Here is a 68,995-nt window from a genome sequence, read left to right on the forward strand (position 1 = left end):
TTGAATACTGTTCTTAATTATTTATTTTGTGATCCCCCATGATTAAACAGGTTCTTCTGGGATTTAATTTCCAGGATCAGGACAACAAGAATTTATCTCTGATTTATAACCCAGCAGATAACACAGAGAGAAGAAAGAATAAATAAGAAAGAATGGGAGATAATATCTTTGTAAAGACGAATGCTATTTATTGTGGAAAACTGACCGCTATATATGGTTATAAGAATCTTGAAATAAAATCATAACAGTCATATTTAATATTATATTTAAATCTCATAAATAAAATATTTAATGACCATAAAATCTTTAATTACCATAAAATATTCAACAACCATAAAATCTCTAATTACCATAAAATCTCCAACGACCATAAAATCTTTAATGACCATAAAATCCTTTTGAAATCTAAACTAATTTTACAACATTGGCTTGAATCTCCATTGCATCAAGAATTGATCTCTGCAAGGTATTTGCATGCTAGTAAATTTTGTTTTTGACTTCTTAATCAATCAATTACTTGTGTTTCTATTTGTATTAGTCATTTGGAGGTTTAATAGGTTGGAAATCTGCATCTTCTTCTTGTTCTCTATCACTTGTGTGTTTGGAGTTTCAACATTTGATATCCCTGAGGTTCCACATCATTTAGTATCAGAGTTGGAATTAGGGTGAATTCTTATTTATCCTGGATTAAGTTTTTATTTCTGCTATAAAAAAATTATTGTCTCAATTTTCCAAGTTGTCCATTAGCATTATCTTTCCAACTAGTGTTAATTTTCTTTTAAGCTCTTTGCTTCTTTTATTAAGTTTGACTTTGTTGTGTTGTTCTTTATTCTATTTGCTGTTTATTCTATATTGAACATTACCCTTGATGAGGAAGTTGGAATCCCAAGCAAACCAATCTAGAAATTGCTGAAATTTTATAGACTTTCTAGAAAGTATCTAGATGTAAACCATATCAAATTTTAGACCAGAATTCTGTCATTTAAATTGGGAACCAAACTTGGCCTCAAAGTGGACTTTTTTTTTTTGTTCACATAGCAAACCAGCCAGAACTTTCTGAAATTCTTTTTTTTTTAAGTAAAACTTTCTGAAATTTTATAAGCTCTCTTAATATTATCACAAAAGTCTCATATTAAATTTCACACTAAAATTCTACCATTTGAGTAGAAAACCAATATTTGGCTGCAAACCGGATTTCTGCTGAATCATATTATAAACCTGCATAGAAACTTCTGAAATTTTACAAGCCCACATTTAATTTTAAGTCAAAACTTTGATCTTATTTCAAAAATCTTCAAAACAAACGTAAAAACTCATTAAAACTTGAAGGGAGTGAAGGAAAACACAAAATCAACCATAGAAGTGCGAAATCCCACCTATGCCCGAAAATAGAGAGAGAAAACTCACCCATTTTCGGAAAATGAGCCTTTTATAGGTGGCTGGCCAGACCACCTTCGGGGGCCAAAGGTGCTTCCGCAAGAGCCCAATGTTCGGCGGTCGAACTTGAGGTTCGGCGACCGAACCTAGATTTTTCCTCCATGGCTTTTTCTTTCAAAACTCAATTTCTTTCTTCATTAAAACCATAAAAACATATAAAAACATTTTAGAAAACCTTTATTTTACCCTTCTAGAAGGCTCCGACATCCGAGAATTTCGAATTCCAACGGAGATTCCGCCGGAAGGTAGAAATTTCGATGCCGGGGTTTAGCCGAGTATTACAAAGCTCTTTAAAAACTAGCATCTCAACTTTAGTCATCTTAAGCACTCCACGAAATTTTTTGACTCGAAGGGACTAATTTTAAGGAAGTGATCCCCAACCTAATCTTTTCGCATTTTAAAGCATGAAAAATTGGCTCTTCCAATGCTTAACTAAAAAAGGAAGGCTGACAAACAAGCCGTAATTAGACTTCGACGATAGATAATAGAAGTCATCATTTCTCCAATGGAATAAACCATACTATTGGAAAGAAAGAATCTAGTAAATGGCTCAACACTAAGTTTTTGACAAAGAGATCGAAAAGCAATGAAGATTCTCCAGCCATTATGATGGAGTTGAGACACACTGCAACCTATCATCATTAACATATTAATATAGAAAGCATCTATAGGAAAGGGAAGCCTCGCCTTGAGCTGTTCTTTATAAAATATAATCGAATTCTTCGTCACTAAGTTTGTAGCAGATTGATCTTCAAGGTAAGCCATATAACTAGTAGGAAGGTTGTACTTCAAGCATATGGCTCTAACTATGGACCACTTTATGATTGTGGAAAAAAATAGTGAACTGTTAGGCGAATTGGGGCTTCAACAATTTAGAGGTTTAGATCCTCCACATTGGAGCTCCCTACTTCAGGATGAACCTTTATTTTATTTTGGCCTCTAGTGTTTAAACTTTTCCACTCGTTCAATTTTTCATCTTCATGAGTAAGACAAGGCATGGGATTCAAGGAAGGATTAACCATTACCCAAAAGAAAGCAAAAACTTTACCTTCAAATAAAACAAATGAGAAACTGACGACAATCCAGCAAGGGAATAGCAGAAAGAAAGGTGGAGAAAAAGACTTGGAAGGGAGCCTGAGAAAATGAGGAGTGAGCATCAAATGAAATGGTGATACCCCTTTATATAAGAGATCAAAAGTTGATATGCAGAATGAGACACGGTTTCCAGCACAAAAGAAGAAAAGAGTGAGAAGAAAAAATTGATTTTTGATAAGCGAGAAACTAAAGAGGAGAGAAATAAACCTAAAGATTCATATAAGATAGGGGGAATAATGATAATACTCTTAACATATACCTAAAAAATATACAGAGCCATAAGAAGGTGGAACCCAATACCCATAGGTTTGATGCCCAAAGGAATCAAAACCTGAGGTTTCAGCACATGAGGTCTCGGCACCCCAGGTGCCGACACCCAAGGAGATTTGATATTGAAGTTAAATCCCTCAAAGATTGAAGATTCAGCCCCGAGGCCGAAACATTCAGGAATCAACCTTTGGCTTTGAGGATGAATCCCACTAAGGTTTGTCTTTGAGGTCGAATCCCTCAAATTTTGATCTTGAGGTTGAACCCCTTTGGTGAAATCTCATAACTCTTTTAGACCAAACGCTCAAGGTCAAAACTCGAACCATAAACAATGATCTTGGTTAATAGTCATAAGGACTACTAAATTACATACGAAAGGAGAATCCATAATCCAAGGCCAAAATGGACTCTAAAAAGGAATTCTAGTCCCATTGAGAGTCAACTAGCATGGAATCTATAATACGGGACACCTCAGATATGTCAACTCACTTAGACTCAGATATCTTTTTAAAAAAATCTTATTTATCCTTATAGATCACTTACTGACTTAAATATCGGAGAGATTATTCAAAATCAACTACGTAGTATTTTTTGTATTCTTGCAGATTTACATCTAGCATAACAACCTAACCTAAGAAGGTGGCCAAAATAGCATCAATTATAAACATAGATAATTAGGTATTAACACGTTTATATGTAATAAAAATCTCACAACTCTTCATGATTTCCTCTATACTGTATTTTTCAATACTAAAAATTTTATAATTAATTTAAAATATTTAATCAAACAAATAAAATTAATTATAAATACTAATAAATAAAGAATAACGTTAATAATAAATACTTATTCCTATTACAATCATATTCTAGGATATACTTTAATAAAGTATTTATTAAACATAAATTCAGATTCAATAAAATCATGTCACTTTTACAAGTTTTTTTTTCTAATTTACTTTTAATAAAAAAAAATAAATGTTAATTGAATTTTATAAATACTAATTTATTTTTCAATGTACAATACACATTATTCAACTATATATATATTATTCATTATTATTATAATATAACATATTTATTATTATAGTTTACTCTTACATTAAATCTATGTATTTATATTGATTAAAATAATTTTCTTTGAAATGCTTTTAGATTTTTAAACCATTCAAATTAATATCACTACATAAAAATAAAAAATAAGGACAGAATTTATCTACTAGCTAGTATTATGAAAGAATATTCGCTGATCAAAGATTAAATTATCGATCATTTATTGATAAAAATTCATAATTATATTTTTTTATTGTACTTTATATTATTTTATTTTAATTAATTAAAATATTTTATTTCAATCGATTAAAATTATTCATGTATATAGGATCAATTTTAATAAAAATTTGACTTTAAAATTTTATTGTGATTCTTATTCCTTATTAGAAGTTTATTAGCTAAAATTTAGTCAAAATATTGATTAATTTAAGTTTACTTGCCACTTAAAAGAAAAAATAATTCTTTGTGATCATATTATTAAATTATCACAAATATTTTTAACAATATTTCTATTCTTTGTAAGAATTTTATAATTTAAATTACTAAAATATATCGAACAATTTTAATTTGTTAGTCAATTAAAATGAAATAAAATTATAGTAATTTATTGTCACAGTACTAAATTCTCTTTTATGCTTTTTACGATTCTATTTTTCTAATTCCTATTATTTCTCCTCTAATTTTTGTATTTGTCTTCATTATTAAATGAACTATTAAAATTTAATTTAGTGGTAATATATAAATAAGCTGAATTCAAAATAGTAGTAAAATGTATAATTTATTTAATAAATATTTATGTGAAATTTTGTTTATAAAAATTTTTATATTAGTGCAATTTTCGTTAATATTATATAATAGAATAATTTATATAATAAATAATAATAATATTTAATGTATAATATAATTCTGTTATAGAATATTAATATAATATATATAAATGAATAAATAAAAATTTAAATAAAATTTAACTTTCAACTTCGGTTCCTTATTGACCCTTTCTATAATGGACCCACTTATCATTTGAGAATCTAATTGTAACATGGGTGCACAATATGTGTTGACCGTTGTAAACACTTATTATTCAATATGAGGTTAGATTTTCGTTTCATTGCATGTAATTTCTACTCACAACCATCGTCACCTCGAATACACTTAACAACCCAAAAGCATAGTTGTGACTCAACAATACAATATGAAATATTATGTTTTATTGAGAACTGTTTCACAACACATTGAACATCTTCTTTAGTTTTGAAGTACAATCCTTGATATAACTCAAAATTCTCATTTACAATGATAGGTTCTTGTATTTTCAAAACATTTACTTCCATGACATCTAAATTTATATCACTATAATGTGATGATGAAAAATTAAATTGTATCGTAGATAAACCAATATGCGTACGTTCTAGAACATTGACATTTAAATGAAGTAACTTGTTACTAAAATTTAAATTACCACGTCCAACATCATTGATCAAGCATAATTTAGCCACATTTTTATGATCTTTATTATTGTTTATTTACACATTATTTAGCTTAATTTATGGTTTTTACCTTGTTTTTACAGAAAAGGAAGAAATTGGAAAAATGGAGAAAAAGTGCAGAAAATGACAGAAAAGTGATTGGGTCAGTGATTTGCCCAAATCACTGCCCAAATCAAGCTGAAGCAGAAACCTAGAGGCAACAGGCAGAAGTGATTGGGTCAGTGATTTGCCCAAATCACTCGTAGAAACTGGTCAAATCACTCGCAGAGACAGAGACAGAAACTGGACTGAATCCCAGAGAACGATTGGGGCAGATTGGGCGAGTGATTTGCCCAAATCACTCGCAGAAACTGCCCAAATCACCTTGACAGCAGAATTTACAGCAGAGGCGGGAAAAGAGCAGAAAATCTAAATTCAAAGAAAAGAAGTCCAAATCCACTTCAAACACCACAAGATCAGTCCCAAGAGCCACGCCCTTCACTTAGAGAGTTCCATTCTCAATCAAATACAAAATCCAAAGAGGAATCAAAGACTACAAAGAAGACCAAATCAAATTGAGATTCCAAAACCCTAATCAAATTGGAATTGGGATTCTCCAGCTATATAAGGGCAGCATCCAAACCAGCATCTCATCATCCCATCTTCAGCAATACTGCAGAAAATTACAGCAGCTTTCTTCCTTTCTTTTCTTTTCTTTCTTTTGAGATTTTGTCCACCATGAGTGGCTAAATTCCATCCTTTTCTAGTTGAAGTTGGTGAATTTCAGATTTTGTGATGAATTGGGAGATTTAAAATTGTTAAACTTCTATTTATTATCAATATTTATGCAATTTGAGCTTTCCATAATTATTACTTTGCTTTTAGAATCAATAAGGGCCCATTGCTTTTAAATTGCTTAAGTAATATTGTTTGAATGATTTAGGTCCGTAATTGCTTAGGTTGTTCAAATACACATTTAATCAAATTGCATAATCTAAACTTGACCACGCGGTTGGCAAGGATAGAATTGGGTTTCTCTAAGTCTTAATGTAGTCAATAGTTGTTCGATGCCAAAGGCCCCAAGGACGTTTCTTGGTAACTTGTTAACTAGTGTTTGATTAGAGAACGTTTCCTAATCAAACTAGAACTAAGGAGGAATTTGGATTGTGAGAAGCGTCTTCCACATCCTAAACTAATTTGTTGAGATAAATAGGAGTATTAAAGAATCAATGATCAATTCTAAACAATCTGAAAAAGATCCATACTTCAACTAGAAGCTTTTCTCTTATTGATTTACTCATCTTTAAATTATTGCTTTCTTTTACTATTTAGTTTTAATTCATCAAATCAAACCCCCCTCTTTTATTTACTTGTTATTTACTTGACCTAGTCATTATTAGGAAAATCATTGGTGTCAATTCTCTGTGGTTCGACCCTATTGCCACTATCTACAAGTTTATTGTTGATTGTTTAATAGGTTTATTTTTGACGGCTTCGACAACCGCTTATCAAAAATTGGCGCTGTTGCCGGGGAATTGATTTAAACTAACGTATTTTCCTTTTATGATCAGGGCTGATCGTAAAGAAGCTCTTCTTTACGATCCAGAAATTGAACACACTGCCAAGACCTTACAAGCATGGCTACGGTAAGTATGTCTTTTCTCTCTTCTCAAATTTCTGAACTAACCTCTATTGTGAGAAATTATGGTCAAGCTCGACAAGTTCAACAACTTCAACAAGCACATGCATTTGAAGGATTCTATGGACAGCCAAGACATAATCCCTACCTTGACACATACAATACAGGTTGGGGAGACAATCTGAGCTATGGCTATGCTAGGACAGACCACTACCATGACTACCAAAGAGATCTGCAATATAATCCAGGTTGGAGGGACCATCCAAATTTCAGCTATGCAAGGGGAAATCAATATCCAAGCTACCAGCAAAGGAATCAAGCTCAAGCTGCACCTCAGAACTCCAATGCACCTCTTGAAGAGATTGTGAAGAATTTAGCAAATACTGTGCAAAGTCTTGAGAAACAAGTGAGCCAAATGGCCACTTCAATGAGCAAATTTGAGTCTCAAGGGAAGCTACCCTCCCAAACTGAGATAAATCCAAGACAAAATGTTAGTGCCATCACATTGAGGAGTGGAAAAGAGCTGCAAGACAGCAAGGTTGAGAAATTGAAGAAACAGGCCATGGAAGAAATTCTGCCAGAAAGTGATTAGGGCAGTCGATTTGCCCAAATCACTGACCCAGTCGCTAGGCAGACTGATCTGCCGAGCAGTGATTTGCCCAAATCACCAAACGAATTGCCCAAATCACCAGATCAGGCAGAACCCAGTCAAGGGTAGAAACAGCAACCAGCAGAGAAATTCAAGGTACCTCCTCCCTTTCCAAAGAGATTTGCAAGGTCCCAAAAACAAAAAGAGGAGAAAGAAATACTTGAAACATTTCGCAAGGTGGAAATCAACATTCCCCTACTTGATGCTATCAAGCAAATTCCAAGGTATGCCAAGTTTCTCAAAGAACTATGAACTAACCGGAGGAAACTTGCTGAACATGAAAAGGTAAGTGTGGGGGAGTGTGTCTCAGCTGTCATTCAAAGGAAACTTCCCACCAAATGCAAGGATAGAGGAATGTTCGCGATTTCATGCAAAATAGGCAATGTGGGAATAAAGAAGGCCATGTGTGACCTTGGGGCTTCAATCAATGTCATGCCCCTTTCCATTTTTAACTTGTTGAATGCAGGTACACTCAAGGGCACCAGCATTGTGATCTAATTGGCTGACCGATCCGTCGTCCATCCCAAGGGAGTGCTAGAAGATGTGTTGGTACAAGTTGACCAACTAGTCTTCCCAGCAGATTTTTATGTGATTGACATGGAGGAGGATAAGGGCAAAATCACCTCTGACATCCTACTTGGGAGACCATTCTTGAGCACAGCCAGAACAAAAATTGATGTGCATGATGGCACACTAACCATGGAGTTTGAAGGGGAAATTATCAAATTTAATGTTTATGATGCCATGAAATTTCCCAATGATGTTTCTCATGTTTATGGCCTTGATGTTATTGATGATTTAAGTCAAGAAATTTTTGATTATGATCAAGAAAACTTACTTTATGAAGGTCTTTGCAGGAGGGAAGAAGTGGACAGCAACACTGATACAGACCAGATGGAGTACTGTTCACAGCTGGTGGCGGGTGATTTGCCCAAATCACCAAACGATCTGCCCAAATCACTGGGGCAGACAGGCACAACAGAGAGTGATTTGCCCAGATCACCAGATAATCTGCCCAAATCACTGGCCAAATCAGACAGCAAACAGCAGAAATCAGAGCAGACAGCAGATACACCAGATCTGAAGCCCTTGCCCAGCCACCTCAAATATGCATACTTGGAGGCTGGAAATACACTTCCAGTAATTATTTCCAACCAGCTCAGCCAAGAGGAAGAAGAAAAGCTCCTTGATGTGTTAAAGAAGCACAAAAAAGCAATTGGGTGGACCTTGGAGGACATAAAAGGCACCTCAAGACCATTCGGTGGAGGCTCATCTCACTAGAATCAGAGACAGGATGCAGCACATGGAGCACCTGCTGGACCTGTTGGTAGACCATTTTCTGCCCAGCACCGTGACAGACAGTGATTTGACCAGTGATTTGCCCAAATCACTGGCCAAATCACCCACAGGCCAGGAAGTCTTTTTCCCTTTTCTTCTTAATTTTTTATATATATGCTTACACATTGAGGACAATGTTTGTCATAGGTGTGGGGGTATTGTTAGGTTATTTTTGCATTGATTTGCGTTGATTCCATCATCTTTTTTTTTTCTATTTGTTTCTTTTTTTTTTCTATTTGTTTCTTTTTGTTTCTTTTTGCATTGTTCTTACCCCTTTTTGCACACACCAGAATTTTTTTTCACACTTTCTGCACACACACACAGAATTTTGTCTTAGCTTTTGCTCTACTCAACATAGATAACAAAGTTAAAAGAGTTTCGTTGTCTCATGACCCCATTGATTTGCCACCCCTTTAAGCCTAAATTGAATCAATTATAGTGTGCTACCTTCACTTTGGAAGTTCTTTTCTTGAATTGAATCTCTAAATTTGCATTGGTCAAGGGAAATAAAAATATAAATACATGCAAATAAAAAGTTAGTGTAACTCCCTATGAGGTGATTTGCCCAAACTGTCATGAAAAGAAAAGAAAAAGAAAAACCAGCACAAAGCACAAATCATAAAACCTGTTCCTATGGCCAAATAAGCTATGAACAGAGCTAGTAGCCACTTGAACAAGTGACTAACTGAGTAACCGGGCGTGGGTATCACCAATATGCACCTTCGCGTAAAAAGGTTAGTGACTTTTTCAGGCAAGAATAAAAAAAGTGCTGCTGAATAAAATAAAATAAAATGCTCAAAGAAGAGCAAGTCTCTCTTAGAGGTTGCATTGAGCTTATACAAAGAGAATAAGCATGAATGAATCAAAAACCTTTCCTTTGACCATGATAGGTAAGGGGAAACAAGGAAAAGAGAAGAACAAACTTGGTGCATGTATTCTATACTGTGATACTTCAATTTAGGAGTCTAGGGGGGGCTGATTAAGTGGTACTTAGGCTCAAAAGAAAAAGGAGCTTGATTGACTAAGTTATTTGTTGCTTGAGGACAAGCAAAAAGCTAGGTGTGGGGGTATTTGATCAAGCATAATTTAGCCACATTTTTATGATCTTTATTATTGTTTATTTACACATTATTTAGCTTAATTTATGGTTTTTACCTTGTTTTTACAGAAAAGGAAGAAATTGAAAAAATGGAGAAAAAGTGCAGAAAATGACAGAAAAGTGATTGGGTCAGTGATTTGCCCAAATCACTGCCCAAATCAAGCTGAAGCAGAAACCTGGAGGCAACAGGCAGAAGTGATTGGGTCAGTGATTTGCCCAAATCACTCGTAGAAACTGGTCAAATCACTCGCAGAGAAAGAGACAGAAACTGGACTGAATCCCAGAGAACGATTGGGGCAGATTGGGCGAGTGATTTGCCCAAATCACTCGCAGAAACTGCCCAAATCACCTTGACAGCAGAATTTACAGCAGAGGCGAAAAAAGAGCAGAAAATCTAAATTCAAAGAAAAGAAGTCCAAATCCACTTCAAACACCACAAGATCAGTCCCAAGAGCCACGCTCTTCACTTAGAGAGTTCCATTCTCAATCAAATACAAAATCCAAAGAGGAATCAAAGACTACAAAGAAGACCAAATCAAATTGAGATTCCAAAACACTAATCAAATTGGAATTGGGATTCTCCAGCTATATAAGGGCAGCATCCAAACCAGCATATCATCATCCCATCTTCAGCAATACTGCAGAAAATTACAGCAGCTTTCTTCCTTTCTTTTCTTTTCTTTCTTTTGAGATTTTGTCCACCATGAGTGGCTAAATTCCATCCTTTTCTAGTTGAAGTTGGTGAATTTTAGATTTTGTGATGAATTGGGAGATTTAAATCTCCATTGTTAAACTTCTATTTATTATAAATATTTATGCAATTTGAGCTTTCCATAATTATTACTTTGCTTTTAGAATCAATAAGGGCCCATTGTTTTTAAATTGCTTAAGTAATATTGTTTGAATAATTTAGGTCCGTAATTGCTTAGGTTGTTCAAATACACATTTAATCAAATTGCATAATCTAAAATTGACCACGCGGTTGGCAAGGATAGAATTGGGTTTCTCTAAGTCTTAATGCAGTCAACAGTTGTTCGATGCCAAAGGCCCCAAGGACGTTCCTTGGCAACTTGTTAACTAGTGTTTGATTAGCGAACGTTTCCTAATCAAACTAGAACTAAGGAGGAATTTGGATTGTGAGAAGCGTCTTCCACATCCTAAACTAATTTGTTGAGATAAATAGGAGTATTAAAGAATCAATGATCAATTCTAAACAATCTGAAAAAGATCCATACTTCAACTAGAAGCTTTTCTCTTATTAATTTACTCATCTTTAAATTATTGCTTTCTTTTACTATTTAGTTTTAATTCATCAAATCAAACCCCCCTATTTTATTTACTTGTTATTTACTTGACCTAGTCATTATTAGGAAAATCATTGGTGTCAATTCTCTGTGGTTCGACCCTATTGCCACTATCTACAAGTTTATTGTTGATTGTTTAATAGGTTTATTTTTGACGGCTTCGACAACCGCTATCAATCATCAACATTATTATTCTCATCTTCCTCATCATAATAACAATTGTCTTCATCATCACTATCATTATTCTCAAAATTAGGCGATGCATACTAATTACTAATACCCGAATTTTCAACTAATTAAAAGTTCACATTGTTTCTTACATTAATATTTTCATGTCCTACATTTGGGTTTGAACAAGAAGAATACTGATGGTGTTGATTCTCATATTCTCAAATAACAGTTCTAGTAAATGGTTCACTAAGTCTACATTATTCACTATTACAAATGCTTACGGTGGAAGGCGCTCTATATGACTACTACAACCATCATATTGAGTGAAATTCATATTTTGATAACTGTTATTATTAGCAAATGTTTGACTTAATTCAATATTTATTATAGTGCCTACATCATTCATTACTTAATTTCCTATATTATGCATCTAATAAGCTGCCTCAACTTCAATTTTATCTAACTCAACAAAAATTTCCACATGATTGTAACCTTGAATTGTATTTAGATTGCCAAATATAACTTCAATATCATCATTCTCCTTAATAAGCAAAGTCGACCAATATATTGATCTACATCTAACTAAGGGATTCTTATAGATTACTCTAGAAATCTTTTATCACTCCCTAAACCTATTGCACTTGATATTTTATGAATCAACTAATTAAAAGTTAGCCTACTTCTGAAGTTAATTCTTCTTATCTTAGCACATTCATTTCCAATATTGTACTGAAAGCCATATATCTCATAATTTATTTGACCTCCTTTGATGTAGGACTATTTAGACTCCGTCAGGAGTTTTAACCAATATCGTTTGGCTAAGACGAAATAAGAGAAAAGATAGGTTAGAAGACTAAAAGTCTTATTGAAATTCCTCAAAGATTGAAAAGTGAGTTCCTAATAGTTAAGGGAGGCTATTTATAATAGAAAAAATCCTAATATGCAAAAATAATCCTAATCCTAATAGGAGTCTAAAATCTTAATAGCCAAGGGAGGCTATTTACAATAGAAATAAAATCCTAATATGCAAAAATAATCCTAATCCTAATAGGAGTCTAAAATCCTAATAGCCAAGGGAGGCTATTTACAATAGAAATAAAATCCTAATATGCAAAAATAATCCTAGTCCTAATAGGAGTCTAAAATCCTAATAGCCAAGGGAGGCTATTTACAATAGAAATAAAATTCTAATATGCAAAATTATAAAAATACCCAAAATATCCAAAATAATAATTAAAATATAAAAGTTAGCCTCGGTCCAAGTCTGCCGTAAAATCCAAGGCTAGTTGCCCTGTATCATTCCCTTCCACTTGTAAAGAACTCGTCCTCGAGTTGTCATCAGCATGGTAGTACTGAAATAGATCTGCCACATTAAACGTCTTGGAAATTTTCATTTCATGTGGGAGGTCAAGAGCATAGGCATTGTCATTGATCTTCTGAATGATCCGGAATAGACCAATCTTCTTGGCGTCAAGCTTTTTCTGTCCTCCACCACGCTCCTTGCGTAAATACACCATAACTTGGTCACCGACATTGAAGGACTTGAAACGCCTATATTTATCAGCTGTAGATTTATATTTGTCATCGGCTTCTGTAAGGTATTGTTGTACCTGTTTGAAAACATCCACGTGCTGCTTTGCCAAGTTGCTTGCTGCAATACTGTTGTAAGCAAATTCCACCTGGTCTTAGAGGTTTTCACTCTCCTTTGGACTCATCTTGTAATGAGGCAGATTCGGTAATTTTGATCCAGGAATGAGATCAATCTGATGTTGGATATCCTGCGGAGGTGGAAGCTTTTATGATTCCTCCACTATCTTAGGAAACTCCTTTAACAGCTCTTTGACGGGTGGTGGTAAAGATGGTGCATCCTCCATTTTACTTTTTTCTCTCACCAATAAAGTCAGTGTGCCCCCAGATTTCTCAACTGCACTTGATAGCTTCTGCACTCCCGTAGAAATAGCAACAACATTCTTCTCTTCCACTTTAGAATGTTTCGCAGAACCGGAAGGCAATATAGTAATCTTCTTTTGATTCCACGTGAACGTGTATGAATTCTCCTTCCCTTTATGCAAAGCATCAACATCGAACTGCCAAGGGCGACCTAGCAAAATTCCACAGCAATCCATATCCACAACATCACAATTAACAGGTTCAGTATAAGATTTACCGATCGAGATAGGCACGCTATAGATTCTGTTGACCTCAATTGTCGGTCCTTTCTTAATCCATTCGACTTTGTATGGTGAGGGGTGAGGCTATGTAGGCAACTGTAATTTTTCCACCAACTGCGTAGCTATCAGATTCTCACAACTGCAGCTATCTATAATTAGCCTGCAAATTGCCTCTCCTACTCAACACTTTGCCTGGAAAATCTTCCTCCTTTGTGTCTCGTCCTCCTGTTTTGTTGAGCATAAGATCTTCTTCACCACATAGGTGACCTCTCCATCTTTAGAACCAGCAATAGATCCGTCATCGTCATCCACTTCCTTGTCAGTTTCAGCCACCTGCTCAACTATATTAACCTGCCGGCAGTCAGTATTATCTCCTCTACGTTCTGGACAATTATTCGATCGATGACCAGATTGCCTGCACCAGTAACATATGTCTTCCGTTGGCTTCTGATAAGGATTGGTCCTGCCTCCTTTGTCTATTGTAGTAGTGACTGCCTTGCCCTTACTGTCTCTCCTTTCTTCCATGGTATTCGGAGGGTTGCCAGAGTTTACAACCTTAGAAGGCTGCCCACTGTAGTTGCCTCTATATTGTTGCGTCCCTGTTGAACTAGAGTTTCTGTAATTGAAATTTCGGTTGTACTGCTGCTGTCGTGGCTGCCAATCAACACGCTCTTCTGCCCTTTTTGCCATCTCAATAGCGTCTGCCAAGGTGAAAATCGCAGCTACTCCCATCATACAACGAATTTCGTGATTCAGCCCCCTCTAATAATGAGCAACCTGTTGGGCCTCGTTCTCACAGTTTTCACATCTCGCCTGCAGCCTTAGAAACTCCTCGGTATACTCATCCATCCTTCGGTTCCCTTGTACACAGTCATGATACCGGTTATATAAAACCTGAGCGTGATCGCTAGGCAAGAACCGTTGTTCAAACATCTGCTTCATCAGCACCCAGTTTCGTATGGGCTCCAGCCTCTTCCGATAGCGTTCGTTTTGAATCGAATTCCACCAGGCTGCTCTACCCCCTTTCAACTTATAGGCCACAATTGGAACCTTGCGTTCCTCTTCCACGTTCATAATTTCAAAGAAGCGTTCAACCTCTACCAGCCAATCAAGAACAGATTCAACATCTAATGAACCAGAAAAGTTTTGAAGGTCTACCTTGATCCTGTAACCTTCCTGATAGTTCTGTTGGGGATTTGCAGGCATAGGATTGACGACCATAGGATTGGCGGCCACAGGATTGGCAACTGGTTGGGGGTGTGCGGTGGCGGCGGGTTGGTGGATTCCCTGCTGCAAGGTCAATTGTCCAATCATCTCCCTCAATTATGCCAAAGATGCCTCAATTGCAGCAAGTCGCGCCTCTTGGTTATCTGTCATGGTCGAACTTCGCTCTGATACCAATCTGATGTAGGACTATTTAGACTCCGTTACGAGTTTTAACCAATATCGTTTGGCTAAGACGAAATAAGAGAAAAGATAGGTTAGAATACTAAAAGTCTTATTGAAATTCCTCAAAAATTGAAAAGTGAGTTCCTAATAGCCAAGGGAGGCTATTTATAATAGAAAAAATCCTAATATGCAAAAAATAATCCTAATCCTAATAGGAGTCTAAAAATCCTAATAGCCAATGGAGGCTATTTACAATAGAAATAAAATCCTAATATGCAAAAATAATCCTAATCCTAATAGGAGTCTAAAATCCTAATAGCTAAGGGAGGCTATTTACAATAGAAATAAAATCCTAATATGTAAAATTATAAAAATACCTAAAATATCCAAAATAATAATTAAAATATAAAAGTTAACCCCAGTCCAAGTCTGCCGTAAAATCCAAGACTAGTTGCCCCGTGTCATCTTTAATAAATAATTAATGATACACGTGTGATGACATTTTTTGTACCATAAGAAAAAATTTTGTTACATCCATTTTATGTCACATGGAAACATATATGATTATTTAGTTTATATATAGTTTTTATTTCTCAAATATAATATTATGAAAATTTTCATTTCACTTAGAATACTTATCTTGAATTATTAAAATAACCATAAAACTAAAATTATATTTTCTTACGAAAACGAATACATATATGCCCTTTTAGCATTTTCTCGTTTACAAAATATCACTTGGGACGTGGGTAGATTTTGTTTGATTGATTCTAAACCTATTGCATCAATATTGATGCATTCAAAAATAAAAGAAAACACCGTATTCACATTACCTCTATTCCAAATGTGCATTTTGATCACATGCTCCATCAATCCAAAAGATGGATCCATTCTAACTTTATATATATATTTTCCACATTTTTCTCACTTGCGTTTCAGTGTATGCGCCTAGCAATACTTTAGGAGTCATAAACGCCATAACCATGTATAAATGAAAAGAAATATTACTTTGCAATCACTAAACGCATTATATTTTACCTAATTTATTTGAGATTCAAAGATAATCACAATTATTAAGTGATAATTAAAATATAATAAAATTAAACTACATTGAATACTACATTAACAATGCATAATAAATGATAAAATTACCATCAAATAATTTAACACATTCAATATCCTCACCAAAATTAAAAATATTAATATTTTATTCACATATATAAAATTTACTATAGTTGCAGAGTTGTAATCTCGAGTGGATAGATAAATATCAATTTCAAATTCTACCTACAAATAAGTAAAAAAAAGCCTATATATTAAACTTTTAAAGGCCTAAAAAATAAATTTTATGAAATATAAAATGATAACATTTAAAGAAAATTTGAAAAATAAGAAATAAAAATGAAAAACTTACCTTTAATAAATGACTCAATGGCAAGTTCAGATTTCACCTATAAATAATTGTAAATTTACACATTAAAATTGAAGGACTAAAAAGAAAATTTTTTCAAATAAAAAATTTAACTCATACAAAATTATAAGAGAAATTTTTTTTTTATATAAAAAAGGTTCAACATGAATGTAAGCTAAAGTGAACAAAAAGCTTAAATTATATATACAAATAATTACTATATAAATTTTAAAGACTAAAAGGGAAATTTTACATAGAAATAATTGTAAATTTATACATCAAAATTTAAGGACTAAAAGAGAAATTTTACCAAATAAAAATTAAACTCATACAAAATTATAGTTAAAAAAAAAATTCAACTTCAATGTAATTTAAGGTGAATGGAAAACCTAAGTTTTATATACAAATAATTAATATATAAATTTTAAAATACTAAAAGAAAAATTTTGCATAAAAATAATTGTAAATTTACACATCAAAATATAAAAAATAAAAGAGAAATTTTACCAAATGAAAAATTAAAATTATACACGGATATACAAGAATTTAAATAGAATAAATATAAAAAATCAACATAAATATAAAACTGAAGTGAGTGAAAAAATTAAATTTAGGGACCAAATGAAAATTTTACTTCTTGAAACTCTCAAACACAAGGCAACTTATCTCATTCTGTTGTGTTCTATATATATACACCATAGGGAGAGTTCACCGAAGAGTGGAGAGTGGAGTTTATTATGCAAAGTGAGCAATTTATTCCCTCACGCGATCTGCCACGGCCTCGGGAAGGAGTGTGGCAATGTCTCTGAAAATGCCACTGTCAGTGGCGTTTTTAAAAAAATGTGATTGCTCCTAAAAACGTCACTCACGGTGGCATTTTCAGGAGTGTCATTTTTACTCTGAAAAAAACCTGTCAAACTGGTGTTGTTTAGAATAAAAGGTGATATTAAAACTTCTTTTTTAACTAATATTTTTGTGAGTAAACATTAATTTGATAAATAATTTTAGATTTTCGTTACACTTATAAATTATTTTTTTAAAACATTTTTTAATAATTAATCCATTACAAGACATAATACATATTAATAATAATTATGTTAAGAATTTGTATAATTTTTATTAAAAATTTTCAAACAAAGATAAAATATTTAAAAATTTTATCAAATCTATCACTATTATATAAAATTTCTTTTCAAAAAATTATTTTAAAGATTTTTCCAAAAAAAAAAACTCCTCAATAATGTTCAAAAATAAAACTTTTTTTTTAATATCTAAACATTATTATATTTTCTACAACCATTGCTTCTTTAAAAAAAAATTCAGTCTTAAATTTTTTAAAAACATCCCAGCATCGAAAAATTTTCAGCAACTAATGTCTCAGCGGTGCTATCCTCTGTAATAAATCTTGAGGTCTTGTATATTTTGAGAAGACAAAACTCAATTTTGATGAGTTTTGAATACAACCCGGAAATTAATTATAATAATAAAAAAAATATTCAAATGCAATCAAAGGACTCTTGATTGGTTTTTCTTTTAACTTCAAAGTGTAGAAAATGGTTAATAGCTCGACTAAGGCCGTCTTCCATTGAGACCACAAATTATATTTGGAATTTATAACTCTTTTAAATTAAAAAAAAAAAGATTCTAAAATATATAATTTTAATTAAATAAAATTATTAACCAGTTCGGCAGACATTGTTCTCAAAAAGAAACCATCACATAATAATAGAGTTAATGATAAAAAAAACTCTATTCTTTATTTATTTTTGTAATTGTATCGTATCCTTTTGCGATTTGCCGATTAAATTTATATTTTTATACTTATTTCAAATGCACCCTAATGTTCTTTTATTAGAAATTAATGGAATTACCATATCATCTGAGATGTCATTGTCATATCACTCTGTCATATCAGCAACATTCAAGATACAATTGATTATAACTTAAAATATATGAGTTTAATTAATAAATTTTTAAAATTTATGGTGTAATTGTAAATTTTTTTTAAATGTCATGGTGCAATTGAAATAAGTAGAAAATTATAAAGTTTAATTGACAAACCATAAAAGGATATGGTGCAATGGCAAAAATGGAAAAAGGATGAATTTTTTTTTTTGTCATTATCTTCATAATATTAATTACAAGCCGTTAAAATGAACCCTAAAAATAAATAGTCTAAATAAAAATCATACTACTACAAATAATAGTATTAGAGTCATAGAGGAGACAATGTGTAAGTCACTGGTCAAAGGCCATGCATTTTCTTCATGAATTTCTTTTTCTTTCTCAAGTGTGAAGTCATTCTTGATGTGAAAAATCTCTCGAATTTCCACGAGAGCCTTTCTCCTCATCATATCAACAATGCTTTTACACAATAAATCTATCGGGTTCTTGTTGTCCAAATAGTTTCCAGCCATTATCAAGTTAAAGAAAACTGTCTAGTTCTCTTTAACTTTCTTGATGAAGTCAGTTTTCCAATCCTTGAGTACATGATATCCATGGCAGAGTCGGCACAACCATTATCTACCATGTTCTTGATGGTTTGAAACTCGAATTAGACTTTTTCATCCACTTTGAATATCTCATCGTCAGATTATCTGAGGGTGATTTTCTTCGCTAATGAAGAAGAGGAAGAAGTTGAGAAAGACATGATCGGCGGTGGATATCCTAGTGTTGATTATAGAAGAAAAGATGAAATAAAGCATTAGAATGTAAAGCCGAATGGCTAATGGGAATAGGAAGAGGGTATTTATAAGGTGTTACTGTTGCGTATCAAATTCCCTTTGGATCCGGAAACAATTTTAGATTTCCTAAATCCTATAGGATTTGTATTAGTAACCTGTAGTGCGAAAGTAATAAAGTATTTTTTTTCCAACATAAATTGTGAAAAAACATAAATTTATTATTTATCCTATAATTTTAATTTTTTTATTTGATCATGCAAAATATGTATTAAAAAGTCCAATGGACCAAGAGGGAATACATGAGATACAAACCCAACATGAAAAATCCACACCCTAATACAGATGCAGCCCAAAATTGTAATTAAGTCTAAGCCCACATATAGTCCAAAATACATGCCATTTGAATCATGACATACTGAATCACTGCACCGCCTCCACTGCAACCGTAATGAGACAACAAATAAACAGTCGGATCAGAGCAACACAACAATATCATGCATGCCTAGAAAACAACACCAGAGCAGATTCACCAATTCACTCTAATATTAGACATGCAAGATCAAATTCAAAAGTAAAAACCAAATAGAAGCCAAAACAATCTCACTCGAAACTTAACAAAATTGTTGAGAAACACCATCTCTAGACGTGCACAATCAAATCATCTAAAGACACAATAAGAAAAGTGGTATCTCCAAGCATGAAAAAGTGCTCAAATTAAAAGGGAGACATGACAGAGTTTACCGAGAATGTGAATGGCTAGAAGCGGTGCCGATCCCGAATTGTAAGTGTCAACGGTCAACAACCCTCCCTCAAGTAGAGAAACTCGCTCATACTCAAAACTCCAAAAGTCACAAGAGATCAAAATCAAACAAACCATAAACAGAATAAAAAAACAACATACTCATTTTAAAATTGAATCGATACTAACAACAGCTATACAAAATCTATACAAAAGCAGGCGGAGAGAAGGTCGAACCCTCCGCTTGCTGCCAACACACTTCTCGCACCGTTAGTCTCTTTTTTTTCTCTTTCTCGCTCTCTCGATTTCTCCATCCTTATCCTACAATTTTAATTCCTTCAATAGTTGTTACATATTCGTATGACATTCATAAAAATTAAGGTTATAATGGTACTTTTAAAATATATATATATATATAATATAACTAATAAACTAAATTATTAATAAAAAAATTCACGAAATAACATTAGTAAAAATAAAATAAAATATTAATAAATTTAAAATATCTTGCATTATGGACGGATTAAAAAATTATATTTAAAAGTTATTATTGTAATATCATAAAATTATTTATTTATTCTTTATTTAATATTATATTAGTTAAATTAATTTTTTATAAAAATTATTTTTTAATTAAATTTTGTAATGTTTTTATTTTGAAATAATTTTTATAAAAAATAATTTAAAATCTTTAAAAATTAGAAACTAGCTTTTTAATTTAAACTTTTTTTAATAAAATTTTATTTTGAAGTACAATAATATTTTTTAATTAATGATAAAACTACTTAGAATTTAACTCAAATAGAACTAACAATTTAAAAATATATTTATAAATTGTAAAACTTATTTAAATAAATAATTTTTAGTACAATAGAGTTTGATTTAATTAAAAAAAACTACTTATATATTTTATATTTGTTTAAACAAACTTTTATTTGATATAAAATTAGAATTAATTTCTTTTGAACTTAAATAAGCTTTAAAATTTATTTTATTATATAGGAATTTTTTTTATACTCATGCACAGTGTGTATGAAATTTTTTTAGGATATTTATTTTCTTAATTTTTCAATTTTTATTTTGTTTTATTTATTTAAAATAATTATTATGTTTTTATTCTTAATATTATCTTCATCTTTAGTTTTTTTCTTTTTAGGAGAGCTAAATTTAAATTTTTTAATTTTATATTAAATAGGATTATAAAATTTAACTCTTTAGAAATTTATAAAATTATAGATAAAAATTAATTAAATTGAAATAAAATTTTGAATTTTTAATTAAGGAAAAAAACATTAAAAATCCTCGGGAATATAATCAAGGAACTACGAACGAACGGAAAACTCCTCTCAAAGCCTCATACTTACCATCAAAAACCCCATTTTCAAAGGCTGCCTTAGGGTTTTCGAGGAAGAGGATTCCATATCAAGCCAAAGTTGGGGTCTTCTTCTACCTCTCTGCACATCAAATCACGCCATGAAACCAAAACCAAAGCAAAAGAAACCTCAAACCCACTCTCCAATAGCAGCAGACTCATCGAATGATTTCGCATTTCAATTAACCAAAATCGCAGTCTCACAGATCTGCCAATCACTGGGTTTCAAATCCACACAGCTCTCAGCCCTTGAAAACCTAACTCAAGTAACCACCCTTTACCTGAAAACCCTAGCCAAGGCCGCCACATCATACTCCAATGCATCCAATCGCACTCAATCCAACGTCTTCGACATCGTAAACGCCCTCCACGATATTTACTCAATACGAGGTTTCACAGGAGGCTCCACCATAGACAAGAGCAATAGTCTCTTAAGTTCATGCGTATCAAATGATCTATCCGTTTTTGTCCACTCCACCAAAGAAATCCCCTTTTTTAAGGCCATTCTGAGAGAAGGGAATACAATTTCTCCACGTCGAAGTTGGAATTTGAAGGGAACGCACATTCCCATGTGGTTGCCGGAGTTTCCAGATGAGAAATCATATGTGAAATGCAAAGAAAATAATGGAGACGAGAGAATGGGGTTGTGGGAGAATTCGGAATTGGAGAGGACGAGTGCCAGTGGTGGAACTGGGAATAAAGAGAAAAAGAAAATAGATGATGGTGGTGATTTGCCAGCGGAGAGAGGGAGGGTGCGATTCAGGATTGGGCAAGTGGCGAAGAGGAATTGGGTGTCTCGCTCGAGGGTAGATGGTTCAGTTTTTATTGAATTTTAATAGTCGCACCATGGATTCGAACCCTGCTTCCTTAAGTTGAGGAGCCAAAACCTTAATTATGCAATCACCGTTTGGACCGTGGGGCACCATTGAGTTTGTGATTGTTAAAATCTATATATGTCTTTCTCTGATTCACGAGTCAAGTTTTATTTTCATATTTTGCATTTGTGTAATTTTTTTTTTTTTGAGTTTTAAAGAATTATTTTAATTAATTTATAAAGGCCATCTATCCAAAAAGTCCATTTATATTTTAATTCAAAATTTTTTATTTGAATTTAAGTAGCTGAATTTTTACATTTTAACATAATTTTAATCGATCTATAAATTTTTATATACTAATTTAATAATTTAGCTATTATTATTATTATTATTATTATTATTATTAACAACGTTTATATCACTTTATATTTTAATTTAAATGTTCAAATTTTAAATAAATTGATTCTAACACTTATATGATAAATTTTATTTTATAATAATAATTATAAATATTTTATAATAGACATATTATTTAATTTAAAATAATATTATATATAAAATTATTAAAAATATATATTTATTATAAAATTTTCATAATTATTAATGCGAAAAAAAAATTTATCATATTAAAGACATATTTAATTATTAAATTACAATCATGTTTAAAATTAAATATATTATCTAATTATACTTAAATATGAACTAATATTATTTTTATATATAGAATTAATTTTTATTTAAAAAAATAATAAAATATTATATTTGACATTTTATTGAATTGTTACATTTTGATTCTTTTAAAAATTGAAATTACACCTAAATATAAATATTAAATTAATTAATTTAAATTTAAATTTAAATATTTGAATTAAAATATAAACTAATATAAATATTAATTTTTTTTCAGTCATTTAATCATTAATTTATATTATTTTCATTTAATTATTAAATTATATAAAAAATAATAATAATAATACAGGTAACATACTAATTAGATTATTAAATTTAGTAATTTGAGAGTTCATTAAAATTATATTAAAATTGTAACGACCCGGAAATCCGAACCGCTACCGGCGCTAGGATCCAGATCGGCTTAAGGCCGCCGAGACCCGTAGCAAACCTGCTATACTCTCTGGGTACCTGTAAAATCCCATACATGATCAAACATAACCTGTAAACATGAAAAACTCAATTCTGTCCCATGGTTCACCCTGTGCATGCACTCACTCATTAAAGCCCTAGTTGAGTCCACACAGTATATGTTAAACCTGGTCAGCCACACTCATCAACTAGACATATCCATAAAACAGACCATGTATACATAAGCGGGATTTACATCACATATGGGTCAAACACAAAACTATACATAGCTCATTATAAGTTTTACATCTCTTTACAATTTTACATGTCCACACTAATCTATTACACATCTCTTTATTCTTTCTGACCTCTGCTGATTCTCCCCTGACCTCTGAGCCTGCAAAACTGGGGTTAAGGGGAAGGGGTGAGCTATAAAGCCCAATGAGTATAAACAAGGAAAACAGTTTATTAGTGACATGCTCTTATGAATGCGTCGCAGCACAAACATTTCATAGCACGGATGGACATGACCACCAAAACTCCCTCCTGTGTCAGTATGCCTGGCCCGGCCACGTCTTATAACCCCTGTATGCCTGGCCCGGCCAGGTCTTACAACATCCGTATGCCTGGCCCGGCCAGGTCTTACAACATCCGTATGCCTGGCCCGGCCAGGTCTTACAACTGCTCTAGGGCTATTGGGGTCGCCTTGGTCCATCCACATCATCATATTCATCATATTATGCAATGCGCCATATTTGTGAAACTAGTGCAATCAACCTACTATAATCCTTATGATGCATGAACATGCTTTAGGCATTCGATGTCTTTTAAAAAAAAACTAAAAGATTATGTCTAGTTCTATTCACCTCTGACTGACTCTGGTCTAACTTGGCTAACTCTGGTGCAGTGCTCCCTACTGGTCTCTGCGGTTCCTCTGGTCCGTTCCTACACAGGTGGACTCAAATGAGGGACCAAACTAGCTCAAGCACAACTCTAAAAAACTCCCAAAACCCCCTTCAAAGGTCCTAAAACAATCACATAAAGCATGCAAAAGAAGACTGGACAGGGCACTTTCGGCGGCAGGTTCGGCGGCCGAAAGTCCCTTCCAGAGACGAAACTCAAGCACCTTCGGCGGCCGAACTTTACTTTCGGCAGCCGAACCCTTTCGGGGGCAAGGTTCGGGGGCTGGAAGGCACTCCAGAGATGAAAGTCTCTAACCTTCGGCTGCACCTTCGGCGGCCGAAACTCCGCTCCAGAGCCGAAAGTCCAAACCTTCGGGGGCGAGCTTAGGCAGCCGAAACCACCTCCTTAGCATGTTCGGCGGCCGAACCTTCCTTCGGCGGCCGAAACTGGATTTTCCAGTTAGGCAGAACCTTGTTCTGCTTCATGCAAACGTGCCCAAACTTCTCTCAAACATGCAACCAACAAAACCACAACCTGCATATACTCAAGTACATGCACAAAGGGGTCTCAAACTACCTTAAAACCCCAAACAACAACATCAAAACATCACCTAAGCATGCTGTTACCCAAAACTCACATAAAACCTACTTAACCTAAACATGCATATCTACCCAACCCACTTGCATAAAACTTGCTTAAAACATTAAAAGATGTCAGGAAACTTCACTTACCTCTGGTAAGCGAGAGAATGAAGGGTCCTAACGTAGAGATATGGGGAAAACACTCCTCAAGTCTCCAAACTTCACATCTTGGGTTTTATGCTCAAAAACTTCCAAAATAACAAAAATCTTGTTAAAACCTTGAAAGATTTGAAGAAGATCATAAAAGTCAACTTGGGGAGAGTTTGGGCTCACCTCTGGCTGAAGGTGGAAGCAAAATATCATCCTTCCATCGACTTGGGGCCTTTTATAGGTGGCTAGCCAGACCACCTTCGGCAGCCAAACGTGAATCCGAAACCATGCAAGGTTCGGCGGCCGAACTTGCTATTTTCTCCCTCATTAAAACAAGTTAAAACACGTGAGAAAAACATATGTACTACCTTTCTAGAGGGTTCCGACACCCGAGATTCCACCGAATTACAGGAATTTCGATGCCGGACTCTAGCCGGGTATTACATTCTCCCCCCTTTAAGAACATTCGTCCCCGAATGTTCCTCACACACTAAACACATAAAAAGAGAGGAAAACTAATCTTAAAACATATATGGATATTGCTAGAGCATAGACTCCCGTGTCTCTCAGGTGCACTCTTCTAAATTGTGGTGGTTCCATAGGACTTTCACCATTGAAATTTTCTTATTCCTTAGCTGTCTGATTTGTGTGTCAAGGATCCGCACTGGCTGCTCTATATAGGTGAGATCTCCAAGGATCTCTACTTCAGGTTCACTAAGAACCTTACTCGGATCTGACACGAACTTCCGTAGCATAGAAACATGGAACACCGGGTGAACTCTTTCCATAGAAGCAGGTAAATCCAGCTTGTACGACACATTCCCAATCTTTTGCAAGATCTCAAAGGGTCCAATGTACCGTGGAGCTAGCTTACCCTTCTTTCCAAAACGAACCACTCCTTTCATTGGAGACACCTTCAGCAATACCATATCACCTTCCTGAAACTCTATCTGCTTTCTACGGATATCTGCATTGCTTTTCTGTCTGCTCTGAGCAGTCTTGATCCTCTCTCTGATCATGGGCACCACTCTGCTGGTGATCTCAACTAACTCCGGCCCTGCAAGAGCCGCCTCTCCTACTTCTTCCCAGTAAACAGGTGATCTGCACTTCCTTCCATATAAAGCTTCATAAGGGGCCATCCCGATGCTAGCATGATGGCTGTTATTATAAGCAAACTCCACCAAAGGTAGATGCTGCCTCCAAGAACCGCCAAAGTCTAACACACACATTCGGAGCATATCCTCTATGGTCTGGATGGTCCTCTCTGATTGTCCGTCAGTCTGTGGATGGAAAGCAGTGCTGAAATCCAACCTTGTGCCCATCGCACTCTGCAGACTCCGCCAAAATCTGGAGGTGAACTGAGGTCCTCTGTCTGACACTATAGACATTGGGACTCCATGCAACCTTACGATCTCCTCTAAATAAACCTGTGCTAACTTATCCACAGAGTAGTTGCTCCTAACAGGGATGAAATGAGCAGATTTCGTCAGTCTGTCCACGATCACCCATATGGAGTCTACCCTGTTGGACGCTGCCGGTAAGCCCATTACAAAATCCATAGCTATGTTCTCCCATTTCCATTCTGGAATCGGCAGTGGGTTAAGCATTCCAGCCGGCTTCTGATGTTCTAGTTTCACCCTCTGGCAAACTTCACAGGCGGACACAAACTGTGCCACTTCTTTCTTCATAGCTGTCCACCAATACACTCTTTTCAGATCCTGATACATCTTGGTGGCTCCAGGGTGAATACTGTACCTTGCATTATGAGCCTCCCTCATAATGTCTCCTTTCAGGTTACTGTCATCTGGTACACATAGTCGATTCCCATAGTGGAGGATCCCTTTGCTGTCAAATCGGAACTCTGCACTGTTGCCTGACTGAACAGTCCTGGCAATTTTCACTAACTCAGGGTCCTCATGCTGTTTCTGAGCCACTTGCTCCAAAAACACTGAGGTCACTTTCATTTGTGCTATCAATGCACCTGTACCAGATAACTCTAGCTGTAGCCCTTCGTCGATGAGCTTATAAAACTCCATCACCACTGGTCTTCTCTCTGCTACTATGTGGGACAAGCTGCCAAGTGATTTCCGGCTTAGGGCGTCTGCCACAACATTCGCCTTACCCGGATGGTACTGGATCTTACAATCATAATCACTGAGCAGTTCTACCCACCTTCTCTGCCTCAAATTCAGCTCTTTCTGACTCAAGATGTACTGTAAACTCTTGTGATCTGTGAAGATCTCGCATTTAACCCCATACAGGTAATGCCTCCACATCTTGAGTGCAAAAATAACTGCTGCCATTTCAAGATCATGGGTGGGGTAATTCAACTCGTGCTTCTTCAGCTGTCTAGAAGCATAAGCAATCACCCTGTCATTCTGCATCAGAACACAACTCAATCCCACTCTGGACGCATCACAGAACACTGTGAAGTCCTCATTACTGACAGGCAGAGCTAACACCGGTGTTGATGTTAATCTTCTCTTTAATTCTGCAAAGCTCTCTTCACACTGGTCTGACCATACGAACTTCTGGTTCTTCTGGGTCAGTTTGGTCATAGGAGCAGCTATCCTTGAGAAGTTCTGAACGAACCTCCTATAGTAACCTGCCAAACCCAGAAAGCTTTTAATCTCTGTCACTGAGGTGGGTCTAGGCCAGTTAGCTACAGCTTCTATCTTCTTGGGGTCTACCTCAATACCTTCGGCTGATACAACATGTCCCAAGAAGGAAATGCTCCTCAACCAAAACTCACTCTTAGAGAACTTGGCATATAAACCATGCTCTCTTAGAGTCTGCAGAACTGTCCTCAGATGCTGGGCATGCTCCTCTGCATCTCTGGAGTACACTAAGATATCATCGATAAAGACAATCACAAAGTGATCCAGATACTCACTGAAAACTCTATTCATGAGATCCATGAATGCTGTAGGGGCGTTAGTCAACCCGAACGGCATTACTAAGAACTCATAATGCCCATATCTGGTTCTAAAAGCTGTCTTTGGCACATCTGCTTCTCTGACTCTCAACTGATGATACCCGGATCTCAGATCTATTTTAGAGAAACAACCTGCTCCAGCTAGCTGGTCGAATAGATCATCGATCCTAGGCAGGGGATACTTATTCTTGGTAGTGACCTTATTCAACTGTTGATAGTCGATACAAAGTCTGAGAGATCCATCATTCTTTCTAACAAAAAGCACTGGAGCACCCCAAGGTGAGGTACTAGGGCGGATGAAACCCTTATCTACCAAGTCCTGCAACTGCTCCTTCAGCTCTTTTAACTCTGCTGGCGCCATCCTGTAGGGAGGAATAAAGATAGGTCTGGTACCAGGCAGCACTTCTATTGCAAACTCAATCTCCCTATCAGGTGGTAGTCCTAGAAGCTCGTCTGGGAAAACGTCTAGAAACTCTCGAACTACAGGAACTGAGGCTAGTTCCCTAACCTGTCTATCTAGCTCTCTCACATGAGCTAGAAACCCCTGACAACCCCTCTTAAGCAAACGACGAGCCTGAAGGGCTGAGATCAAACCTCTAGGAGTACCCCTCCTATCTCCTCTAAAGACACATGCTGACCCATCCTGGTCTCTGAGACTAACTACTTTGTCTCTACAGTCCAAGGTAGCTCCATATGTAGATAACCAATCCATCCCTAGAATGACATCAAACCCCGTCAAATCTAGAACCACTAGGTCAGCTGGAAGGCATCAACCCTCTATGACCACTGGACTGAAGCGACAGACGGACACTGCCACTGATGGGTCACATTTGGGTCCACTGACCCAGAGAGGACACTCCAACTCAGAAATGCTCAGACCCAACCTTTCAACGGCTCCAGAAGTAATAAAGGAATGAGAAGCACCGGGGTCCATCAAAGCATACACATCAGAACACCCAATTAAGAGATTACCTGACACCACAGTGTTCGACGTGTTTGCCTCCTCTTGTGTCATAGTGACTACCGGACCCTCACCTCGGGAACCTGCCGCTGAAGAAGAAGCTGACCCTCTTCCTCTGCCTCTGCTCTGAGGCATGGCTGGAGCTGCTGGCTGTGCCACACTGCCTGAGCTCATCTGCTGGGATGGTGCCATAAAGGTCAACTGAGGACATTCCCGAGCAAAATGTCCCTCATGTCCACACTTAAAGCAGGCTGTAGATCCCATACGACAAACTCCTTTGTGCGGCCTTCCACATTTCATGCACACTGTACTGCCTGTGCCAGAGCTTGAGCCACTACCTATTCCCAGACTAGACTTGATCTTATTCCAGAACTTGCCCTTCCTACCTTTAAACTTTTCTCCCTTCTTGCTGCCAGAAGTTGCTGCACTGGGGGTCTTCGAACCCAACGACTGTGCCCTTTGCTGTTTAACTGTGCCCTGAATAATGGCACTCGCCTCCATCTTCCTGGCGGCATCTACTATAGAGTGGAAACTCTCTTTCTCTGCTGGAAGAATCAAGGAGGAATACCTGGGATGCAGTCTCATGGTATATCTCCTTGCCTTCTTCTGGTCAGTGTCATAAGTCTGACCCACATACTGAAGCAGATCCAGAAACTTATCGGTGTATTCATCTACACTCATCTCCTCGGTCTGCCTCAATTGCTCACATTCTATCACTTTTAGCTCTCGGGAACTGTCAGGAAAAGCCCACCCTGCAAACTCATTGGCGAACTCTCCCCATGACATGCTGTCCAACCTGGGGTCCACATAATTCTTGAACCACTCTCGAGCCTTCTTACATTTCAATGTGAACCCTGCCATCTCAATGGCTCTGCTATCATCAGCTCCTAACTCATCGGTTATCATCTTAACTGTTCTGAGGTACTCAAAGGGATCATCTCCCGTATTGAATTTAGGAGCATCCAACTTTAGGTACTCTGTCATTTTCACTTTACTTCCCTCAGTTGAGCTAGGTTGAGGTGCTGGAACAACTAGGGCTACTGGTTCTGGTTACTTGGCTCGGGGTATGCTGTACTAGGATGGAAAGGTGTGGGTGGATACATGGGATATGGTGGGTAAAAAGGAGGATAAGGCATATAAGGCATGTAGGTAGGATATGGGGGAAAACTAGAGTAATCCGACGTACCCCCATCGGATACCCTGGGCCCTGTGGAAAGGGTGGATAACCAAACCCCGAGGCCTGAGCGCCTCCCTGAGACTCTCCCATACCCTCGTCAGACCTGCCCATACCCATGCTTTCCTCTCGTGACTAATCCACATCCATAGCCTCCCTCACCTCCTCTGAGCTCCCTCCTCTATCCGCTCCTCTTCTACTCTCGTCAAAAGACCTTCTAGGGTCCCTTGACGTACCCTCCCTACTTGATCTCTGAGACCTTGCCCTTGGCAACGCAGGAGTACGAGCATCTGAGCCCTCATTCACTGGTGGGACTCCAGTCAATCGTGCAGATCGACGAGTTCCTCTCATCTTAACTTTCTGGAAAACAACATAACAGCACACATCAGCATAGAACATTACATAACAACAAAGCACATGCATAACTCATGGCATTACACTTCAGCAATTAGACAGGACTCAACATCCTATCCTAGTGGACGTGCTTTCCTATTGTGCTTGACCTACTCCAACCTCTATGAGCCCGACACGCTCTATCTAGGTCCGACCATATAAATCTAGGACTCTGATACTAATCTGTAACGACCCGGAAATCCGGACCGCTACCGGCGCTAGGATCCAGATCGGCTTAAGGCCGCCAAGACCCGTAGCAAGCCTGCTATACTATCTGGGTACCTGTAAAATCCCATACATGATCAAACATAACCTGTAAACATGAAAAACTCAATCCTGTCCCATGGTTCACCCTATGCATGCACTCACTCATTAAAGCCCTGGCTGAGTCCACACAGTATATGTTAAACCTGGTCAGCCACACTCAGCAACTAGACATATCCATAAAACAGACCATGTATACATAAGCGGGATTTACATCACATATGGATCAAGCACAAAACTATACATAGCTCATTATAAGTTTTACATCTCTTTACAATTTTACATGTCCACACTAATCTATTACACATCTCTTTACTCTTTCTGACCTCTGCTGATCCTCCCCTGACCTCTGAGCCTGCAAAACTGGGGTTAAGGGGAAGGGGTGAGCTATAAAGCTCAATGAGTAGAAACAAAGAAAACAGTTTATTAGTGACATGCTCTTATGAATGCGTCACAGCACAAACATTTCATAGCACGGATGGACATGACCACCAAAACTCCCTCCTGTGTCAGTATGCCTGGCCCGGCCAGGTCTTATAACCCCTGTATGCCTGGCCCAGCCAGGTCTTACAACATCCGTATGCCTGGTCCAACCAGGTCTTACAACATCTGTATGCCTGGCCCGGCCAGGTCTTACAACAGCTCTAGGGCTATTGGGGTCGCCTTGGTCCATCCACATCATCATATTCATCATATTATACAATGCGCCATATTCGTGAAACTAGTGCAATCAACCTACTATAATCCTTATGATGCATGAACATGCTTTAGGCATTCGATGTCTTTTAAAAAAAAAACTAAAAGATTAAGTCTAGTTCTACTCACCTCTGGCTGACTCTGGTCTAACTTGGCTAACTCTGGTGCAGTGCTCCCTGCTGGTCTCTGCGGTTCCTCTGGTCCGTTCCTACACAGGTGGACTCAAATGAGGGACCAAACTAGCTCAAGCACAACTCTAAAAAACTCCCAAAACCCCCTTCAAAGGTCCTAAAACAATCACATAAAGCATGCAAAGGAAGACTGGACAGGGCACTTTCGGCGGCAGGTTCGGCGGCCGAAAGTCCCTTCCAGAGACGAAACTCAAGCACCTTCGGCGGCCGAACTTTACTTTCGGCAGCCGAACCCTTTCGGGGGCAAGGTTCGGGGACTGGAAGGCACTCCAGAGACGAAAGTCTCTAACCTTCGGCGGCCGAAACCCCGCTCCAGAGCCGAAAGTCCAAACCTTCGGGGGCGAGCTTAGGCAGCCGAAACCACCTCCTTAGCATGTTCGGCGGCCGAACCTTCCTTCGGCGGCCGAAACTAGATTTCCCAGTTAGGCAGAACCTTGTTCTGCTTCATGCAAACGTGCCCAAACTTCTCTCAAACATGCAACCAACAAAACCACAACCTGCATATACTCAAGTACATGCACAAAGGGGTCTCAAACTACCTTAAAACCCCAAACAATAACATCAAAACATCACCTAAGCATGCTGTTACCCAAAACTCACATAAAACCTACTTAACCTAAACATGCATATCTACCCAACCCACTTCCATAAAACTTGCTTAAAACATTAAAAGATGTCAGGAAACTTCACTTACCTCTGGTAAGCGAGAGGATGAAGGGTCCTAACGTAGAGATATGGGGAAAACACTCCTCAAGTCTCCAAACTTCACGTCTTGGGTTTTATGCTCAAAAACTTCCAAAATAACAAAAATCTTGCTAAAACCTTGAAAGATTTGAAGAAGATCATAAAAGTCAACTTGGGGAGGGTTTGGGCTCACCTCTGGCTGAAGGTGGAAGCAAAATATCATCCTTCCACCGACTTGGGGCCTTTTATAGGTGGCTGGCCAGACCACCTTCGGCAGCCAAACGTGAATCCGAAACCATACAAGGTTCGGCGACCGAAACTCCCTTTCGGCGGCCGAACTTGCCATTTTCTCCCTCATTAAAACAAGTTAAAACACGTTAGAAAAACATATGTACTACCCTTCTAGAGGGTTCCGACACCCGAGATTCCATCGGACTACAGGAATTCTGATGCCAGACTCTAGCCGGATATTACAAAAATATAAAAATTAAACCAACTAAATTATAATTAAAAAATTTAGATTAAAATATAAATACACATGAAGATGAAACCTTTTTGAATTAATTAGCTTTTTTTCATTATTTCTTGTTTTCTATTTCCTTTATTTTTGCTTATATTAATATTACATTATATAATGAATAATGTACATTACAATATTTTGTTGTAAAACAGAAGTAACATAATAATATAATAAGTTTTATTTGGGATATTTACTTAAAAAATTTAAGTTTTTGCAACCTTTCACCATTTAATTCAAAATTTTCAATTTTAGCATTCATTACTAACATGTATTATCGTTAAAATTTATTACTCCCCGTTTTATAATTTTAATCTATATTATTTTAATTATTATTCACCTTTTTTATATAATAAATATATAAATTAATTATTATAACTCTATTTAATTTTATCTTATTTTTAAAATAATTTATTATTAATTATCAAAATATCTTTTAATATTTTTAAAATAAAAATTAATAAAAAATATAATTTTTTAATATATGTAAAAAATAAAAATTATAAAATAGAGAAAGTAATTAATTACAATTAACAAACAAATAAAAATTAAGTTTTATTATCCTCCAAATCCCTTCGATTAAAATCCTATGAACACCTTCAAGAGCCATTTGAAAAAAAAAAAAAATGATGATCTACAAACTTCCCATTCGGGCATTGGCAATCTATGATTGATTCGATGATCAAATCTGAACCTGAATCAAAAACAAAAAGCAAAATTTGGAAGAATCCATTTGAAAACAATCAATTAGATAACGATGGAGATGACATCTGTATCTATGTATTCTTTGCTATATTCTCAGAAATATGAAACATATTCTAAATTGCAAATGACTATTATATAAGTAAAAGTACTCAATTCTTCCCTCTTGTCAAAGATTATATCTTTTTCCTCTTCTTTTCATTCTCCCACTTCACTTGCTACTTCCCTTGATACATCTGCAACTACTGAATCCTTTGGCTTACCTTTCTCTTTGCATTCGTTGTCCAAAAGTCGTTGCTGTGAGAATCATTTCTTTTTTCCTTTCGAATTTTACGTTCTTTCTAAATAAGTTTTTGCACTGTCCTTAATATTTATTTTCTGTCGGTATATCAACTGGTGGCCTCTAACCGATAACTATTCAGCCGGTGGTCACCACTAATCACACTAAAGCTCAAGACATGGTGTTCATCATAGAGAATCTCCACTCTCGGTGCTTGACTCAGCAGGAAGTCCAGATGCCAACAGCTACCTATCTCTAATTTAAATTCATCATTACTCAAAGGATTTTACAAGTTATAGCTCAAAGTTAAAAAGTTTTAAAATGAGCAACATGCCTATCCAATGACTCTTTTACGTGATTGCCTCTCTTTTAGACTGTTTGTTCTACTATCCTTATAGGAAATGCAACCTATTTTGCTGCACTAAGAAAAAAATCCAAAAAATATCCTATGCATCGGATGTTCCCTTCAAATCAATATTCAATAGCAAAAGTAAATATAAGCTCAATTAGAACTCCAGCTACCTCTACTGATATAAATCATAAACTCATCTTAACCAGTTTATAAACACCTAAATAAGCAAATGCTCCAAATTCAAGACCTTTAATTGGAACTTTTTGAAAAAATTGACTACCGAGGACCGTGGATCCAAAGTCACTACCCAGTATTCAAGTTTCAATTACGAATAAACCAATAGCAAATAAAATCAAAGCAGAAAAAGGCATTTAACTCATTCCTAATATTGTTTACGTCGTTAAAGATTGCTCCAGCCCTATTTAGATTTATTAGCTTAATATTCTGAATCTGCATCAACTTCGTCTGCTTACTAAGTTCAATTATAATTTTCTTTACCTATTCTAGCGCTTTCACAATCTATCCGCTCAAAGAACTCACAATCCCCATTATGCATATTATAATAACTAATCCTTTACAAACCCACGATACAAATATAAAAAAAAATTACAAATATACTTAAAATACAAATGCATATTAAACACATACCCTAGAGTTAGTGCAACCATAATATATCTCCCTGGATTTGATTCTTTCCAAGATATCCAAATCCTGGCGTGAATGCTACAAAAACACATCACTCCATGTAAATTATCTTCTATGAAACTTTTCCTCGAATTGATTCTGTAATAGCTTTTTGAATGACTTACCAGAAAAGTGTGAAGCCATTTTTCTCAAGTCACAGAACATTGAGAGATTGAGAAATCTGGAAACAATGTAATCATGATTATATTACATCACACCAAATGTAGGCTCAGATCATGTGCTCCACTCACATAGATGGGAGATTTCATAGTTTTATAGAATAGTTTACATTACTTTATCATAAAAAGCACTCAAATTTAATATTCCGAATGCATCCAATAATTTTCCAGAGATTTCATGTCCAAAAGGTAGAAAGCTAAGACCTGCAACGTTTCATCTCCTGAAAGAGTTTTTTGGCAACTATCAAAGCTACAGTTTAATCAAGAAGGACATGGAAGGAAAAAAGGGTATGGAAATCTTGATTCCAATATGGATTACCATTTAGTGGAGGATTACTTGTTAACAAGAAGTCATCGTTTACATACCTCACTCACGCCTCAGGCTGACAAGCTCAATATCAAATATGAGAGTACCCAATGTCGAGCCTTCTCCGTTGGCAAGACGCGTTGGATTGAAAATGGTTGTGAAAAGCCTTTGCCTGTCAAAAAACTACTGAAGGAAGTGTAAAATGGAAGTGAGCATTTACAAGTGAATCTAAAGAAAAAGAAAAAGAAAAAAAAAAAAAAAAAACAGAATTGAACTCCCATCATGAGATTTCACCAATCACTTTGCAAGCACATTACGCAGAAGTACAACTTCACTGTTGGAAAAAGTGAAAATGCAGTTCCCTGGAGACTTAGATCTTGTGAAGAAACTAAAGTACTGGTTAACATAACCCAAAATTTTCTCGTGTCAATTGTTTTAACTACAAATAACAATTTTATTTTAGTATCCTCCAATTAGCCCTCAGGGTGTGTTTGGTTCAGCAGTCAGAACTTCACCAATAATAGAGAACAATAACTTGGCATCAAGGAAAGCTTTCTTAACAAAGACAATATCATCGAAAGAAGAGATCTAATGGCAGCCTTACTGCAGCCCTTGAGTATTATTACAGAATAACACCATCCAAGTACGCACCACTTATGTTTTATTTATTTATTTTTTTAAGTTCAAATAATGAAACAGATGCTTCACTAGTTGAGAACATGTACTCCGAAATTTCAAAAAGCTTACCGATTCTCCAGTGGGAATTGTCATACGGAAGAAAAAAGGATCAAAATAATAAATTTTAAAAATGAGAAATAAATGATATGCTCATGCTAATCTCAAGTCCATTTCATTTTGCTAAGTAAAGCTTGATGCAACCCAAAGCCATGAAGGATTATTACAAGGACAAGAAGATAGAGATTTTTATGAACACCGAAAACAGGTAACATTTGCATAGAAAAGATAGAGCAAACATTTGTCATGAAATTTAAAAAGTGAAATGAAAAAAAAAAAGAAAAATACATGAAAACAATTGGTCATGTTTCGCCAAGCCAATCCTGGTAGACATGGCTACAGGCCAGGTTGGCTTGGAAACATTTGCATAGAAAATATTGATCAAACATTTGTTATGTAATTGAAAAATTGAAACAGAAAAAACAATGCATGAATTCATGAAAACAATTGGTCATATTTCGCCAAGCCATTTCTGGTAGACATTGCTACAGTCCAGGTTGGCTTGGAACTAGACTGGAACTAGATTGAAACTGACTCAGCCAAAGTCCAAACTGGCATGTTAATCATTCACTAGGCTGAACCAGATCTAAACCAATGGCCCAATTCAAACTGTGATTTAAAAAAATGGAAAGTTTTTTCAAACCATTGAATCATCTCAATGTGGACTGAAGCCATGGGATCTAACCCTGCTTGATCAATTCAGTTTCCTCCCAGCCACAATCCATAACCGCTAGACTTCAATTATAAGCAGCGCATGACCACACCTAGGTCTGAGGCTTGAGCAAGCGGCGAAAAATACAGTTATGATGAGATGACAACTATAAATTGTTGAATATTTTTGGTCCCCAGTTTGATCCAGTTGTTTCAGTAACTTTACCTTTCAAAATCACTCGTTCTCTTTAGATTCCAAAATCATCATCCCAAAGTATTAATATACTATTTTATTGAAAATATACTTTTAAATAGATCTTTCCACCTATCCAAACAATTAAGTTTCAAATGGCAAGATATTGGATTCTAAATCATCACCCTTAACCAAATAATAAAACCCCAAATGAAGAAATGTTAAATTATGAATTTTAAATGCTAACTTTCAGATTCAGTCATCCAAATGCAACTTGTTTTATTAGGTTTCAATTTGCAAGCCAATGAAAACACTATGTTTTGTGTTCACTGTACAATTTTATCTCAGTTCTGAAAGATATACAAGAGACTCCAGGAACTTATGTGGATATTGCTGAAAAAATAATTCATATTTGTATTTTCCCAATTTCCAGCTCCAATTTTACTTGCTTTCAAAGTCATTATTACTATAATTTACACAACTGCCAAAATGCGAGCCAAAAGAAAAGATAGCAACTAAAATCAGTTTTTGACAAGGAAAACCAATGATCACATCATACGGAGGAAGGTGGAAATAGGAGTGAGAAAAAAAAAAGACATTAATTTCCTGATATAGAATAGTTGAAGCACATAAGATTATTATAAAGAAATAAAGAGAAATAAAAGGAGGGAATTAAAATGTACAATCAGAGAAGAAAGGAAAAAAACGTACATTAGGAGGTATAGGTTCTTGTGATGTGTTTTGATATCCTTGTGACGGTGGTATAATGACTCTACGAATGCCACCAACTTTCATTGATTTTACAGCAATTTCAATCCCTGAAATAACCTGCAAGTAGTTTTGATACGATGTTAGCACATGATTTCCAGCTTAACTTTCTTTGAGGATAAATGTATTGTGTAAATTTATGCATTAACATTGGGAGAGTATTTTTCTTTCTCCAAAACAGTATCTAAGATCTACTTGGTTACGGTGTTCCTTGCCTGCGTTAACAGGACGCTAACATAACAAGATGTACTCTAGTAAAATATCTGTCGCTTGCCACACCAACTTGGCATTAATGAAAGGAGAGGCATTGTAATAAAATAAATCTATAGTTATAAATGTGTGCGTGTGTGTTTTTTTTATATATATATAAGGGGATGGGGATTGGGGTGTTGATTTGATCCTCTCAAGATTTAACTAGATGCACTTATTAACAAGCTAAATCCGTGAGTGCACGTGTGAGTGCTTTTATCAATGCACAAAAACACAATATTTATCACTCCATGTCTTTCAAATTTATTTACTTTAAGTTTCACTTATTTAGTAGTTTTTTAAATTTATATCCAACTTCATTTTCTTTACTTTGGTATGTTTCATATTTCAGAACAGCAGGCTACCCATAGCTAATAGACCCCATTGTAATATACAAACTTACACTAAAATAGAGCTCGTAACCAAAACGACCAGTTAAAAAATCAATAAGACCAACCAAAGAAGAAAGTTAACCAGCACCCAAAATCTATATGTTAATATCAAGATAAGTAGAATCACTAAAACACAACTCTTTAGGATCTCTGGACAGCAACAAATACGAATAAAGCTAAAACCAACAAACATGATTCCAAGAGTCATCACAGAAATATCCCAATCAAGCAAGCACCAAGCTGTTAAAAACAAGCGAACAGTTGCAGGAAACAAGCACAAAAAAATAGACCTCCATCAAAGTCAAAGGGATGCCACAAAATTTACAGGTATAATAACTCCTAATTTGTTTAGCTAAAGAATAACCATAGTACTTTCCTTAAGAATCATAAAAGGACATTTCCCATACCAGTGCCACCATATATTTCAATATTTTTACCATCAATAATCCATTTAGTACTGTTAGTATTTTCATTATATCTTTGTAATTACTACTTTCTTATATAGCTGTTACATATATTTGTAATTATTATGTAAATAGCTTTCTCTAATTAGAATTAGAGCTAGCTAGTCAATCTGTCTATTTAAGGAGTATATAGTTTTCTTTTTTTAGGATAATCTTTTAGCTGATAATTAGGAATGTATGATCAAGTTTATTCTCTATTTAAGGGAAAGACTCTCAATGAAAGAATTCATTCAGCAAAATTGTCAAGTACAACCATTATTAGGAGATTCCCAAGTGACAAAAGATCTCAATTGATGCGGACAAGAAAACATTTAAATTCTATGAACAGAAAGAATACATGCTAGACCAAGAACAGTCATCTAAAGCCTTGAGCCAACAAGAAGCTCTAAACAGGCATAAGAAAAACAGTTTTTCATCATCAAGAATTTCCCAACTGAGAATAATTTGATTCCTTTCATGTTTCCTCTTAATCTCAATTAGTATCACTCTGTTTACTATTTTCTTAAAAAAAAAAATTATATCCAAGTTTTCAAATTTTGATTGCAGACCCGTAATTGGAAAAGAGGGAATACCTATTTATACGTTCACTCTTTTTTCTTTTTTAAATTTTATTTTGGTTAATTATTTTCCTTTACGCATATTCAATTCTCAATTTATAATTGATCTAATTCCCATCCCTATTTTACCGATCAAAGTACCTCAACAACTTTCCCCTATGGCTTTGTTTTGTTTATAGAACAACATTGGCTAATAGGAATAAGATATTTATTCATATTGAATATCCATGCTTGTTCAATTTTTCATGCGAATTCTATGGAATAGCTATTCCATAAACTTACCTTCCAATTGAAATCTGGGTATCTAATAATTCTGTAATTCTATTTAGTCAAGAAAGATCAATTTAACCCCTTGATTATAGGTAAGAGGGACCTTTAGTCCTTTAGCAAGGAGAATAATATCAGCATTTAAATGTCTATAGAAGACTGAGTGGTCACACTTGCTCTTTTTTAACCCGAATTCTTGCACAATATCAATCAACTTGTCAAGCACGAGGGCGCTGCTTCAAACCATATAAAGATTTCTTCAAATGACAAATTTTCTCATACTACTTCTTGGAGGTCACCATGTAGAAAGACATTTTTAATATCTAACTGGAGTAAAGACCAATACTGAGAAGCAGCCAAAGAAATAAACAAGCGAATGAAGGTCATTTTAGCCATAGAAAAAATTGTATCAAAATAATCTACTCCATAGGTTTGTGCATATCCTTTAGCAACAAGACGAGTTTTAAGCCACACCACAGAACCATTTGGATTGACTTTGATAGCCAAAATCCATTTATAGCCATAACCTTCTTGCCTTGGAGTAAATCAATTAGTTTCCAAATATGATTATCATCTAGAATCTTGATCTCCTTAAACATTGCATCACGCCACCTAGAATGAGATAGGGCCTCTTTAAGTGTCTTAGGTAAGGAAATTCTAGAAAGACAATTAAAGAGCTAGAAGAGGGAAACAAATGAGTATAAGAAAGAAAGTTAGCGACAGAATAGATAGACTTACATTGTCATTTACCTTTACGAAGACTAATGGAGAGATCAAGATCACTTCATAGTGGATCCAATGGCGAAGAAGATTCTGGTGCAGGACATGTATCATCGGTTACTTTTAGAATAAACTTGAACAATTAGTGGTTTGGCAGATGACTGAATACTAGGAGGAACACCTTCAACAGGTTGTGAACACCTTCAATAGTGGAGATCTCACTATCTGATGTGACCCTATAAATGAGCCACTCATCTTCCTCTCTCTCACTGATAGAGATCTGTGTTGCAGGAAAAAATAGAATTTTCTCAGAAAAGACTATCAGTTGAGACAAGATACCTATGGAGTTCTAGAAAATAACACTCATATCCCTTTTGAAGACGAGAATATCCTAAAAAAATACACTTTAAAGTTTTAAGATCAAATTTAGTCACATAAGGTCTGACATCCTGAACATAGCAAGTACCACAAAAAAATTGTGGTTCCAAAGGAAACAGTGACTTATTAGAAAAGAGAACACTATATGGAGTATCACCATTAAGTACTATAAATGGCATGCAATTAAATGAGAAAACATGCAATAGAGGTTGCATCAACCCAAAATTGCTTAGAACTTGCATTTGGAATAACGGGCTCGAGCAGTCTCAAGGAGATGTCTATTCTTCCTTTCAGCCACCCCACTTTGAGCAGATATATCAACACATGATAATTGGTGAAGAATACCATATTGGGTCATAAAAGTCTGAAATGATCGGGCATATATTCTTTGACATTATCACTCCTCAATATATGCACAGAAACATTAAACTGAATCTTAATTTCAGCGTAAAAGGCAGAAAAGTGAGGAAGCACCTCAGAGTGATTCTTAATAAAGTAATTACAAGTCATCCTAGATCATCCATAAAAGTAACATAATACCTTAATCTAGTTGTAGACCCAACAGGACAAGGTCTCCAGATGTCTGAATGAACTAGTTCAAAAGCAAATTCTGCTCGTTTATTGATTCTGGGACTAAATGAGATACAATGTTATTTTGCAAAATGACAAGACTCACATTCCAGAAGGTACATCATGAAACTGGAGGCATAACTTTTTCAAAAGTGGTAGAGAATGATGTCCCAATCAGCAATATCCTTCGGATAGAGAGATTACACTAGAACAAACAACTGACTAAAGCGTCCATGCATCCAAAATTTAGAAACCATCAGATACATATCCTTTACCAATAATCTTTAATGTCATAAATTCCTGAAAAAAGACAATGATTAGAGAAGAAAGAGACACAACAGTTTAGGTCTTTGGTAAGTTTGCTCATAGAGATTAAATTAAAAGCAAGATTAGATAAACTTAACACGGAAAATAAAGTGATGGAAGGAGCAAGCTTAACCCTCAACATTATATTGCGACCCAATAGCTATGGTTACAGAAAAAGGTACCTTATGTGATTGGAAACTAGAGAATGTATAGGAATTACCTCTCCTATTATTCGTGGCACCAAAATCCATATTCCATTTATTTGAGGAGGAAATAAAGCATGTTTTATCTATCTCAATGATAGTAGTAACTGAAGTGAACCTTTTGAGTAGGTCCTAATACTAAGCAATAGTATTTCCACCTCGATTATTATTTTTCCATCCTCTTTTAGCAATTATAGACTTACTATCGATGACCATTTTTAAATTTCTAGAACACCGAAAATCATATTGGAATGAGACCCAATCCAACAAAGTCACAAATCCCATCGAATACAACATTGCAAAGCACCAGCAGGGAAAAGGTGCAAAAAAAAAAAAAAAAAAACAACACATAGGGCTGGAACCACAAGGCAGAGGCAAAAAAAAAAAAAAACAGACGCAGCTTTTGGATGTCTTGGACAGTACCGATGAACAGTGCATGTTAACAATACCCATGAATAGTAAATCTATCAAGATACCAAAGATTAGTTAGCTATACTTTGTATTTATAATTAGCTAAAAGGTAGTGTAGTTAATTCTATTAGTTTTGTTAGCAGGCTAATTAGTTAGTTATGCCAGCTGGTTAAACAGTTATGCCAGCTTTCTCTAGCTCATCAGACTTGTATATAAGCATTGCTTGATGTACCTTGTAAAGAACAAGAAATACAATTCTCTCTTTGCCTACGAGATTCATGTGACATGGTATCAGAGCTTTGAAACTAAGAAGTTTTTTTTGCAACCTCTTCTTTTTTCTCTCTCTCAAAATCTTGTTCTCATGGCGATGGAATCAAGTTCCATGAAGCACAGCTGAAATCCACGGGAAGATGCTTCATCACCTTACTTTCTTCATCATTCAGAAAATCACAACTCAGTGATTGTGACTCCAAAGCTCACCTCATCCAATTTTCCCTCTTGAAAATGATCTTTCTTGCTAGTTGTTTCCATCAAAAACAATCAGGGATTCTTGGATTGAACCATTCCAAAACCTTCACCAGAAGACTTCCTTTATCTCCCTTGGATTAGATGCAATAATCTCATAGTTGCTTTGCTTCTTAGGTCAATTTCGCCTTCAATTGCATCAACAGTGTTTTATGTAAAACATGCCAAGCAGATCCGAAATAAGTTACATCAAAGATTTTTTGAGCTAGACGATTCCAGAATCAGTCACCTCCATAATCTCTTGTGCACACTGTTACTCAAGGAATCAAATTGGATGCCTATTTCATTGAATTAACTGGAATCTGAGAGGAGTTACAAGTTTTTAGGCCCTTGCCTTCTTGTTCCTATGGAAAGTGCAATTCTGAGTGCTTTCAAAAGTTTGCTGAGGTTTTACAGAAAGACTGTGTTTAAGTTTCTCAATGGTCTCAATGAAACCTATCAAGTTTTACATTCTCAATTGATAATGATGAAACCTTTTCCTTCCTTGGACCAGGCTTACAATATGGTTCTATGGGAAGAAGCACTGTGCAATCACAACCTTTTTCTGATGATATAGTTACGGCTGTCAAAAGAACTAAAAGGAATCTGACTTATTCTCATTGTGGCAAATCTGGTCATATCAAAGCTCAACTCTACCGGTAGATTAGTTTTCTGGCAGATATCAAATTCACAAAGACCAGAAATAATACAGTTAGGAGTGGAAATATTGAAAATTCTTTACAAGCTATTTTTGTTTCACAGGTGGCTGCTACATCTTCTAATTCTTCAAGTGCTGAGAACATGAATCAATTGAATCTTTCATAGGAGTAGATGCAAAAACTCACAAATCTCCTCAATGATCAAGGGAATCAAAATATGAAGTCGACTCCTACTTCCTCCTCTCACATCTCTCAGGTCAATGCGGCAGGTATGGATTCAACTGTCCTTTCTTCTTGGTCAATCACAATCTTCATTCATCTCTTTGGATAACGGACACTAAAGCCACTAATCACTTTGTTTGTGGTTCTTCCCTGTTTATGCATTCATGACATGTTGTTAATGCTTTTGTCTATTTGCCAAATGGTCATAAAGTTCAAGTTGACTCTATTGGAACTGTACAGCTTAACTCACATTTAGTCCTGAATGATGTCTTATGCATTCCTACCTTCAGCTTCAATCTATCATCAATAAGCAAATTGGTTAAATCACAAAATGTGTGCTTCATCTTCATGACTGATAAGTATTACATTCAGAATCTTTCCACATGGATGATAATTGGGTGGGCTAGACCATGGTTTCAAATCGCACTGCAGCAGATAACGAAAACAGGCCTATAAAACGCAAATTCTTTTAGAAAATTTGTAAAGTTCATGAAATTAAAATATATGAAAAGATATAATAAAAATTAAGTTATACAATTTATTAATAAGCACAAATATATTAAATAAACATAAAATACATAAATTTTAAACATTATATGTAGTAACTTACCTCAATTACCACCAGAATAAGCGTCTAGTAGGTTCTTGAGTAGATCCACCACCTTCATCTTGTGATTGAGAGCTTTGATCTTGATGATATTAATAGTATTGTGATGGATCAAAGCTGAAGAATGAACCCATACCAAATTGATTACTAGGAATGGATTGGATTGGATTTGGATGTGGGAGAATGATTGCTCTGATGAAGACAAATCAGAATACGATGGAGGAGGCTAATATGAATATGGATATGGATTTGAGTATTCCCATTGAGAATTTCCTCCATATCCGTAATCATCAGTAAAGGTTGCTTCCATTGAAGATTCACTTGTACCATAAATCCCATATCTATAATTATTTGCATCTATATAACACTCTCCATGTGCAACATCTTTTCCCTTATCACTACTACCACCAGAACCACGAGATCTGTGATATGTATATTGCAAAAATGGAGCTAGAGCTGGAGCTGGAACTGGAGATGGAGATGGACTATGCTTCTGATATGAAGAGGGATTATCATGTGATTGTAATGAGCTAGTAGCTCCACGACCTTCACTTCTTCCACCCTGACCACTATCACCATCATCATCATCACTGCAACCAGATAGTATAAAAGAATATTCAAGTTCAGCATCACTACTGCCTCCAATATTCTGTCCATAAGTTGAAGCATTGGCTTGTTGTGATTGTGATGAAGCAGCCTCATCCTCCTCTAGCCAAGGATTTCCTTCACCATCAAGCACAGGATTTTCCCTTTCCTTCAACTAATGATTCAGTGGATCACCTTTCTCGAAAATATAATCCAAATTAATTGAATTATAACTCTTTTTTAGCTCATGCTGACTCTTTTTACTCAAATTTCTCAACTTTAGCCGCATATTATAGTGAACAAAGACGAGTGCATGCAATTTTTGCTACCGTAATCTGTTCCTCGTCTTTGTATGAATAAATGAAAAAGGGCTCCAGTTTCTTTCACAATTAGATGCAGAAGTGGTTTGACTCAACACTCTTACTGCAATTTTTTGTAGTTCATTAGCACTTTTACCATAATGTATCCACCGTTTAGCTGCATTAAAACATATAATAATTTTAATAATATAGGTTATTTTCTCAAATATTTTACTTTTATATTTTAGAACACTAAAAACATAATATAATGTGCAAAATCTTATATTTTTACCTGGATCAGTGAATTTAATGGCTTTTTGTGCTAAGACGGATACAAAACTCTCCATTTTATGCTTATAGAGTTGTGTCTACAATAATCCAAAAAAAATATTTGCTTTATTATACATGCAAATACTAAAATTATTTTTTTAAAATTACTCAAGTTAGGTATATATTATATACTTGGTTCAATGCATGGCCTTGATTTATCAAATCTCTCTGTAACATTTTTAAGACCTGCCATGATTTCACTATCATTTCCAATATCATATGGAACATACTGATATTGACGATTCAAAAAATATCCTGCAAATTATAAAATTATTATTAAAATTTATAAGATATAGAAATTATTAAAGTATTAAGTATTAAGTTTATGTGCTTCTTATCAGCCGCATGCAAATCATGATGTAATTGAAAATTCCAACGAGCATCAATAATTTTCCAGTAGTCTATGTAACTTCTGGAATTTTGCTTAATGGCCAATTTTGCTCGTTCCATTGCTTCATATATAAATCTCATCGTTGATTTTTCATCACCATCCACTAATCTCAATATTTTAAGCAATGACTCTTGAATTTTTCATAATTTGCTCGGTTTTCTCCCAAAAATTTCTTCCCTCTCTATTCAAGTTAAGAGCAATTTTTTTCGTTTCATAATCTTGTCCACTGGTAGCTTGGTCATATTTATTTCCTAGCCATTGCTCAGATTCAAACATATTTCTTAACTCCGTTCTACATTGGAGAAGACTCTCCAATGCAATAAAATTAGTTGCAAATCTAGTAATCCCGGGGCGAATTATATCTCGACTATCAGTGAATTTCTTCATGTAATTTACTACCCATTTATGATTGTAAATAAATTGGGTGATACCTTTTCCTCACTCAATGACGACCTTTGTACTCTTCCTCTTCCCAAAATCTTCTAAAATTGAATCAATGCAATGTGCACTGCATGCTATTCACTACAAATTTAAAAACTTCTTCATCAACTTTTTGCCACCAGATTTAATAGCAGTTTCATTATCAGTCCCCACTTGGATAATTTTGCTTGAGCCAATTTCTCCAATCACCTTCATAATCTTGAAGTAATATTCTCCATCTTTTCATTCAACATTGTTTGCATCTAGGGACTTATGGAATATTGTTCCTCGAGGAGAGTAGAAAAAAAATTAATTATACTCATTTTGGTCGGTCCTCTCCATCCGTCACACATAATGGTAACTCCTCTCTCGTTCCACATGCCCTCAAATGAAGCAATATATTTCTTCATTTCTTTGTATTCATTTTTCAAATATATTTCAAAGATGTTATATGCTGAAGATGATGATACATTAGGTCCCACCTTAGCAACTGTTCTGAGTAATGGCTTTGCCCATGGTAACTCAACCACACTAAAAGGTAATCTATTATAGATAGCAAAATTACCAAAGGTTTTAAGCAACTTTTCTTTCTACGACTTAAGCCATCTGGTTTAATCTTTGGTTGCTTCATACTTTTGCTCTTTTCTAATTCAATTTCAGCTGCTGCTAATCTAGAAGTAAGTGTTGATGTTTACTTGACAAATCTTGATACTTCTCTACCTCTCTCACGAATGGTCGTTGAACGACTAATTCCCGGGCGAGGAGGAGCTTGATGGCTACTCCCATCACTTTCATAATGTGAAACTCTCCTTCTATAAGCATATTCATCAAACGGTCGCATATTTTTGCATCTCGCAATTTCTAGTTCAATATATTCTTCATCTAAATCTGAAGTACCCTCAACTTCTATCATCTTCATGATTTCATCTTCCAACTCCCTTGCCCTCTTTGCTTTATCCTTTTTGCAATTTCAAAAAGCATATTTCCCATGTTTTTTTTTACTTATACAAAAACTTTTCGATAACCAGCAACTTACCCTGGTATATTTGTCAAATGCTGCTTCAAGCGAGTTATTCCCCCAGATATTTTTTTACCACAAAAATTACAGGTCATTTCTCCTTTTTTTTTCCTGAAGGAATGGCAAAATTCCATCCAATATCTTAACTTGGTTTATCAGACCCCCCTCTCGGCATTTTCAAATTATTAAATAATATACTGTAAAATAAAAAACATATTATCAAATTAATGTGCAAATTAACTTAAATTTAAATTTACTTTATGCAAAATCATTTAAGTTATTTAAAAAAACTACCATTTTAATTTAAGAGAATAATTTTTAATATACTTAAAAGCATAAAACTTAATTTTATAATAAAGTAAACTTGTAACTTGTAATTTGTAAAGTTCATGAAATTAAAAGATATTTAACGATATAATCAAAATTAAGTTATATAACTTAATAATAAGTATAAATATATCAAATAAACATAAAATCCATAAATTTTAAACATTATATATAGTAACTTACCTCAATTAATACCATTAGAATGATCGTCTAGGGCAAATACTTGAATAGAAATTTAAGTGTATAGGCCACTCTTAAAAAATTTAAGAGAAATATGGCAGTTTGTGGCTTGAAAAGGTGAAATGGAGACTGGAAATAAGTATGAAAGAAAAAAACTATGGAAGCACTCTCTGTGTGCTGGAGCCTGGAGTTAGAGAAGTGCTGGATGGAAAGAGTAAAGACTAAAGATAAAGACAAAAGACTAAAAAGAAGTAGAGAAATCATTTTTGTACTTTTTTCCCCCTTCAATAATGCATTTTCACGTGACAAAGGCTGGAGCTAGAGCTGTTGGACTGAAAGGTACTTCTGCAAGATTCTTGAAGTGATTTGAAATAAAGAAAAAGTAATGGTCAGTAATGGCTGTTACCGTCCATATCGGCTGTTACCATCCATATCGGCTGTTACCGTCCATATCGGCTGTTACAGCAACAAATTTTTCCTACCGTTATTTATTGGCCATAATGGCCAAGGCAGGCTTCCAAACCTGTAAATAATAGTCGCTATGTTACGTAACGGCCGTTATTTGAAACCATGGGCTAGACAAAGAAATGGCTTGCACTACTTGCAACAACAGTCTGTTGTTTTTGCAAGTCACTGCTCTTCTGTTTCCTCTGGCATCATTGTCTAGGTCATCCTTTTGATGACAAGTTATTAGTACCACAACCATGGTTTCAAATAACGGCCGTTACATAACGTAACGGCCATTATTTATAGGTTAGGAAGGCTGTCGTGGCCGTTATGGCCGATAAATAACGACAAGAAAAAAGTATTGTTGTAACGGCCGATATGGCCGTTACGCAACGGTAACAGCCGTTACTTTCCTTTACATCAAATCATTTAGAAATCTTGCATAATTTTGTCCAGCAGCTCCAGCCTGTGTTTTCACGTGAAAAACTGAAAATACATTCATGATTTCTCTACCTTTTCTACTTCTTCTTTTTACTCTTTTGTATTTCTTTATCTTTATTCTTTAGTCTTTAGTCTCTTCTTCCATCCAGCACTCTCTTAGTCTCTCAAGCACTTCTCCTTCTCCGTCTCCTCCAGCCTCTAGCAGCACAAAGAGAGTTCTTCTTCTTCCATAGTTTTTTTCTTCCATAATCCATACTTATTTCCAGCCTCCATTGAGGTAAGTTACTATATATAATGTTTAAAATTTATGAATTTTATGTTTATTTAATATATTTGTACTTATTATTAAGTTATATAATTTAATTTTAATTATATCTTTAAATATTTTTTAATTTCATGAACTTTACAAGTTATAACTTACAAGTTACAGCATACAAGTTACTTTATTATAATATATTTTTTGTTTGCACATTAATTTGAATATAAGTTAATTTGCACATTAATTTGATAATATATTTTTTATTTTATAGTATATTATTTGATAAAGAAAATGCCGAGAGGGGGATCTGATAAACCAAGTCAAGATATTGGATGGAATTTTGCCACTCCTATAGGAAAAAAAGAAGAAATGACCTGTAATTTTTGTAGTAAAAAAATAACTGGGGGGATAACTCGCTTGAAGCAGCATTTGGCAAATATACCAGGGCAAGTTGCTGGTTGTCAAAAAGTTTCTGCGCAAGTAAAAAAAGACATGGGAAATATGTTGAGAGGTTTTGAAGCTGCAAAAAGGGATAAAGCAAAGAGGGCAAAGGAGTTGGAAGATGAAATCATGAAGATGACAGAAGTTGAGGGTTCAGATTCAGACGAAGAAGATATTGAACTAGAAATTGCAAGACGCGAAAGCATGCGGCAGTTTGATGAAAATGCTTATAGAAGGAGAGCTTCTCATTATGAAAGTGGTGGGAGCAGCCATCAAGCTCCTTCTCGCTCAGGAATTAGTCCTTCAGCGACCGTTCGTGAAAGAGGTAGAGAAGCATCAAGATTTGTCGAGCAAACATCAACACTTGCTTCTAGATTAGAAGCAGCTGAAATTAAAATAGAAAAGAACAAAAGTATGAAACAACCAAAGATTAAAACCAAATGGCTTAAGTCACAAAAAGAAAAGTTGCTTAAAGCCTTTGGTAATTTTGTTATCCACAACAGATTACCTTTTAGTATGTTTGAGTCACCATGAACAAAGCCATTTCTTAGAACGGCCGCTGAAGTGGGATCTAATATATCGCCACCTTTAGCATATGAGATCTCTAAAATATATTTGAAAAATGAATACAAAGAAATGAAAGAAATATATTGCTTCATTTGAGGGCATGTGGAACGAAAAAGGAGTTACCATTATGTGTGATGGATGGAGCGGACCAACCAGAATGAGTATAATTAATTTTCTAGTCTACTCTCCTTGTGGAACAGTGTTCCATAAATCCATAGATGCAAGTAATGTTGAACGAAAAGATGGAGAATATTATTTCAAGATCATGCAGGAGGTGGTTGAAGAAATTGGCCTAAGCAAAATTGTCCGAGTGGTGACTCATAATGAAGCTACTATTAAATCTGGTGGCAAAAAGTTGATGGAGAAGTTTCGAAATTTGTATTGGACGGCATGCAATGCACATTGCATTGATTTAATTTTAGAAAATTTTGGAAAGAGGAAGAATATAAAGACCGTCATTGAGCAAGGAAAAGTTATCACCCAATTTATTTACAATCATAATTGGATGGTAAATTACATGAAGAAATTCACTGATGGTCGAGATATAATTCGCCCCGGAATTACTAGATTTGCAACTAATTTTATTGCATTGGAGAGTCTTCTTCGATGTAGAACGGGGTTAAGAAATATGTTTGAATCCGAGCAATGGGTAGAAAGGTAATATGGTCAGGCTACCAGTGGACCAGCTTATGAAGCTAAGAAAATTGTTCTTAGCTTGGATAGAAAGGGAAGAAATTTTTGGGAGAAAGCCAAGCAAATTATGAAAATCCAAGGGCCATTGCTTAAAGTGTTGAGATTAGTGGATGGTGACGAAAAACCAACAATGGGATTTATATATGAAGCAATGGAACGAGCAAAATTGGTCATTAAGCAAAATTCCAGAAGTTACATAGACTACTGAAAAATTATTGATGCTCGTTGGAATTTTCAATTACATCATGATTTGCATGCAACTGGTAAGAAGCACATAAACTTAATACTTAATACTTTAATAATTTCTATATCTTATAAATTTTAATAATATTTTTATAATTTGCAGGATATTTTTTGAATTCTCAATATCAGTATGGTCCACACGATATTGGAAATGATAGTGAAATTATGGCGGGCCTTAAAAATGTTATTCAAAGGCTAGAGAGTGATTTGGTAAATTAAGGCCATGCATTAAACCAAGTATATAATATATACCTAACTTGAATAATTTTAATAAACAATTTTAGTAGTATAATAAAGCAAATAATTTTTTTTAATTGGTGTAGACACAACTCTATAAACATAAAATTGAGAGTTTTGGATCCGCCTTAGCACAAAAAGCCATTAAATTCACTGATCCAGGTAAAAATATAAGATTTACACATTTTGTTATATTTTTAGTGTTCTAAAATATAAAATCAAATATTTGAGAAAAAAACTTATATTATTAAAATTATTATATATTTTAATGCAGCTGAATAGTGGATACATTATGGTGAAAGTGCTTCTGAACTATAAAGAATTGCAGTAAGAGTGTTGAGTCAAACCACTTCTGCATCTAATTGTGAAAGAAATTAGAGCACTTTTTCACTTATACATACAAAGACGAGGAACAGATTACGGTATTAAAAATTGCATACATTCGTCTTTGTTCACTACAATATGCGGCTGAAGTTGAGGAATTTGAGCAGAAAGAGTCAGCATGAGCTAGAAAAGAGTTATAATCCAATTAATTTGAATTACATTTTCGAGAAAGATGATCCACTAAATCCTTGGTTGGAGGAAAGGGAAAATCATGTGCTTGATGGTGAATAAAATCCTTGGCTAGATGAGGATGAGCCTGCTCCATCACAATCACAACAAGTTAATGCTCCAACTCATGGACATAATATTGGAAGCAGTGGTGATGCTGAACTTGAAGATTCTTTTATACTATCTAGTTCCAGTGATGATGATAATGGTGGTAATGGTCAGGGTGGAAGAGGTGAAGATCGTGGACTACTAGTTCATTACAATCACATGATGATCCCTCTTCATATCAGAGGCATAGTCCATCTCCATCTCCAGCTCCAACTTTGCAACATACATATCACAGATCCCGTGGTTCTGGTGGTAGCAGTGATAAGGGAAAAGGTGTTGCACATAGAGAGTGTTCTATGGATGCAGATAATTATAGATATGGGACTTATGGTATAAGTGAATCTTCAATGGAAGCAACTTCTACTGGCGATTATGGATATAGAGGAAATTTTCAATGGGAATACTCAAATCCATATCCATATCCATATCAGCCTCCACTATCGTATTCTGATTTATCTTTGTCAGAGCAATCATTCTCCCACACCCAAACCCAGTCCAATCCTAGTGATCAATTTGGTATGGGTTCATTCTTCAGCTTTGATCCATCACATTCTTCAACTTTGATCCATCACAATACTATCAATATCATCAAGATCAAAGCTCTCAATCACAAGATGAAGGTGGTGGATCTACTCAAGAACCTGCTAGACGCTCATTCTGGTGGTAATTGAGGTAAGTTACTACATATAATGTTTAAAATTTATGTATTTTATATTTATTTAATATATTTGTACTTGTTAATAAGTTGTATAACTTAATTTTCATTATATCTTTCAATATATTTGAATTTCATGGATTTTACAAATTTTCTAAAAAAATTTGCGCCGCGATAGGCCGTTACTGTTACATTATGACCGTTGCAAGCCTATTTCCGCGGCCGCGGCCGCGATTTGAAACCATGACTACAACCCAAATTACTATTTCATTAAAGGGATTTGTTCATGTGATTCTTGTAATTAAGCTAAACAAAAAAGGCTTTCTTTTCCTTAATATATATTTGTGACAACTGTACCCTTTGAATTGATACATATGGATGTATGGGGATCCTACTCATAAAAGGATATGAATAAAAATCATTACTTCTTGACAATTGTTGATGGTTTTACTAGATCTGTGTGGACATTCCTTATGAAAGCAAAATCTTAAGTATCTTTCCTTGTGCCACAGTTTTATAAGTTTGTTCAAAATCAGTTTCACACTAGCATTAAGCACAGTAGGACTGACAGCAGTACTGAGTTCAATCTCGAGACTTTCTTTACCGCTAATGGAAATTTATTCTAGAATTACTAGAACAATATGGAATTCGTGGAGCCAAACCTAGTTCAATACCAGTAGAAGCCAAACAAAGCTGGTGCAAAATGGCAATGAAGTTCTTACGGATCCTTGTGTGTATAGGCAAGTGACTGGGAAGCTTATGTATATCACCTTGACTAGACATGATATAGCATATGGAGTACACATATTATCCCAATTCATGAACAAACTTACTCGATCACATTTGGATGCCGCATACAGGGCACTGAGATACTTGAAGGGCTCTCCTGGTCAAGGACTGTTCTTGTCATCCACTTCTAAGTTCAAGTTTTATGGTTAAATGCTTTGTTAGCATATTTAAGCATACAAGTCCCTTAGCCTGTAGTCTTGTTCTCTCATAGTACGTCTGCCATACTGATTTCAAATAATCCAGTACTTCATGCAAGGACCAAGCATATAGAAATAGATTGTCACTTCATAAGAGAGAAGATATTGCTTGGTGTCATTCAGTCACAATACTTGCATACTAAACAACAAGTTGCAGACCTATTCACTAAAGCACTACATCCTGCACAGTTCAATCTTCTACTAAACAAGTTGAACACTAGAAATATCTATGTTCAACTTGAGGGGAAGTATCAAGATACCATAGATTAGTTAGCTACACTTTGTATTTATAGTTAGCTAAAAGGCAGTGTAGTTAATTCTGTTAGTTTTGTTAGCAGGTTAATTAGTTCGTTATGCCATCTGGTTAAACAGTTATGCCAGCTTTCTCTAACTCATCAGACTTGTATATAAGCATGCTTGATGTACTGTGTAAAGATCAAGAAATACAATTTCTCTATTTTCCCACGAGATTCATGTGACATCATTTAAGGAATAAAGTATCAATAAAAATATGGTCAAGGTGTTAGGTTGTGACCAAGAGGGGGGGTACATGGTGTGGGTTCTCATCATTGGCCAATGCACTAAAAATGAGGGGTCAATTGACCACTGGTTCTCCATTAGGAGGGGAGGAGCCGTTTTGACAAGGGAAGGGAGACTAGGAGACAGGTGGGTGAATTCTCTATCAGAAGGAGAAAAGTTTGTGGGAGGGGGCAAGGAAAATGTTAATTTTTCTAAATTTTTTATTATTGAAATATAAAAGTAATTTTTTATTCATGCATAACCTATTTTATCAATCTATATTGTTAATTAATGCCGTTATTTTTTAATTTATTAAGTAAAATTTAAAGTAAAATTATTCACTTGATTATAAATAAAAGCTAAGAGTTTGTTTAACAATCGAGCTGTAATCTAAAGGCCAATTTGAGCCTTTTGGCCTAGAACAAAATTCAACTTATAATAATAATAAAAAATATACAAAAATCAGGCTCCTCATCCTCTATTGTGATATAGAACACAATAATTCCATATGCATCAGAACACAAACATTCATGAACTGTGAAAAAACAACAGAAAAGAAATGTCACATTTAATCAAAATCACCTATAAGAAGAGTAAGAAAATAATTTACCTTCCCTGATCCAAGAACGAAAACAAAAGGAATTGGTTCATTAGTCTCATCTTTGTGATCATATGTTGAATCAAATCGCCAACCTTGCTTTGCCGCCAATCTTCCATAGTAATGTATTGCAACCTTTAGATTGAAAATTCAAAGTAAAAAAGAAAAATAAGATACAAAACCAAAATAAAAAAAAAAAAAAAAGACAGCGAAGTAGCTTTGGTGACGCGAAGAGAGGCGACCTGATCGCCATCAACGGGAACATCGCCAGAACCAATACGAAGATCCAAGGCTTTCACACCACCGGAATTTGGGAGCTCTGAGAACTCATTTCTTGAAGAAGCAGCAGCTGAGAATGGGAAAGGGATGGTAGAAGTCGAAAAAGCTGCGGATATTGAAACGAGGGATACATTAGAGAGAAGTGCTCTTCTTCTTGCTTTAAGGGGTTCAGGAGATGATGATGGTGCTGGCAAGAGAGCCACATGATTGTGGGTTGCATGAATGAAGACTGTGGACGCGAAGTAATTCAGTGCCATGGCCTTATTGAGCGGCCCTCTTGCTGAAATAATTTAGTGCCATGGCCTTATCTCTTTTGGGGAACGAACGGAAGAAACGGCATTTACGAGATGATGGTGATGCCGTCGAGAGGGCCGCACGTCATACGAAGAGTAATTTATAATCACTCCTAATTTTAACAAAATCCATAAAATTAATTCATATTTATTTAGATGACAATAGATCCTTTAATTTTAAATTTATCCTTTTGTTTTGTTTCAATTTAATGTTAAGTTAAAAGTCAAAGAATTTTTGTTAATAACGGAAATATCCTATTAGAGTGCAGGAAATAGTAATTCATATTTCTTTCTCAAGTGAAATCTCTAAAATTTCAATATTATGTAAAATTTTTTGCAGTATTTAATTTAAATTAAAAAATTGATTAAATTAAATTAATTTAAAATTTTAATTTAATTTTTTTTATTTTAATTCGATTCAATTTAATTTTTAATTTTAAAAATTTAATTATTTCAATTTAATTTTAATAAAAAAATTTAAAAAATTAAGTCCAACTGATTAATAATAATAATATATCATTTTTAATAATATAAAAAAATTAAATTATATTAAAATTAAAATATTTTAATTAAATTTTAACATATTAAATATAAAGATTAAATTAAATAAAATTAAATAATTTAATTTTTATAAATATTAAAATTTTAATTTTTAATTTATTTAATTCAATTTAATTTCCAACCTCCACTATCCAAATATAATATTTCTTATATTAAGCCACTCAAGGGCGCAGGGGACAGGCTGTATCATCATCCACTCAAAATTTTAATTTTTAAATGGGAATAAATTAGATATTAATTTATTTTTATATTTAGTTTTTTATTAAAAAAAAGTTAAGCAAGTTAATTTTTTTTATTAATCTAACTAAATAAAAATTTAATGGGTTTAAATTTAATACATTAAAATTATATTATTTTTAATTTTAATTCTAGTAAAATTTTAATTAATTTAGTATAATTATATTAAATTTAAATTTATTAAATATATATTTCACTTTTACTAAATATAAAAATAAATATTTTAATTCTCTATATGTTAATATTATGTTTGCCCCTCTAAATATAAACGTTGCATGAGGCGGTATATATAATATGTATTAATCTTATTAATCTAAATTATATTTATTACTCTAATTACCTGTATTATAAATATACCCTAAATTATATGTATTACTCTAATCTGTATCATATTAATAATTTATTATATATTCATATATATACAAATAATAAATTTTAATTTATTATAAATATTAAATACATTAACACTTTATTATTTAAAAAACAATTAATTAATATTTTAACAAACCAAAGGTTTTGAACTTTTACAATTAATAAAATAAAGGTTTGTTAATATATAATAAATAATTATTTAATAAAATAAAGGTTCACAAACAAACCCTATCAGTATTATTACTGATTCTAAATGAAAGAAACGCACGCAGTGATGCAAGGGAAGAACGACGTTCGTTCTCTCCGGCGATCCTTTGTTGAGATCTTTCCACCATTTCCATTTCCATTATTTCTCTCCATCATTTTTGTAAAACAGACAGCAGTGCGCGACTCCGGTTAAGATTCCCTCGCCGCCATATCTCCAGCCGTGTGCGAGCCCTACTGTCATCTCCTCATCGTCAATGTCCTCTGCTTTTCGCCCTTTCTCCGGCCATTCTCAACTCCACTACTATTGTACTCCATCATGTCATCATGTATTGCTCAATTCAGGTATTTCTATCGTGGGTTAGTATTCTACTATGGATTAGTGATACCGCTGAAACCAAATTGATGACGCGGTCGAAATGGAGTTGTATTGTGATTGGTTAATCTAATAAGAAAGAAAACGTGAGGTGGTGGGTGCCCACGGTAGCCACTTCGACGCTCAAGTTAATAAGGTGAAGAAAGGCGAGAATAATATTTAGAACTCAAGAGTAGTTATATGAGAAAACATTATACGTTTGCCTTCATGATCATTCTCCTTTTATATTGTAAGAACATGGAGATAAATATAGCATTTCTTGATAATCCAGCGATTATGTGGTCGGCTCGTTAGTAAAGAATCTTCACCGATTAATTAGTCGGAAATCTTTTGATTGCAGGCATAAAGGGAATCTACGAGATTATAACTATTAATGGTAACTTCCTTATGGAGTCTCGCCCTGAAGTTGAGAGGGTGAGTCTGTCCGACCTAAGACTAACATGTCATGAGGTTGACCTAAAGCGTCCGAATCTTCTTTTGTACCGGTGGGACCATGTATAGGTTTATCAAATCTTGCCACGTGGCTTTGTCTTATGGTGATAACTTACTCCTACTTTGAGTGATTATTGTATAACATTAAAGGTCCCCTTATTAATCTTCCATTTTTTAGATTCGAAGGTAACAGTTGTCTTCATAATCTGGGGCACGAGGCTACTAGAAAACCAAGAGATTACTACAACCCAAATACGCAGTGGAAAAAATTAAAAATCTTTGATTTCCTTTTCGGGATCCGTGTGTTTCGTTTAATTCAAAAGGAAGGATAAGCTACTAACCTGTTAGACTTGATGACTCGTGGTTGTCGAAGCCGATCAAAAATAATTTTTTCGGTTATCAACAATATTACTATTGCAGATAGTGGTAAAGGATCGAATCCACAGAGAATTAAAAACTTATCTATTTTTCTTAACAAGACCAAGAGAATTAACTGAATGAGAAACTGAAAGCAATTAGCTGAAAGCAAAATGAAAATAAAGTGCAATAAAAGTAAAATGGGGGGTTTTGAGATTGATTCAATTTAACAACTACTGAAAGCAATTAAATAAGCGAATAATAAAATAAAAGGGAAATCAAATATGAAAAGGTTCTAGTTGAAGAGTTGGATCCACTTCAGTTATTTGGATTGATCATTAAAACTTATGTTCTTTTGATTGATTCAATAGATTAGTTATAGAGATGAAAAGCGCTTCTCACCACCATGTCTCTCCTTATGATTAAACCAATTAGGGAACGTCCTTTAATTAATTACTAATTAACAATTTGCCAAGGAACGTCCTTGGGCCTTAGGCATCAAAATAATTGTTAATTGCATGAAGAGATAGAGAGATCCAATCTTAGCTACTCAAACGCATGAGATGTTGCTAGATCATACAATTTTCTTAGTTTTTACACTAAGTGTTCTTATGTTTGAACAATCCAAGCAATTACGGACTTAAAATTATCCAAACTAACAATATATTACCTTGCAATCAAGAATCAAGTGACCAATTTGATCAAAATAACAAAGCAATAATAGAATCAAGCATGAACTGTATGAATATTGAATAACCAAAAGACAAACAATGTGTATTCAGATCTCACAATCCATAAAACAACCAAAGTTTCAACCAATCTTCAACTAGAATAAAAGGTTTCAGCCACTCATGGCTGAATCAAAAACCCAAAATAAAAGAAAGGAAGAAGAAGAAGAGATGGTGTCACTTGCAATCCCGTAGGCGTGTCTAAGGTAGAGTGGAAAGAATTGTGGGGAGGCTCCTTATGTGTCTTTTTATAGTTGAAAGTGTTGCCCTAGGCCCTTACATACTGCCCTTGCTGCCCATGAGATGCTTGCTGCCCAAGTTGTGTCTGAAAAAGAAAGAATCGCGTTGCAAGCTCTTCAGAAGGCAAGAGGTGCGCGCGGATGCTCTGCAGAGGGAAGTTGGCGCGCACGGATGGATGTGCAGAAGGGAAAGTGAATCTGTCCAGTCTTTCCTTTTTTAGGTGGAGCCTTTGTTTGAATTTTGAATGCTGAATGCAGAAGAGGCAAGTGCGTCTTCATGAAATCTTGCTGCCTAAATAGGAAGATATGACTGCTGCAGTGTGTGCACATCTTTGAACAAGGAAAGAAAGATCTGCGATTTGAATTTCAAATAATCTTCTGACTGATCTTTCCTTATTTGCTTTTGCTTTTGCTTCTGCACTTTCCTTATTTGAAAACTTTCCTTATTTGAAAACTTTCCTTTTCTGAAAACTTTCCTTGTTTAAAAACTTTCCTTTTTTGGCACTTTCCATATTTGGCAGTTTTAAGAGCATTTTCACCAGATTGTTTCTTTACACCTAATATTTGCAAAATATGATTAAAACCACAAAATTAGGCAGAAAAAATGTAAATAAACATCAAGAACATAATGATAAAATGGACTAAAATATGCTCTATCACTTGACGAGAAGATATAATCCCGGACTCAAGGTGCTGCTTTTCAATGAACACCCACTATGGTATCCACACGAACGTCTTTTATCCTTCTAGAGTACTAGTGCTCTCTAATGGATAAGCTATGTGCTTTTCCAATCTGCAGCTCAAAACGAATTCTCTAAAAAATTTCACAATTCGCAGTAGGAGTTATATACGTTTTAAGTCTTTTAATTTTTCCACACTTCTTTTTGTAAAAGAGTTGTGTGCATAATCCACTATCACAATCTAACAGATACTCAAATATCTTATGTGATAGTTTGTTTTGATAAGGAAAACCGAAAATTTTTTTATCTGTAACAATTACAGATAGACTGCAGATCTTTTTAAATATTATTATCTCATAATAATAATTAATATTAATAATAATAATATCTTTATTATTATTAATTATACTAATAGGCTTTTAGCCCATTAAAATAACACATAAACAACGTTCTTTTGTGTGTGACTCAATAGGCTTATATTAATTGGCAATAGGCCCAGTCTCACAAGACCTATAAATCATAAGCGGCATCTAGCAAGACATTATGACTACCCAATTAATATGAGGATCGGTAGTCCGATAAAGCCTAATAAATAGAACATGTATTAATTCCTTTATCACACGATATCTAGTTTGAACATAAGTCATGGTCAATGTCAAACTTATAATATTCAAACTTATGATTTCTCGATCTCTAAGTAGACTCATAAAAATAAATGATATTGATCACACTATCAATTCATTTGAGCATGGCCATGCATTTCTCAGTCTCACTTATCGAGGGGCCCAGAAGATATCTCTCTCAAAGAGATGGACAAATTCTATCTTGATTGTTCAATATCCTCTATATAATTTCTATTATACTCAATTATAACCTTTATGATTGTCCGATTAAAGACAATGTTTGGTTATATCAAAACATAACAGTCTTTATGTCGGAAACTATAACAATCTCAAGTCAAAGGATTAAGACATAACTACTTTGAGATTCACTTATGACAATAACCCATATAGTGATCTCAGTGCGGGTCCATCCAATACTTTATTCTCTAACAAGTATCTATCATTATTGAATTATATCAACATATACATAAGCATCTCATGATTATCAATCAATAATCATACTAGTGATATTTTTTAATTATCAACATAATAATAAGTAACCAGGGATGTTAATCATTATTATGTAATATGCAAACAAATAATAATGATAGTAAAACCTCTTTTATTAATAACCAAAATGATATATAAAAAGGTCCAAAATAATGGCCTAGGGCAGATACACTAACAGAGGCTTATTTAGATTGGCCTTTCATACTCATATCACTTTTCCTTTCCTATTGGTCTGGTCACAAAATGTGTCATGGTCCTAGAGTGTAAAACATACTGACCATGCAGCCTTAGTTTAGTCCGTCAAACCAAGTTAGCCTCTATTCAGGCTAAGCGCCCGATGTAATTGCTTTCTTCTTACTTGCTCTGCTGACCAGTTAGGTCCAAGATCTTGTCTGGCAAAAATTGAGTGATAAAATAATGTCTTAATGAGTTTTCGGGCTCTCTCTAGCACCAACCAGCCTGGGGATCGATCGGGCATGTTCTAACACTATAGAGCTTCTAGCCCCAACTAGCCTTGTCGAGTTTCCGTGCACTTTTCCAGCCTTGACAAGCTTCTGGGTATTTTATAGTCCTGACGCACTTCTGTGCATTTTTGTAGCCTTGATGAGCTTCCAAGCATCCTTTAGCTCTTGCGAGCTCCCTAGCCTTTTCTAACCTTGATGGGCTTCTGTGCATTTTTCCAGTCCAGACAAGCTTCCAAGCATTTTCTCAATCCTAACGAGCTTCTTAGCATTCTCTAACTCTTGTGAGCTCCTTGGCCTTTTACAGCCCTAGCGGGCTTTCATGTATTTTTTCAACCCGGACGAGCTTCTATGCATTTTTCCAACCCTGACAAGCTTCCGAGCATTTTCTCAACTCTGACGAGCTCATTGGCCTGGGTATGAAATTCCTTAGAAACATATTGTGGAGCGGAGCTAACACCCAGTCAATCGGCCTGACGTATTCCTGCCTTGTGACCTGGCACCAAATGCCTTATAAACATCTTGTGAAGCGGGGCTAACACCCGTTCGGTCGGTCTAGCGTGTTTCCGCATTAAGGCCGGGTATGAAATACCTTATAAACATCTTGTGAAGCGAGGCTAACACCTGGTCGGTCGGCCTGGCATCTTCCCACTTTGTGGTCTGGCATGAAATGCCTTATAAACATCTTGTGAAGTGGGGCGAACACTCGGTCAGTTGGCCTGGCGTATTCTCGCCTTGTGGCTTGGCATGAAATGTCTTATAAACATCTTGTGAAGCGGCACTAACACCCATTCGGTCAGCTTGGCGTATTTTCGCCTTATGGCCTAGCATGAAATGCCTTATAAACATCTTGTAAAGCAGGGCTAACACCTAGTTGATCGACCTGGCGTATTCTCGCTTTGTGGCCTGGCATGAAATGTCTTATAAATATCTTGTGAAGTGGGGCTAACACCTGGTCGATCGACCTAGCGTATTCCCGCTTTATGGCCTGGCATCAAATGCCTTATAAACATTTTGTGAAGTGGGGCTAACAGCCGGTCAGTTAGCCTAGCGTATTCCCGCTTTGTGGCTTGGCATGAAATGCCTTATAGACATCCTGTGAAGCGGGGTTAACACCCGGTCGATCGGCCTGGCGTGTTTCCACCTTGAGGTTGCGCATACCTTATAAACATCTTATGAAGTGGGGCTAACACCCGGTCGGTTGGCCTGGCGTGTTCACGCTTTGTGGCCTGATATCAAATGCCTTATAAACGTCTTGTGAAGCGGCACTAACACCCAGTCGATTGGGCTAATAGATTTTCGAATTAAAGTCTTTTTTTAATAGGACCAATGCTCGAATGGCCTAGCAATCTCCTTATGGACTTTCTTTATTTGTTTCTGTTTCTACGATCTAATGCCCGGATTATGGCCTGATGAAGTTGCCTTTTGGCCTAACATGAGATGTCTTGTTATGCGAGACCCATGCCTAGATGGCCTTATGGCCTTTTATGAATTTGTTTGCTTCCATGATCTAATGCCCAGATTATGGCCTGGCAACTACCCTATGTCATGGTATGAGATACCTCGTTATGCAGGCTCGGATAGCCTTGTGGCCTTTTATGAATGTTTATTTTCACGGTCCAACTGTAACGACCCGAAAATCGGACCGCTACCGGCGCTAGGATCCAGATCGGCTTAAGGCCGCCGGGACCCGTAGCAAGCCTGACATGTGACCTGTAGACCTGTTTAATCCCATACATGATCAACAATATACATAAAAATTAAAACTTTTCTTGCATACATTTTATCATACACCAAACTCAACCTGTGCATGCACTAAACATAGTCATAATCATAAACTTGACCCCTCTGTGGGATCTCATCAATGCCCCCAATGGGTGGCATAACATATGTTGAGTTGGTTTACATCTACATCATAAAACATCTAAGATCATGTAATAAAAGGGATAACAACTTCCATAGGGTCAAGCACAACTTCTAATCCTCAATATCATTATACATAACATGACTATTTAAACTTTACATTTATCTTACAATTTATCATGTCCACTTTCTATCTATTACAAACACATGACTTTACTCTTCTTGACTTCTCTGTCTAGCCCGTACCTGCAATCCTGGGGGATTAGGGAAAAGGGGTGAGCTACTAGAGCCCAGTGAGCAGAATAATGAAAAACAACATTTAAGTTCTCATGCCATCATGTAATGCAACACATCACAATAAATCACATCTCTGATGGTATTGTCACCAATAGTCCTCTGCATTCCAAAGTGTCGGGACGTAGAATGGGTACAACCGGTCTTTCTCTTAACATAACATATCATAACATTCCAATGTGCCAGGGACGTAGAATGGGTACAACCTGGACTTTCTCTTACATAGTGCCAGGGACGTAGAATGGGTACAACCTGGACTTCCATACCATATCATGCCGTAACATCATCATACCATATGAGGACTAAAGGATCATCCAATAACCAATCCACATCAACATCATAAATGCAATGCAACATATTCGTGAATTCTAATGCAAACAACCTAATTCATCACATGGCATTCATGATGCATGAACATGCTAAAAACTTTATAATTTATTTGCTTAAAATCGTAAAGGTTTATTCTTGTAATACCCGGCTAGACTCCGGTATCGGAATTCCTACCGTCCGGTGGAATCCCGGATGTTGGAAACCTCTAGAAGGGTAAAAGTATGTTTTTATGATATGTTTTCATGTTTTTAATAATTTTAAGTATGTTTTTAAATGAGTTTTTGCATGAAAAGTCTTTGGAGGAAGACCCAGGTTCGGCCGCCGAAAGTCAAGTTCGGCCGCCGAACATGCATGCGTTTTGGAGGCACGTTAGGCCCCCGAAAGCATGAGTGAGGGAAGTTCAGGTTCGGCCGCCGAAAGTCAAGTTCGGCCGCCGAACATGGCATGCATGCGGAGGCAAGTTCGGCCCCCGAACGTGGTCTGGCCAGCCACTATAAAAGGGGCACTTAGCCGAAATGGGCGAGCTTTCTCCCATTTTCGGTCACAGCTAGCTTCCGACCTCCCTCTCCCCCAAATCTTGTGTTCTTTCTCCAAATCCCCACCATTTTCTTGAGTTTTAAGCTTGCATTGAAGGTTTTGAACTTTTAAACCAAGTTTTGGAGCTTTGGGAACTCAGGAGCTCATTTTCGTGGATCTCCAAGTTTAGGTCGTCTCCCTCTCGATCTTCAAGAGGTAAGAGCCGATCTTAAGCTCCTTATATGTTTTAAGTAAGTTTTAAGTTGTTTTATGGGGTAGAAATGCATGTTAGGCTTTAAGTTGAGTTTATGGGTTTTGATGATGATTTGAGCAATGTATGTTGATTTTGTGTGGTTGAAGTGTTGTAGTTGGGGTATATGATAGTTTGAGACCCCTAGGTGTGATATATGGTGTTTATGCATGTTTTAGAACAAGTTTATGCATGTTTTGAGGTTTTGGGAGGCAAGGGGTTCATGTGAACCAAGTTTCTGCCCTTCTGGCAGAAACCAGGTTCGGCCGCCGAAGGGATTTTCGGCCGCCGAACCCCCTTGTGGAGGCAGCATTCGGCTGCCGAAGCTTGCCCCCGAAAGAAGACTTTCGGATCTGTCTGGGAGGTTCGGCCGCCGAAGGTGCCGCCGAACCTGCCTGACTTTCGGCTCTGGAGGGACTTTCGGCCGCCGAACCTGCCGCCGAAAGTGCCCTGTTCAGCCATTTCTTGCATGTTTTTATGTGATGTTTTCATGATGTTATAGGGGGTTTTTGGGGAGTATATTAGAGTTATGTTTATGTATGTTTGGTCCCTCATTGGAGTCCATCTGTGTAGGTTCGGACCCGAGGAACCGAGGACCCCAGCAGTGAGCCAGCTGCTACAGAGTTTGTCAGAGCTAGCCAGAGGTGAGTGGAATAAACTTTAAGTTTTAAAATAAACGAGATATGAATTTTGAGCATGATCCATGCATCATGAATGCCATGAGATATAGTAGGTTGCTTGCATTAGTATTCACGAATATGTTGCATTGCATTTATGATGTTGATGTGGATTGGTCATTGGATGATCCTTTAGTCCTCATATGATATGATGATGTTATGGCATGATATGGTATGGAAGTCCAGGTTGTACCCATTCTACGTCCCTGGCACGATGTAAGAGGAAGTCCAGGTTGTACCCATTCTACGTCCCTGGCACAGTTGGACTGTATGATATGTTATGTTAAGGGAAAGACCGGTTGTACCCATTCTACGTCCCGGCACAGTTGGACTATGTAGAGGACTATTGGTGACAATACCATCCGAGATGTGATTTGTTGTGATGTGTGCATTACATAATGGCATGAAATTTTAATACATGTTTTCTCTATTCTGCTCACTGGGCTTTGTAGCTCACCCCTCTCCCCTAACCCCAGATGTGCAGGTACAGGGTAGACCAGGAGGTTAGCCAGAGATATGAAGAGTGTATGTAATAGTTAGTTTGTGGACATGACAGTTGTATTATGATGTAATGTAAAAGTTTTCAGTATATTATAGTTATGTTATGTGTAATGATATTGAGGATTAGATATTGTGCTTGACATTATGTATTGAGGTATCCCTTTTATTACATGATCAAAATGTTTTATAATGTTATGGAAGCCAACTCATCTCATGATGTATTTGCCCATTGAGGCATTGTTGAGGTCCCACAGAGGGATCATAATTATGATTATGACTATGTACAGTATATGTCCAGGTTGAGTTGGATGTTTGAAAGAAAGGTTTTAAATTTTTATGTATTTTTCTTGATCATGTATGGGATTAAACAGGTTTCCAGGATGTATGTTTGGCTTGCTACGGGTCCCGGCGGCCTTAAGTCGACCCGGATCCTAGCGCCGATAGCGGTCCGATTTTCAGGTCGTTACAGAATGGTATCAGAGCCCTAGGTTCATTGGATCGAACCTAGAGTGTCGGGCTCATAGAGGTTATAGAAGGTCAAGCACAATAGGAAAGGTCATGTCCACTAGGATAGGATGTGGAGTCCTGTCTTACATGATGATGTGAAATGCCATGATTATATACATGTGCATTGATGCTATGATATGTTTATGTGATGAGGGTTCATGTGTGCCCACATGAACCATATGATGCTAATGTTTGTATGATGTGTACTGTTTTTCAGAAAACAGGATGAGAGGAACTCGTCGATCTGCACGATTGACTGGAGTGCCACCTGAGGATGAGGGCACGAGCGCCCGTCCTCCTACATTGCCTAGGGCAATGTCTTGTAGAGCCAACAGAGAAAGAGTGTCAAGGGACCCTAGAAGGTCTTTTGATGCTAGCAGAAGGGGGACTGATAGAGGAGGAAGTTCTTCGGATGTGAGGGAGGTTATGGAAGAGGATCAGAGGAGGGATGGGAACCTGGATGTGAGCATGCAGGAAGAAGGGACAGGGGAGTCTCAGGGAGGCGTTCAGGCCTCGGGGTATGGTTTTCCACCCTATTACCCACCCTTTCCACAGGGTTCAGGGTATCCGATGGGAGGTACATCGGATTACTCCAGCTTTAACCCCTACCCTACCTACATGCCCTATCCACCTTTCTATCCATCTTACACACAGTACCCAGCTTATCCACCCTCACCTTTCTATCCAAACCCGGCAAACCCCACCTCGGGGAATGCTGCACCTCCACCTCCACCACCTACAGAACCAGCAGCCCCAGTTACTCAACCTCCTAGACCTAGCTCAACTGATGGGAGCAAGGTAAAGATGACAGATTACCTCAAGCTAGATGCTCCCAAATACAAGTCAGGGGATGACCCCTTTGAGTATCTGAGAGTAGTGAAGACTATAACTGATGAGCTAGGGGCAAGTGACAGCAGGGCCATTCAGATGGCAGGGTTCACTTTAAAGTGCAAGAAGGCACGGGAATGGTTCAAGTGTTATGTGGACCCGAGACTAGACGGTATGACATGGGAAGAATTTGCGAATGAGTTCGCTGGATGGGCTTTTCCAGACAATTCTAGAGAACTGAAGATGATTGAGTTTGAACAACTGAGGCAGTCAGAGCACATGGGTGTAGAGGAGTTCACGGATAAATTCTTGGAGCTATTGCCTTTTTCAGGGCAAGCTCTAGATACAGATACGAAGAAAGCCAAGAAATATGTTATGAAGCTGCATTCCAGGTACTCCTCGTTAGTTCAGTCAGCTGAGAGAGAAAGTTTCCACACTGTGGTGGATATGGCTCGAAGGATGGAAGCGAGTGCTATAGTTGAGGGGTCAGTGAAGCAGTCAGTGACCCAGTCTTCAGGGGTTAAGACCCCAGGCAGAGGAGGACCAGGGTTCTCTTCTCAGAGCTCAGGTAGGAAGAGGTGGGATAACACCACCAGGAAGTCGAAGAAGAATAAGTTTTGGAACAAGCTGAAATCCGGTCTGGGTTTTGGCGGTGGCTCGAGCTCAGGCTCAGATGGTACAGAATGCCAGAGATGTGGAAGACCACACAGGAGAGTGTGTCGAGCTGGGACTAACACATGTTTTAGATGTGGACAGGAGGGACACATGGCTCGGGATTGTCCTAGAGCACCTTTTATGGGCCAGCCCCAGCAGACAGCTTCTGGTAGTGTGGCACAGCCAACAGTTCCAGCCACAACTCAGGGCAGTGGCAGAGGTAGAGGGAGAGGGGCAGCCTCTTCTTCTGGTTCCCGAGGTGAAGGTCCATCAGCTCCAGCCAGGATCTTCACCATGACTCAGCAGGAGGCTAACACATCCAACACCGTGGTGTCAGGTAATCTCGTCATTGGGTGTTCTGATGTGTATGCATTAATGGACCCAGGTGCATCTCATTCATTTATTGCTCCGAGAGCCGTTGAGAGGTTGGGTCTGATAGTCTCTGGGTTAGAGTGTCCCCTATGGGTCAGTGGACCCAAGTGTGACCCGTCAGTGGCAGTATCAGTCTGCCATTACAGTCCAGTTTTTATTGAGGGAAGATGCCTCTCCGCCGACCTTGTGGTTCTAGATTTGACAGACTTTGACGTCATTCTAGGGATGGATTGGCTATCTACCCATGGTGCTACCTTGGACTGCAGGGACAAGGTAGTCAGGTTCAGAGATCAGAACGGGTCAGAGGTCGTCTTCAGAGGAGACAAGAGGGGCACACCTAGAGGTCTGATATCAGCTCTTCAGGCTCGTAGGTTGCTTAGGAAGGGATGTCAGGGGTACTTAGCTCATGTGAGAGAGCTAGACAGTCAGGTCAGGGAGCCGGCCTCGGTGCCAGTTGTCAGAGAGTTTCAGGATGTCTTTCCTGATGAGCTTCCAGGTTTACCACCTGCTAGGGAGATAGAGTTCGAGATAGAGTTGGTGCCTGGAACTAGACCGATCTCTATCCCTCCCTACAGGATGGCTCCAGCTGAGTTGAAAGAATTGAAAGAGCAATTGCAAGAGCTGGTAGAAAAGGGTTTCATTCGACAGAGTACCTCACCTTGGGGTGCTCCGGTCTTGTTTGTGAGAAAGAAGGATGGATCCCTTAGGCTTTGTATCGACTACAGGCAGTTGAACAAAGTCACTACCAAGAATAGGTACCCTCTGCCAAGGATCGATGATCTATTCGACCAGCTAGCAGGAGCGGGTTGTTTCTCCAAAATAGATCTGAGATCGGGGTACCATCAGCTAAGGATCAGAGATGAGGATGTGCCAAAGACGGCTTTCAGGACCAGATATGGGCATTTTGAGTTCCTTGTAATGCCGTTCGGGTTAACCAACGCCCCTGCAGCATTCATGGATCTCATGAACAGAGTGTTTAGTCAATACCTGGATCACTTCGTTATTGTCTTCATAGATGATATCTTGGTGTATTCCGGGAATGCAGAGGAGCATGCCCATCATCTGCGGTTGGTCTTGCAGACTTTGAGGGAACATGGCTTGTATGCCAAGTTCTCTAAGTGTGAGTTCTGGCTGAGGAGCATTTCGTTCTTGGGGCATGTAGTGTCAGAGAATGGGATTGAGGTAGACCCCAAGAAGACAGAAACTGTGGCTAACTGGCCTAGACCCACTTCAGTGGCAGAGATTAGAAGTTTCTTGGGTTTGGCAGGTTACTACAGGAGATTCGTTCAGGACTTCTCAAAGATAGCAGCTCCTCTGACCAGGTTAACCAGGAAGAATCAGAAGTTTCTGTGGACCGACCAGTGCGAAGAGAGTTTTGAAGAGCTTAAGAAGAGGTTGACTTCAGCACCAGTTTTAGCTCTGCCATCTGGTGATGAGGACTTTACAGTCTTTTGTGATGCGTCCCGTGTGGGACTGGGTTGTGTACTGATGCAGAATGAGAGGGTGATTGCTTATGCTTCTAGGCAGCTGAAGCATGAGTTGAATTACCCCACACATGACCTTGAGATGGCAGCAGTAATCTTTGCACTCA

At 36.2% G+C, this 68,995-nt stretch overlaps 3 protein-coding genes across 12 annotated transcripts; 1 reads left to right on the plus strand and 2 right to left on the minus strand.

Annotated features, from left to right (window-relative positions):
• Positions 1 to 11,945: 11,945 nt before the first annotated feature.
• On the minus strand, positions 11,946 to 15,000 carry LOC122722089. Its single transcript, XM_043951745.1, has 3 exons — positions 14,464 to 15,000; positions 13,942 to 14,340; positions 11,946 to 12,056 (listed from the first exon to the last, which is right to left on the minus strand). Exons 1-3 carry the CDS (start codon positions 14,998 to 15,000, stop codon positions 11,946 to 11,948), a joined length of 1,047 nt encoding a protein of 348 aa, XP_043807680.1.
• A 6,225-nt stretch (positions 15,001 to 21,225) lies between these two features.
• On the plus strand, positions 21,226 to 22,218 carry LOC110603488 (transcription initiation factor TFIID subunit 8). The gene has a single exon (XM_021741231.2). The coding sequence runs from the start codon at positions 21,383 to 21,385 to the stop codon at positions 22,115 to 22,117; it is 735 nt and encodes a 244-aa protein (XP_021596923.1). The 5' UTR covers positions 21,226 to 21,382; the 3' UTR covers positions 22,118 to 22,218.
• Positions 22,219 to 33,345: 11,127 nt separating this feature from the next.
• LOC110603581 (peptidyl-prolyl cis-trans isomerase FKBP17-1, chloroplastic) lies at positions 33,346 to 54,937 on the minus strand. Of its 10 annotated transcripts, none has more exons than XR_006348913.1 (8): positions 54,524 to 54,937; positions 54,294 to 54,416; positions 40,307 to 40,405; positions 40,156 to 40,218; positions 37,420 to 37,536; positions 35,189 to 35,301; positions 34,769 to 34,824; positions 33,346 to 34,682 (listed from the first exon to the last, which is right to left on the minus strand). XR_006348913.1 is itself a non-coding variant. In XM_043951606.1 (7 exons), exons 1-6 carry the CDS (start codon positions 54,815 to 54,817, stop codon positions 35,221 to 35,223), a joined length of 777 nt encoding a protein of 258 aa, XP_043807541.1. In that variant the 5' UTR covers positions 54,818 to 54,937; the 3' UTR covers positions 33,346 to 34,824; positions 35,189 to 35,220. The 10 variants fall into 10 exon arrangements, 6 of the variants coding, with proteins under 6 accessions (XP_043807541.1, XP_021597034.1, XP_043807540.1 ...); XR_006348912.1 differs by having other exon boundaries at positions 35,189 to 35,312; XM_043951606.1 differs by having other exon boundaries at positions 33,346 to 34,824.
• Positions 54,938 to 68,995: the final 14,058 nt, after the last annotated feature.

The sequence above is a fragment of the Manihot esculenta genome, chromosome 16 (genome assembly GCF_001659605.2).
Source record: "Manihot esculenta cultivar AM560-2 chromosome 16, M.esculenta_v8, whole genome shotgun sequence".
NCBI classification, from domain to species: domain Eukaryota; kingdom Viridiplantae; phylum Streptophyta; class Magnoliopsida; order Malpighiales; family Euphorbiaceae; genus Manihot; species Manihot esculenta.

Excerpts from the sequence above, each read along its gene's own strand:
- LOC122722089 (XM_043951745.1), bottom strand. The coding sequence starts at position 15,000 with ATGATTGGACAATTGACCTTGCAGCAGGGAATCCACCAACCCGCCGCC. Across the intron at positions 14,341-14,463 it reads GTGAGAACGAGGCCCAACAG|CCACGACAGCAGCAGTACAA; the intron begins GTTGCTCATTAT and ends GTTGATTGGCAG. Across the intron at positions 12,057-13,941 it reads ATGGAGAGGTCACCTATGTG|GAGAATGATGATATTGAAGT; the intron begins GTGAAGAAGATC and ends TTGCTTATTAAG.
- LOC110603488 (XM_021741231.2), top strand. The coding sequence starts at position 21,383 with ATGAAACCAAAACCAAAGCAAAAGAAACCTCAAACCCACTCTCCAATA.
- LOC110603581 (XM_021741342.2), bottom strand. The coding sequence starts at position 54,817 with ATGGCACTGAATTACTTCGCGTCCACAGTCTTCATTCATGCAACCCAC. Across the intron at positions 40,406-54,293 it reads TCGTTCTTGGATCAGGGAAG|ATCTCTATCAGTGAGAGAGA; the intron begins GTAAATTATTTT and ends CCTGCAACACAG. Across the intron at positions 40,219-40,306 it reads GTGTTCACAACCTGTTGAAG|AATCTTCTTCGCCATTGGAT; the intron begins GTGTTCCTCCTA and ends GTCCTGCACCAG.